At 39.6% G+C, this 72089-nt stretch overlaps 1 protein-coding gene across 1 annotated transcript; it reads left to right on the forward strand.

Moving 5' to 3' along the window:
- Positions 1-28645: 28645 nt before the first annotated feature.
- Positions 28646-53056, forward strand: LOC148019153 (ETO1-like protein 1). The gene is made up of 5 exons (XM_087660676.1): positions 28646-29979; positions 30056-31765; positions 31859-32150; positions 32234-32543; positions 52370-53056. The coding sequence occupies exons 1-5, from the start codon at positions 29834-29836 to the stop codon at positions 52588-52590; spliced, it is 2679 nt and encodes an 892-aa protein (XP_087516802.1). The 5' UTR covers positions 28646-29833; the 3' UTR covers positions 52591-53056.
- The last annotated feature ends 19033 nt before the right edge of the window (positions 53057-72089 follow it).

Below are 72089 nucleotides of genomic sequence, written 5' to 3' on the forward strand. Positions count from 1 at the left end.
CCTTCGTATCTCTCCTCCAAAATTCTCTCAATCCTCTGTAGATGGCTATCAATGCTCTCACCAAGAGAAATCGAAGCCCTTTGACGTCGAAATAGTGCCTTTACTTGCTTCTCAAGCCCATCCAAGCGATGAATGACTCTCAAAAAACTAACAGAACTTTCATATCCTCCAACATGCCTGAGTGCACGATGAACTGCCTTCTTCCTTATAACCTCTTTCCCTTTGCACACATTCATTTGCACACTGGGAGCGCACTGGACAACATTTGCTATAGACACATTTTTGTCCTCCATGCTGCGCAAAACACATACATCAACATCAAGGTGCATATCAACTATTCTTATCTTATCTTAAAAATTAGAAACAGTGGAAAATCCTAAATGACATTAGATTAACTTCCAATGCATTAAATTTAAACATACGTGCATTAGACCATATGATTGACTACAATAGAATTTGCTATAGTAAGTAGCATCTAGAGTGAAGTTTAAATTTGTTTATCCCATACATAGGACTCAAGTGGGTCTTCAAGATGCATTTGGATTATTTCAAGCAAATTCTCATGGCTCCCTAGCTGAGAGATTAGGATTTTTGTCACAATGGATGTATCCATTTCATGATGCAAACCCCCCCCCCCCCCCTTGCATAATGAGAAAAGTCAAGGATCAAAGCCAATGCCACAATGACCAATGAGTTGGTATTTTAAGTGGTGTACCTAACGTTGCATGGTGCACACCACATGTCAAGATTGTGGGAGAGAAGGAAGGAGTCTCACTTGTAGCTTTCTTGCTTGCACAATGGGGGAATACACACAAGGGTGGAGGCTGAAAACAGTTTTCCTCTTCTTAGTTATGTAAGCAAAAAGAACTCTCATACAAAGAAATAGAAGAACCCTATATATGGGTCTCAAACCAAACTCAACTAACTAAGGTGGCATACTAACTGAGCCACGAACTAGAGTAGATAAGGATAGCTATCATGTAGCTATTATTCATGGGCGGTGTACCAACCGCGTCTGCAACTGACAAGTCGGTGACATAAATACACAACGGTCACCCTGGCGTATCACGAGTGGAGCTCGATATCTCAACACTCCCCCTCGAGCTCAATCCCAATTCCTGCACACCAAGCAGGTCTCTGAACTTGCGCAGCTTCTCTGCGCCCAATGCCTTCGTAAATATGTCAGCTACCTGATCCTCTGTGCTGACATAAACTAGATCAATAAGACCTAGTAAAACCCTCTCCCCCACATAGTGATAATGCACCTCAATGTGCTTTGTTCTAGCATGATAGACTAGGTTATTTGCCAAGTGTATACTACTCATGTTGTCACAATAAATGACAACTGGCCCATCTGTAGACTGATGCATATCATAAAGTAGCTTATGCAACCAAGCTACCTCACATGCAGCCATTGCTGCACCCCTGTACTCAGCCTCTGTGCTCGACAAGGCAACTGTAGGCTGTTTCTTGCTGCTCCAAGTGACTGCAGCACTCCCAAAAGAGAACACATATCCACTGGTAGATCGTCTATCAGAAATACTACCAGCCCAATCAGCATCAGTGTATCCATGCAGCTGTATCTGAACCCCACTCTCATAAAATAGTCCATACTGCAATGTGGACTTCACATACCTGAGTATGCGTCTAGCCGCATCCAAATGCGGTTTCCTTGGAGCCTGCATAAACTGACTTACCAATCCAACAGCATAGCTTAAATTTGGCCTGGTAATAGTCATATAAATCAAACTTCCTACTATGCGTCTGTACATAGTAGGGTCTTCTAGAAGCTCACCTGCATCTGTGCTCAGCTTCACATTCTGCTCCAAAGGAACTGAAATAGGCTTACAGCATGTCATCCCATATTTGGACAGCATGTCCAATCCATACTGCCTCTGCAAGAGCTGTATCCCACTTGGTGATCTAATCACCTCAATGCCCAAGAAATAACACAACTCTCCCAAATCCTTCATCTCAAACTTCTGCTTCAATAGCATTTTCACATGAAGGATATCTTCATCACTGTCACCTGTCATAATCAAATCATCAACATAAATGACAAGTAACATAATACCTTTCTCAGTTTTTCTCACATAAAGTGAGAAATCTGCCTTGGAAATCTGAAAGCCAATAGTGACAAGATACTGTCCTATCTTGTCAGACCATGCTCTAGGTGCTTGCTTCAAGCCATACAAGGCTTTCTTCAACCTGCAAACAAACTTAGGATGAACAGCATGCACATAACCTGGTGGCTGCTCCATATAGACCTCTTCTTGCAAATCACCATGCAAGAAGGCATTCTTTACATCCATCTGATGTAAAGACCATCCCTTTGATGCAGCCATAGCAATGACTGCTCTTACGGTTGCCATCCTTGCAACCGGACTGAATGTTTCTTCATAGTCAATGCCATATGTTTGTGCATACCCCTTGACTACTAATCTTGCCTTGTATCTATTCACAGAACCATCTGCATTGTGCTTCACCTTATAAACCCACTTACAGCCAATTGCATTCTTACCTTTAGGCAAAGGTACCAATTCCCATGTAGCATTTGCTTCCAAGGCATCCATTTCTTCATCCATGGCTTTCTCCCATTTTTCTTTTCCCATGGCTTGCTCAAAAGAAGTGGGTTCTGATTCCTGTATCACTTTGGCCATATATGCATAGTGAATGGCTGTAAATCCATCATATTTCAGCCTATCCACAGGATACCTAGCTCTCGCAGACCTGCGCAAAGTAGGTTCACTCCCAGGTGCTCTCAAAACATCCCTGGTCTTCCTTACTCCAGGTGTAACAATAGAAGGAATACCCAACTCATCATCAATGCTTTGTTCTGAGCCACTGGATTCACCATCCACATAAGAGTGACCTGCATTCACATCAAACATGGGCTGATCAACCTTCTCTTTTCCTTTTCGTGATACCTGCATACCACTATCTGCATTGCTTTGAGAAGATTCTCCTGATCTCAATCTGCCTGTCCATGGCGAAGAATGTGAACCACTGCTAGAGGACGCTCCAGGTCCACTAATATTTTGTGACTGCTGCTATGAATTCTGTGCAGCATTACCATTTTGTGCATCTACATCATCAATCACATTTACTGGTTTATACCAGCTACTCATCTCATCAAAAACAACATCTCTGCTCACTGTAAACTTACGAGTAGAAGGGTTATAGCATCTATACCCTTTTTGCTGCAGAGAGTAACCAATAAAGATGCACTTCTCAGCTTTTGGATCCAACTTGGATCTCAACTCATCTGGCACATGTACATAGGCAATGCAACCAAAAATTTTCAAATGAGAAATATCTGGTTTTCTACCAGTATACCTCTCCTCTGGAGTCATTCCATGTATTGCTGCAGTGGGAGTCCTGTTCATTATGTAGACTGCTGTAGCAACTGCTTCAGCCCAGTAAAAATCTGGCAAGTCTTTTTCGTTGAGCATGGCACGAGATACCTCTCCAATATGCATGTTTTTTCTTTCGGCAATTCCATTTTGTTGTGGGGTATGACTGCATGAATATTGTTGCTTTATGCCATGCTCCTGCAGGAACCTTGCAAACTCATTTGAGAGGTACTCTCCCCCTCCATCTGACCTTAGGCATTTTATTTGCAGACCTGTTTCTTTTTCAACCATAGCTTTAAGAGTTTTGAAATGCCCAAAAACTTCACTTTTCTTTTTCATAAAATACACCCAAACTTTTCTACTATAGTCATCAATAAAAGTGACAAAATAATGACAACCTCCAAGAGATGCAGCTTTAGTAGTCCACACATCAGAGTGGATTAATTCCAATGGCTTCTTACTCTCTTGAACATGTCTAGGAAATGGTTTTCTTGCCTGTTTTCCAAACTGACAGGCTTCACATACCTTATGCATTTCTGCAACCTTGAATTTGGGCAATCCTGCAACAATATTTTGGGACTGCATTGATTTAAGTCGTTGTACGTTAACATGACCAATGCGTTTATGCCAGATATCAATATCTGCAACTACACCGGTCCCATGTGCAAACATTGCTGCACTCAATTCAGACATGTCTGCATCCAATGTAAACATTCTGCCCTTCTTCTTTCCTTTTGCTATCAAGCGACCTTTATTTTTCATATCCTCAACAAAGCATCCATGAGGATTAAATCTGACCTGCAAGCCCTGTTCAACCATTTGACCAACAGAAACCAGATTCTTGGTGATATTCGAGACATGAAATACATCGGATAGGTATTTCTTTTTCCCATCCTGCATAGACAAAGGAAATTTTCCAATCTGCACAATCGGATGTGCAGTATCATCACCAGTCTCCACAAATCCTGGTTTTTCCATTTTCCTTGCATCCTCCATCCATTCTGCATGACCTGTCATGTGGTTTGATGCACCTGAGTCAACATACCACACATCCTTGCTTTCTTCTACACTTGTCACAGAATTGTTCATGTGCTGCACCATAAACAAATGCTCATTTCTGTCATCACCCTGTCTACTAGAAGATGCATAATTTCCTTGTTGCAGTTTTCCATTCATGATGTCATTCTGCTTTTTATAGTAGTCTTTAGCTATATGACCCATTTTACCACAGTAGTAGCATTCAACATTACTGTTTGCATTTTGGCCTCTTTGCCATCCACCACGACCTCTTTGGCTCCCCTTGCCTCTAGAGTTACCACGTCCTCCTCCATAGGACTAGTTTTCTTGAGTTTGCTGCATATTCTGATTTCTACCACGGCCTCCAAATCGGCCTCCTCTACCTCTGCCTCTACCTCTTCCAGCATTTGAGTAAAAGACAATTTCTTTTGAAGTTCCTCCTGAAGAAGATGCACCACCATTTCTCTGCTCCTCAGAAATTAGAAGAGCAATCAACTCCTCAAAATCAGGAAATCTTTCACGAACTGAAATGGATGTCCGAAACTGTGCATAATCCTTTCCTAGACCATTCAAGGTCACAGAAACTAAATCATCATCTTCCACTGGCGACCCAATGGAAGCAAGTGCATCTGCAATCTTCTTCACCTTCATGTGGTAGTCGTTGATGCTCATATTTTCTCTTTGCACATTATGCAACTCTTGCTTGAGCTGCATTTTCCTGGCTTGAGTATTTGTGCTGTACATTTTTTACAAAGTATCCCATGCCTCCTTTGGCGTACTTGCATCCTGAATATGCACAATCATAGAGTCTGAAATACTGATAGACAGCCAGTACATAACTTTCTTGGCTCTCTCATGCCATGCTTTGAATGCCTGCATTTGCTGTTGATTGGGAACATCAGGAAGAACTGGTTCTTCTTCATTTCCTGCAACAAATTCCCAATATCCTTTTCCCATAAGGAAATTCGTCATTCTAAACTTCCATGCTTGGAAGTTGTTCTTGTCAAGCTTTTCAGTTACAATCTGTGAAAGAGAATCAGACGCCATTACAGAATCCTGCAAAAAATTCTGTCACTGCAGAGAACACAGCTTCAGCCTCACAAGGGCAAATCTGCAAAACTGACGAAAGTGGTATTTAACCACACAGTCACTTCCTAGTGACGATTTTGCATATACAGGAACCAAGGATGATTCTGTAACTCCCAATGTCTCTGCACACGAGCATACGATGCAATATCTGTGGTAACTTTTCACCGACCTGTAGAACAGTGGTCGCACAGCATAAAACATGGCTTTTTTTTTAGTGCGTGCAGAAAACTTCCGCCTCCAAAACAGGCCCTGAAATGGCCTCAAATCAAAAAAACAAGGTCGTCTTGCTTCACCACGAAGGGCGTCTCAACCTGAGACAATGCACTCCTGCACTTTCCGGCTGTGCTACCTGCAAAGATCTGCTCCCAAAACAGAAAATGAAAGCAACACTGCTCCTCTTACCAAAACACCGCGAGCTTGGCTTGCTTTCTTGAGCTCCTTACCACGAACAAGGCTCTGATACCATGTCAAGATTGTGGGAGAGAAGGAAGGAGTCTCACTTGTAGCTTTCTTGCTTGCACAATGGGGGAATACACACAAGGGTGGAGGCTGAAAACAGTTTTCCTCTTCTTAGTTATGTAAGCAAAAAGAACTCTCATACAAAGAAATAGAAGAACCCTATATATGGGTCTCAAACCAAACTCAACTAACTAAGGTGGCATACTAACTGAGCCACGAACTAGAGTAGATAAGGATAGCTATCATGTAGCTATTATTCATGGGCGGTGTACCAACCGCGTCTGCAACTGACAAGTCGGTGACATAAATACACAACGGTCACCCTGGCGTATCACGAGTGGAGCTCGATATCTCAACACCACACAATATCCTTTCTTGGAAAATCATGCCCCAGGACAATGCAACATTCCCCACCCCTACCAATAAAACTATAATTCACACACTAAACAATTCCTAAGTTTAAAAACGTCAATAACGAATTTTTAATGCCATGAAGGGTTATTATATCCATGCCAACCCCACAAATCGCAATGAGTTCTGAAGGATAGTTGTACCTCTCAATAATGAAAGTCACGACCACGAATAAGTAAATAGTAATATAATATAATATAATACATATATATATCTTATAAAGTTACTACAAAACCTTCCACTCCATAAAATACACGTGTATTAGACCTAAGTTTGTATGATGCCAATAAAAATATAGCTCACACACTAAGTAACTTTCTAAGTTTAATAATGCCCCACGAATCGCAATCAGTGAAGCAAAGGATATTTCTATCCACTCCATGTCTTAAAACACATATCCTAAAAAGTTTATTAGTAAGATAATAACAATAATAAAATAAGATAACAATAACAATAAACTAATATCTATATCTATCTAATCTAATCTTCTGTATCTATATATATTTATCTATATATTATTATAATATAATTTAGCTCCACATATCTTAAAGTTGCCTTCCACTCCATGTCTTAAAACACATATCCTAAAACATTTATTAGTAAGACAATAACAATAATAAAATAAGATAACAATAACAATAAACTAATATCTATATCTATCTAATCTAATCTTCTATATCTATATCTATATCTATATCTATATCTATTTATCTATATATCTATATACTAATAATAAAATAATAATAATAACAATAACAACTAAAGGAACTAATGAAAATAACAAAACAATATTAATAACAATAAATTGAATAATAACTAAACTAATAACAATAACAATAACAATAATAACTAAACTAATAATAATAATAGTAATAATAATAACAACAAATAATAATATCTAACCAAAAACTAAACTAATTAAAATAACAAAACAGCAACACTAACTAACTATTAACTATTAATTACTATTTACTACAACTATAACTAACTATAACAATTAACTACAACTATAACTAATTATTTTATATTATCACTATTTTATTATTTAATATTATTATTTTTTATTTTTATATTATTATTACTAGTTTATATTTATATATATATATATATATATATATATATATATATATATATATATATATATACTAATAAAATAATAATAAACTAAACCAATCAAAATAAAATAAAAACTAAACCAACAATTAAAATAACAATAACAATACCACAATAAACTAATAATAAATGGAATAATAACCAAACTAATAACAATAACAATAACAACAACAACAACAACAACAACAACAACAACAATAATAACACTAACAAAAATGACAATAACAATTAAACCAATGAAAAGTAAAATTAAAATAATAATATAACCAATAAAAATAACACATGCAACTAACAATATCTAAATAAAAGTATACCACAATAATCTAAATAACTAATAATAGAACTACATAACTATAATTATAATTAACTATTAATAAATAATTAAACTATTTAGCTATATAATATAATAATAATACAATAAGAATGTAATAATAATAATATAAAGTAATATAACATTCATAACTGTATAATAATATATATATAATATATAATTATAATAATTACTATAACTATACAATACAATATAATAATATAACAATAATAATATAATAACTAACTATTAACTATATTATTAACTATACTATTATTATTATCTATATTTGTTACACTATATCCATCAATATCTATATTTATTATTATCAATATCTATATTTATTATTAACTATAGTATAATATCAATTATCAATATCTGTATCATAATAACTATAACTATATACTATAATAATATAATAACAACTATTAATAATAACTAACTAACTATTAACCATATTATTATTATTATTATCTATATTTATTACTCTATATCCATCAATATCAGTTATCAATATCAAATCAATATCTATATCTGTATTTATAATAATTAGTCTTCTACTATACATAAATAATATATTAATAATATAATATAATAGTATATACTTATATAATAATAACTATAAATATACAATATAATAACTATTATAGTTAATAACTAACTATTAACTATATTATTATTATCTATATTATTAACTATACTATTATTATTATCTATATTTACTATTAACTATACCATAATATCAATTATCAATATCAATATCAATATTCAATTCAATACCAATTATCAATATAATCTGTATGATAATAACTATAACTATACAATATAATAATAATAATAATAATATAACAACAATAATATAATAGCTAACTATCAATATATTATTATTATCTATGTTATTATTATTATCTATTATCTATAACTATATCTATATCTATATCTATATTATTAACTATACTATTATTATTATTATTATTATTATTATCTATATTTATTACTCTATATCCATCAATATCTATATCTACCTGTAACTATAATATCAATATCAATATCAATTATCAATATCTATATCTGTATCTGTATTTATAATTAGTCTACTATACATAAATTCTTCGATAGGGTGGCCAACCTAGTAAGGGTGTTTAGTTTGATTCTTTGTCATGACAAAGTCCCCCTAGTGAGTGAAGGGTTAGGCTTTGAGTGCAGCCTATGGGCTAATATTTGTTCCAAGTCCAATCATGTGGCAAAAGAAAAGAGAAGTGCTAGAAGATTTTTGTTGTCTCATGAGGACTTGGTAGGTTCCTAGGTTCAAGTCAGGCTTGAGGTCGATGCTCTATCCTCCTTTAGGATGAGACCTAGCCGTGGGGTTATAAGGGGGAAAAAGAGAGAAGAGAAAATGATAAATTTTGGGTATCGCCTTGCAAGGTTTTGGTAAGTTCTTGGGTTCTCGAGCTAGGCTCGAGACCAATGCCTTGATCTATTAGGGGCACTACAGTGCAAAATGGTCAACGTGCCATCCCCACTAAAGAAAAGGAAAAGGAAAAAACAAAAAATATGCATGGTGTTGGGGACTAACAAACAAATTTCTAAAAGGAAAAATAGGCTTAGTGTTTTATCTTTGTTATTAGTGGGTATTAAGTAGTAGGGAGTCAACCTATGCCTCTTGCTTGTGTTGGTGAGCCTTATGCAAGGTTGGGTTCTTCCTTAGGTAGCTCTCTGGCTAGGTTGGGTTGTCATCTGGGAGTGTTGGAAGGAAGGGCCAATTATTTAGTGTCATTTCCTTGGGGGAACCCTCATCTCTTGGTCCTTGCTTTGGCTTTAGGATTGTGCATTTCTTATTTTCAATATTTTATTGTTTTATTTTTGCATGTCAGTTGTGCTTTCATGTGTTGTGTTTTTTTGGCAAGATTTATTCGTGGATTTGACGGGGCTAGGTTTCCCTATCCCATTATTGCCAATGAGAGGCAAATTTAATGGCATGTTTTTCAAGATTTTAGATAATTCTAGGCAGATCTGGAAAGCATTTGTGAGAGAAAACAAAGATTTTTAGCTCAAAATGGTCCATGGTGGTGCAAAGCAGTCAAGGCACAAAAGATGGAGCATTAAAAAGTTTGAGATATAGTAAAGCGTCAAGTCTAGTCTACAAATAACGAAGAAGCATCCTCGGCATTAATTTTGCACATTTAGGGTAGAATTTGTGGTTACGAGACCTTAATTTATGGAGGAATGCAAGTTGGGCAGCTAAGGAGGCAAAAAAACGGCCCCAAAATCAAGTAGGCATGCCCAATTTGAAGGGACACTTGATTTGACTTCAAAGGGGTGTAATTTTTTAATGTACCTAATGGTTTGAAGAGAGAAAGAAGGAGAAAAGAGGTGCATAAAAGAGAAAAATGAAATTATGATGCTTGATTTCTTGTTCTCCTCCTCGTGAATCTTCACCATTTGACACTTTTAAATACATAATCAAAGCCTATTCATCGCCAAGCTCGATGTGATGATACCACTCTTGTGTGATCAATCGAAGAAATAAGAATACTAGTTTTCTAGTCTTTCTCTCTTCTCCCTCAAAATAGTATTTCTCTCTCCTCCCTTTCCTCTTGCATAATGGCTATTCTTATGAGAGAAGGGGGATGGGTGAAAGAGAGAGGGGTGAGGGTTATGTGAAAGAAATGGTTTGTGGCATGTTGCTAGTCTCTATGGAGAGCTCTTCAAGCATGTCAGTGTGGCTATGGTACGTGTTAATGGCCTTGGGAACCACTTAGCATCTCATTTGTGTCACAATGTATAGGCGATAAACAAATAAGTGGCTTAGTTTTAATAGCAAATAAAATCCAATTGAAATGTTATTTTAAAGCACATAAATGAATGCATGAAGATAATTAACAGCACTTAACATTGGCTATTGTGAGTTTTCTTAATTTTCTATGAATAAAATAGTTAAAATTAAGAAAAATATAAAAAGTAAAAAATAAAAGAAAAATACTAATAATAGAAAAACACTAAGAATGGTCTAGTAAACTTGGAAATACAAAAATATGACACTTTGTTTTTTAGATTTTTAAAAACTTAAGGTTTTTAAGCGGCGCAAAACATGCGTATTGGTAGCATGAGGTCGACTCCAATGCCATACATAGTGATCTAAATGGAATAACATATTAAATTCTATTTAAAAAATCTAATAATATTTTTTTCTTGTTTGTGGCAATTATGTGTGAAATATGTATCAAAAATAGCACAAGTGAGGAACACTCCATGCTTTTGAGGTGTGTATAACATTGATGCAATACATAGTTGAAAATCATGAAATGATATAAAGGCTTGTTTATTACACCCACTTATTTGTTTTCTCATATTAAAAATACTTGTGCACTCTCATGACCACTATGCATTGAAGCATTTTTATGCATACACTGTTGCATAGCAATTGGTTTCTATATTGACCCAATGGGTGAGGAGATCCAAGCCAATTAGTGTCGAGAGTTAAAAAGCATTTCTAGTGAGGATGAGTGGAGTAAGTGTTATGTTTGTGCTAAAAGATAAGGATTGACAAGTCAAATCCCTAACCGGGTAGGTTACTTGTATTTAGAGGCCATGACAATCAGTCGAGGAGGAGACTATGTTACGTTTATGTGGTGTATTAGACACCTTATGTTGGGCACTCCTGCTTGGAGTTGGGGCAAGCAGTTAGGAGATTAGACTACAATGTGGTGTGTCAAGGTTTAGAGAGAGAGTTCCTAGTTTATTTCCAATCTCTCATGGCCATAGAGCTATGGGGATTCATCTTGTGAGGTCCATTAGTGAACTTGAGTGTGTAAGAGCGGCTATCAGGCCCATTTTAGATTCTGACACTCCATCTACAAATCAAACAACTTCTTTCATGAGATACATCTTATTAGAGGCACTTTCCTTCTTATAAGTATCACAAAACTTCTTTCTTCATAAGTCGTGTGTAGTGGTCTCATTCACAACTATAAAATAAACTATTCCAAGTACAATCTAATAGTGGATTTGGTCAATGTATCAAGCTCCAACTAATTCTCTTCAAATATATATGTTGGTTTTACGTCTATGTCTCTTATGGGCCTTAAGCACTTCCTCAGAATAAGGACATATTGGAACTACTCCTTCCACAAATCAAAGTTAGTACCATCAAACTTTCTAATGTATCTATTGCAAATTATACATCCATTTATCCAATATACCAACAATCAAAAAACAACAAATTACACCATGAAACTAACATAATTTTTGCAACAACTACTCAATATAATCAAAAATGAGAGAAGATACAAAATGAACCACCACTGCTCAATAATAATGCATATATTATTGTCCAAACATTGTGCAAATGATTGTTATAATTTAAAAAAATTGTATTTATAGAGGCAAGCTCAAACTCAACCGCCAAGACCCATGGACCGCTTATTGTTTCAAGCATTCCAAGCCAAGCACTAATGGATGTCTCTCACATAGTCGACGCGCTATCTCTCTCTACAAGTGTAGTGAGCTTACCTCCATGCCCGATCGAGTTGCCTCCTCTCCCGAGCACTTCGGTAGCTCCACGATCCAAGTGCAAGCTTCAAGCAAGCTCGATCCTCAAGCTCCACGCTCCAAGCTCCATTGCCCCGTGAGCAAGAGAAGAGAAGAGAAGAGAAGAGAAGAAGAGAGGAGAAGATGGAGAGCTTCTCCACCACGGTCCCTCACCCTCACACACTCACTCTCTCACACTTTCGCACTCCCTCTCTCAAATACAAGCTCAAGCAAGCAAGAAGAAGAAGAAGAGAGCTACTTTTGGCCACACACAAGAATTAGCTTCTCATTCACTTTTCAACTTTATATACAAAACCTTAAATCCCTTTTGGGTGGTCATTCCCTTATCTCCTTTTTTACATGGATGGCCATGAACTAGGACCTTTTTCCATTGTCCTCATATCTTCCTAACTTCCTTCCTACCGCCCATCTACCTTTACAATTTGCAATAACGGTGCACCTTGCACTCTTTTACAAAAGTATTGACTTGCACTTTTTCTTGTGCACCTCTCTCCTTGTTACAAAGTATGCTATTGTGACCATGTGGGATAGCAAACCAAGCAAGTACATGGGGGATGTATGCTTCAGAAGTTGATGATTGTAATGGGCTACATGTAAGAAAATGCTATTGGAGGCTACATATAGTTTTTTTGAGATAACATCTTTAAGGAATTTCCCCTGATGTCTTACAAGAAAGTTGTAACTCAGAACATGGGCTACATTTTTTTTAAAAAACCTCAATGATCAAACTTAAGAATCAAATGTCACAAGCAATTTTAGTAGGATGTCTTGATTAATAATATTTCAAAAATAGGAAGATAGTAATTGTTATGTTTGATCTGAGTTTCCTAATAAAGCATTTGTTCAACTTTGTGTTCCAAACATGGGGGTGACTAATCATGGTGAAGGAAAATGTTTAACTTGGGATGCATCATCAAGTATGGACAAATTAGAGAAAAGTTATAAATATATCCTCTTGGACATTTGGGTACATGTCCACATCAAAGTGCATGCCAATTAGTGGGTGGGGTTAGAAAGAGTTAAGGGCATGTTTGCCACTTGGAGAGAGAGAGAGAGAGAGAGAGAGAGAGAGAGAGAGAGAGAGAGAGAGAGAGAGAGAGAGAGAGAGAGAGAGAGAGAGAGAGAGCACGTGTCATGGCTTTCTCTTTGTGTACAAGCATGGAAAAAGAAGAAGACTTGATCAATGAATCTTGATTTAGATATATATCTTTTCTTTCCTTCACATTCCATTGGTCAAGACACTTAGTCTACATCACATTTAGAATTAATCAAAGCTTGTTTACTTGTTATGGATTATTGTTGAACATCAACAACTCAATCACTATTCATGCTGACATATGCATAACAAAATAGAAAGTCTTAGAGAAGAGGAATGGTCAACCAACAACAATTTAGAGAGCTTTATATTCTCATGTCTATCATTAATGAGAGCTTTTGTGTAGTAAAGGAGAGCAACATGTAATAGATACAAAGTGACATGTGTTGTGTAAGGAAGAACATGAATAGCATTGGAAAGTCCTACATCATGTTTGTATTTTCATTAGGGAAGCTAGTTTGAGTGGTGAAGACAAAACATAGAGTTTGAAGGGCTTGTAGTAGGCATATAATGGGCAACAACCAACTTTAATAGCTTAACTGTAAAAGACAACATTAATTTGGGGAAACTCCTTTTATCAGTCTGAGGTACCTCAAACTCAAATGTGGGAAGAGAGGTTGTTATCATTGTTGGGGAGCTACATACAAGTTGAGGTGTTTTGTTGCAGGTGCCATCTTTGTATTTGGAGTGATCATAAATATAATTGTCATCATGTTATGGAGAATCTATATGCTTAGAGATGGTTGTCGTAATGATGAAAAGGGGTCGTTCTATTGTAGAGGGCATATAATAGGGGTAGCTATCATATGCAAGAGAGGGTTTCTAAAGGTTAAGAAGGGCTACCATTTTTTAAGTGAAAAAGAGAGTTACTCTAAAGACTAAGTGGGCTAATTTCCTTAGAGATGCATGTAAGATTATTGTTTTTTTTGCATATTAAACAGTGACCATATGCTTTTGCTTGGTTAGTTTAAAGATGCTTTCAATAAACGAGAATCTTTGAAGTGTCAAAATAAAAAAATTAATGGTTTTTCTCACTCACTATCATCTAACATTGAATATGTTTTAGATTTGCTTTAATGAAATGGCAAGTCCCAAAAGTCTATTGTAGTCATTGTAAGAGCTTACAACATTCTTCAAATGTAAGATATACATCTTTCCATAGAAAATGAGGAGTGCTGTTATAAAATCTGAGATACATGCTCGACTTTCTTATATACTTAAAATATATATGGCAAATATTATGTTGGCACAAAGGGAGAATAGATGAGAGAAAAGAAAGATGTAGAGAGAGAGGTAGAGAAATTGGCAACACACTAGGGATTGGAAGATGGGCCAGTCCCCCCCCCCCCCCCCCCTTGTGGAGTTATATTATTGACAAGGAGCAATCTCCTCCATTACACATAAGCCAATTCTTACTTGTAGATTCTGGAAACAAGATCACGGTTCCTTGCACAGTATACAACTGGCTAACACTTGCACAACTTGGAAGTCGACACCTTTTGATCCTTCTTGAGTCTCCTTCTCTCCTACACAATATGTGTAGGGCTCTCCTCTTGGAACTTGATTTCAGCAGAGCTTCCACAACACTTGCACCTTCTCTTCTCCTCTTGAAACTTGATTTTAGCAGAGCTTCCACAACACTTGATTTCAACAGAACTCCTGCAACACTTGATTTTAGCAAGGCTTCCGTCGCACTTGCACATTCTCTTCTCCTCTTGGATACATGCAAAGTGATGCTTCCTTCACCTCTCCCTTACACCCAAGAAGAGCCTCCTCTTTTATAGGCTTTCAAGAACGTCTCTTCTTGGAGAGAGAGTTGAGTTGATCTTCATGCAAGATGTGGTTGTTCCACTCTGTAGCACGAATTTCAAGATATCTCTTTGTGCGTTGTTTGGATGAAAAAACATCCAACACGAAAGTTGTAGATCTCGTTGTTTCCAATAACCCTCGTGGCCCTTTTTTAGAGATCGTTTTTCTATTGCAATATATTTTAGAAATGGATTTTCCAAAAAATAGCTTTTTAAACTGTACTCTTAACTTGTGGTCCATGCAACCACCTTGAGTCATAGATAAGGAGAGTTCATTAGATTGCCTTGGGCCTCAACCTCAAGATTGAATTCCACACAAAAGATTGTGTCATTTTAGACCTTAGAAAGAGAAAAGCACTTCTCTCCTCACTTCGAGAGGATCATGTCTCTCGTCTTTCTTAGTGAGAGAATTCCCTCTCTTGTCTTTCTTAATGAAAGAAAAAACCTTAAACCTTGACTTGTAGGGGAGAGGATGATCCCAAATGAATACAATGCTCATTACACACAAGTAAACATTCCCAGACGTCCCTGGATGCACACATAAATACATATACAAAATGCTAATGCACTTCCTCTTCTTAGAACTCAATCCATCTTCATTTATGTGTAACTCCTTGGTTCTTGTGTACACTCTTACACTTGGCAGACACTTCTTTCCCCCTTCATAACTTGTACTGCCTGTACCAGATATCCCCGTCATAGTGCTCTAATCACCCAATTAAGTGATGCACTAGGAATACTGGTCTCTAAATGGTCTCATGGCCATGCTAGATCATCATCAACACTTAAAGAAAAGTGAGTCGTTCATTTATTGACATGAATTTATTAAATAGAAAATTCGTAATAAGCAATCAATTTAGTGAGATCCCTCTAGCTTCTAAACAGTTGACCTCAACTTTAGAGGGGATACATAGTCCTTAAGAAGATCTGGAAAGTCTTGTAGTTCTCTCTAAGTCATAAACTAAGCATCCAATGGGGGATAATTCTTAAACTTAACCAGATACTTCCGTAATACCTTACCTGACCTTAGAGTATTGTCCTGATGGTGTAAAATTCTTTCAAGCACAAGGAACTCTTCTGTTTCTTCTATGACAGGTAAATCTTCCTTGATTGGTTCCATTGGAGGTTCTCCAATATAGGGACGTAGCAAACTTATATGGAAAGCATTATGAATATTCCAATGACTTGGTAGATCCAAACAAAAAGTCACATCGTTTATCTTATGTGTGATCTTGAAAGGGCCATAATAGCAATCAGAAATCTTAACCACTTTACCCTTTTGACCTTTCTGCTTCTTCAAGTGAGCCTTCTCAAACTTAAGAAGAACATACTGTCCCAACTTGAGATCTAACTTACGACGATGCTTATCTACTTCACGTTTATGCTTCTTTTGTGTCCTTTGGATAGCAGCTTTTACTTGAGTGAAAGTTGTATCAATGTCTCTAACAAACTCATCTACTGCAAAGATCTTATACTTCGTAAGAAGAATGGGTAGTAAATGAGGCTTACCATAGATGATCTCAAAGGGTGCCTTACCAGTACTAGAGTGCATCGTATTATTGTATGCAAACTCTACTAAAGGCAAATATTTTTCCCATTCTTTTTGATTATCAAAGACATAGGGTTTCAAAAGGTCCAAAACAATAGAATTAGCACTTTCACTCTACCCATCCGTTTGAGGATAATAAGAGGATGAAAACTTTAACTTTGTCCCGAGGTTCTCGAAGAGAGCTTGCCAAAAGAGGCTCGTTATGCGGGGATCTATAATGGACTTAGGCATGCCATGATGCTTGAAAATATGAGCAATGAATAGCTTAGCCATATGATCGGCTTTGATTGTCTTTCACACATGTATAAAGTGAGCTTGCTTACTGAATCTATCAATGATAGTCCAGATTCATCATTACCTGCTTGTGTGCGAGGAAGCTCCATGATAAAGTCCATGGCTATACTTTCCCAAGGCTCATTGGGAATAGGTAATGGCTTTAGTAGACTAGGTGGTTTATGCTTGTCATACTTTACTTTTTGGCATATCTTGCACTCGCGGACATATCTTTCAATGTCAGCTCTAAGAGTCGGCCAAAAGAAATATCTTTCCAATGCTTGAATAGTGGGTAGAATACCCCTATGTCCAGCATATGGAGATGCATGTGCTTCATCCATTACCTTGTGTCGCAATGGTAATGCTACACAAATTGCTTGATGATGATACAAATAACCATCTCGAATCGAGTAAGGTGTAATCGAGTGACCTGAGTTAAGCTGATCCCATATGGTTGAGAAGTCGAAATCAGTTGCATACATTTTTGGTAAATCCATGAACTCGTTATGGTAAATAGTTGTGATTGCATTCACTCGAGGTCGCTGTGATAGAGCATCTGCTATACCACATTCTTAGTTCCAAATGTGTAAAGGATTTGAAAATGAAACATAGATAAGAAATTTGCCCAATGCATCTATTTCTCTGAGAGCTTCTTTTGAGTGAGGAAGTATCTTAGACTTTGGTGATCTGTTTTAATAACAAAACATGCACCAAGTAAATAGTGTTTCCATACTTGAAGAGCATGTACCACCACCATAAGCTCTTTCTCATATACTGGAGCATGTAGCTCATGGTCCTTAAGGCGTTGACTCTCAAATGCTACTTAAATGCTACTGCATGGTGCTCTTGGTTAAGCATAGCTCCAATGCAATCCCCAAAAACATTGCAGTGAACTTCAAAAGGTTTTTGAAGATCTGGAACTATGAGAACTGGTTCTTGAGTGACAAGAAACTTAATTCTTTCAAAGGCTTGTAGTTGCCTTGATCCCTAGCAAAAAGGCATTTGCTTCTTAGTAAGGTCATGTAGAGGAGATGCAACATACATAAAACCTCGTATGAACCTCCTATAGTATGAACATAGGCCCAAGAGACTTCTAACTTCATGTACAGAAGTAGGTGTAGGCCATTCAACAATGGCTCGAATCTTCTCAGGATCCATTCTCACCAAATTGTGAGAAACAATATGGCCTAAGTAATGAATTTCCGAAAGGAAAATTTCACTCTTCTTAGCATTGACCTGTAGTCTATGCTTGCAAAGCTCTTGAAAAACAATAGATACATGCTTTCTATGCTCTTCTTCAAACTGTGAAAATATTAGAATGTCATCAAAGAAGACACTTGTGAACTTTGAGTGAGGTCTAAAAATTCTCTCCATCATTCGATTAAATGTGGCGAGTGCATTAGTTAAACCAAATGGCATGACTAAGAACTCGTATAGTCCAAATGTCATACGAAAAGCTGTCTTATGAACATCTTCAAGTGCTATCCATATCTGGTGATAGCCACTCTTGAGATCAATGCGACTAAAGATACTAGCCCCTTGCAACTTATCCAAGATATCAACTATCCTTGGGATAGGAAAATGATTATTGATTGTGATCTTGTTCAAAGATCTGTAGTCTATGCACATACGGAAAGAACCGTCTTTCTTTTGAACAAGTAAGACTGGAGAGCAGTATGGAGAAGAGCTAGGTTGAACTAACCCTTTTTCCAACAATTCGTTTACTTGTGTTAGGATCTCCTCTTGCTGACTTGCACTTACTCGGTAAGGCGATTGGTTAGGTGGTGAACTGCCTCGGATAAGATAAATTGTGTGATCTTCCAGGTGCTTAGGAGGTAACTCTCCTGGGAGAATCACTAAAATAATCTTCATATTGTTTAACAAAATCATGTCTAACTTGATCAATTAAAGAGAGGGGTTCTTTTAAAGTTTGAGACTTAGAAGCATTAGTTGGTATTGTGTGTTCATTAGAGGCACCAAGTGCCCTTGAATCATTAGTTTCTTTTGACTCTCTCACAAAAATCATATATGCAGAAATAGCTTTCTTCATTTCTTTAGAAATGCTAAAATGACTAACCATTGGCACATGCCAATCTCTAGCATCAGTAATGCATACTATGTTTCGACCCTTGAATTGAAATGCAAGGGTTTTCTTAACAAAATCGGGAAGAGGTCTAATCTTGTAATGCCAAGGCATGCCCAAGATAACATCACAGTTACCTATGGGTGCAAGTAGAAAAGATTCTTGGTCGCGGTAATTCCCAATTCTAAGATTCAACTTCCCTTGAATAGGAGTAGAATTGGTTATAAGTCCTTCAAATGCGAATCTAATCCAATTGGTGTTTCCAATCGATCTAGTGGAATTTGTAGCCTTTCAACAGTATCTACTGGCACAAAATTATCTGAGGACCCTAGATCAAAGAGTATCAAAACTCGTTGGTTGTTGAGTGTTCCCCAACCCTTTAAGAGTTGTCTTTTCTTCTCATTTGAATGAGTGTTAGCTTGCACATCCGGAACAGAATTTGAGGATGGCGCAGAAGGATCTTTAATCACATTTGCTTCCTTCCTTTTGCGAGGACAATCAGGCTTCATATGCCCTAACTCACCACAAAGAAAGCACCTTCCTTCCTCTTTGTACTTTTGTATCTCAGAGGGTGAGAGATACTTGCGCTTCTTCTTGTTACCCTCTGGCTTTGAATATTGGTCATGGGTAAAGGTAGGTCTTCTTTGATTAGTCCTATCTCTTGGTTGATCATAGAGCTGCTCTTGTCTAGCTCTATAAGACCTCATCTCCAACTTTCAAGATGTACTAGGTATATGCAAACTTTCAACTATGATGGCAGACTCCATTATACGAGATAAGGTTTCATGTGGATACACCTTCATGGTTTTGTGTAAATGAGGGAGTAGGCCAGCTTCAAACTCCCTTTTCTTCTCTTCATCGTTGATCTCCATGAAAGGAGTAACCTTGAGAAGAGTAGACTAAAACTTGTCCACATAACTAGTGACCTTTTCATGCTCTTTCTGGCCTAGCCAATCCCACTCCTTCTTGACATAATTCTCAAAATTAGGAGGCAAGAACTGAGCATAAAAATTCTTCTTGAACTTTTCCCAAGTCATAGGTTTCCTTCCCTCCAAAATGAGAGTCAACCACCAATTGCTAGCGGTGTCTTTTAAGTGCATGCCTACATGCATGAGCTTGGACTTTTCTGAGAAATTACCATCCGAGAAAGCAACTTCAAATTGCCTAACAAAGGCTAACACCTTAGCAAGATCTCTCTTACCGGAGTAAGAGTCAGACTTTATGTCCTTATCCCCAGACTTGAAGGTCTTAGTCTTCTTAAGCTTGCTCCTCTTATGGCCTCTCTTTGTCTATTTGCGGATTGCACGAGACTTAGAACCAAGAGAGTAGAAACGAGAAGATGAGGAGGAGGAGGAGGAGGAGGAGGAACTTGAGTAATCAGGAGAGTAGCTGGTTGCTGAGGGAGATGACTCGCTCCTTATCCGCCTCACTCGAGGTGAGGTCTTTTTACTCTTCTTGACTCGAGAATCCTTCTTCCTTCTAGGAAGCTTCTTAGCAATTGGATGCTTTGCATCTTCACCATCAATTGGTGCAATGGTGTTTCCTCCAGTATCACCATCTTTTGGAGGATTTGGTCCTTCATAAGTAGCTTCTTCCATTGCCCTTAAGCTATCAATCAATTGACATACTTCAGGGATCTTCAACAAGATACAATACTTTGTCAATTGAGCCTGTAATTGCTCACTTATAGGTGCTTCATCAGTTGCCATATTTACCTTCTTCTTACAAGGATCGCCTTTACTTTGAGAAAAGCAAAGAGACCTGCTCTGATACCACTATTATAAAATCCGAGATACACGCTTGACTTTCTTATATACTTAAAATATATATGGCGACTATTATGTTGGCACAGATGGAGAATATATCAGAGAAAAGAAAGATGTAGAGAGAGAGGTAGAGTGTCACTAAATTGATTGCTTATTATGCATTCTCTATTTAATAAACTCATGTCAATAAATTAATGACTCACTTTTATTTAAGTGTTAACAATGATCTAGCATGGCCATGAGACCATTTAGAGACTAGTATTCCTAGTGCATCACTTAATGGGGTGATCAGAGCACTGTGATGGGGATATCTAGTACATGCAGTACATGTTATGAAGGGAGAAAGAAGTGTCTGCCAAGTGTAAGAGTGTACACAAGAACCAAGGAGTTACACATAAATGAAGATGGATTGAGTTCTAAGAAGAGGAAGTGCATTAGCATTCTGTATATGTATTTATGTGTGCATCCAGGGACGCCTGGGAATGTTTACTTGTGTGTAATTAGCATTGCATTCATTTGGGGCCATCCTCTCCCCTACAAGTCAAGGTTTAAGATCTTTTCTTTCATTAAGAAAGACAAAAGAGGGAATTCTCTCACTAAGAAAGACGAGAGATGTGATCCTCTCGAAGTGAGGAGAGAAGTGCTTTTCTCTTTCTAAGGTCTAAAATGACACAAGCTTTTGTGTGGAATTCAATCTTGAGGTTGAGGCCCAAGGCAATCTAATGAACTCTCCTTATCTATGACTCAAGGTGGTTGCATGGACCACAAGTCAAGAGTACAATTTAAAAAGCTATTTTTTGGAAAATCCATTTTTAAAATATCTCACAATAGAAAAACGATCTCTAAAAATAGGGCGCGGGGTTTATCAGAAACAACGAGATCTACAACCTTTATCTTGGACGTTTTTTCATCCAAACAACGCACAAAGAGATATCTCGAAATTAGTACTGTAGAGTGGAACAACCACATCTTGCATGAAGATCAACTCAACTCTCTCTCCAAGAAGAGAAGTTATTGAATGCCTATAAAAGAGAAGGCTCTTCTTGGGTGTAAGGGAGAGGTGAAGGAAGCATCACTTTGCATGTATCCAATAGGAGAAGAGAAGGTGCAAGTGCTACGGAAGCCCTGTTGAAATCAAGTGCTACGAAAGCTCTATTGAAATCAAGTGCTGCGGAAGCCTTGTTGAAATCAAGTGCTACAAAAGTCTGTTGAAATCAAGTGCTGCGGAAGCTCTGCTAAAATCAAGGAGAAGAGAAGGTGCAAGTGTTGTGGAAGCTCTACCGAAATCAAGTTCCAAGAGGAGAAGAGAAGGTGCAAGTGTTGCGAAAGCTCTACTGAAATCAAGCGCCAAGAGGAGAGCCCTACACATATTGTGTAGGAGAGAAGGAGACTCAAGAATGATCAAAAGGTGCCAACTTCCAAGTTGTGCAAGTGTTAGCCGGTTGTATACCGTGCAAGGAACCGTGATCTTGTTTCCAAGATCTACAAGTAAGAACTAGCTTATGTGTAATGGAGGAGCTTGCTCCTTGTCAATAATATAACTCCACAAGGGGGGGGGGGGGGACTGGCCCATCTTCCAGTCCTTGGTGTGTTGTCAATCTCTCTATCTCTCTAGATCTTATTTGAAGACTCTGTAGACATTTTCGTTGCCTCAAAGATGATGGTATCTTTGCTTGAGGGGATAAGAAGAGCAAAGTCAAAGTCAAAGAAGCTGCAAGCAAAGTAAAAAGTGACAAAGCAAGCAAAATGAAGGACAAGGTGTTGTATGATCTCAGAAGAAAATCCAATGTAATGTCAAGCCATGAGTCAAAGCCATATGAAATCCCAAAAGCTATGTATCCCAAGATTTATGAAATAGTTCAACAAGTCATGTCAAGTCACAGTCTCATATGTTCTCTCTTTGTGCTAGTATAATATTTACCATATTTCTTTTGAGTATATAAGAAAGTCGAGCGTGTATCTCGGATTCTATAACATAGAGAAATTGCCAACACACTAAGGACTGGAAGATGGGCCAGTCCCCCCCCTTGTGGAGTTATATTATTGACAAGGAGCAAGCTCCTCTGTTACACATAAGCTAGTTCTTACTTGTAGATCTTGGAAACAAGATTACAATTCCTTGCACGGTATACAACCGGCTAACACTAGCACAACTTGGAAGTTGGCACCTTTTGATCCTTCTTGAGTCTCCTTCTCTCCTACACAATATGTGTAGGGCTCTCCTCTTGGCGCTTGATTTCAATAGAGCTTCCACAGCACTTGCACCTTCTCTTCTCCTCTTGGAACTTGATTTTGGCAGAGCTTCCGTAGCACTTGCACCTTCTCTTCTCCTCTTGGAACTTGATTCTAGCAGAGCTTCCGCAACACAATTTCAGCAGAGCTTTCGTAGCACTTGATTTCAGTAGGGCTTCCATCGCACTTGCACCTTCTCTTCTCCTCTTGGATACATGCAAAGTGATGCTTCCTTCACCTCTCCCTTACACCCAAGGAGAGCCTCCTCTTTTATAGGCTTTCAAGAATGTCTGTTCTTGGAGAGAGAGTTGAGTTGATCTTCATGCAAGATGTGGTTGTTCCACTCTGCAGCACTAAGTTCGAGACATCTCTTTGTGCGTTGTTTGGATGAAAAAACGTCCAACATGAAAGTTGTAGATCACGCTATTTCCAATAACCCTGCGGCCCGTTTTTAGAGATCGTTTTTCTATTGCAATATATTTTAGAAATGGATTTTCCAAAAAATAGCTTTTTAAACTGTACTCTTAACTTGTGGTCCATGCAACTACCTTCAGTCATAGATAAGGAGAGTTCATTAGATTGCCTTGGGCCTCAACCTCAAGATTGAATTCCACACAAAAGATTGTGTCATTTTAGACCTTAGAAAGAGAAAAACACTTCTCTCCTCACTTCGATAGGATCACGTCTCTCGACTTTCTTAGTGAGAGAATTCCCTCTCTTGTCTTTCTTAATGAAATAAAGACCTTAAACCTTGACTTGTAGGGGAGAGGATGACCCCAAATGAATGTAATGCTCATTACACACAAGTAAACATTCCCATGCGTCCCTGGACGCACACATAAATACATATACAGAATGCTAATGCACTTCCTCTTCTTAGAACTCAATCCATCTTCATTTATGTGTAACTCCTTGGTTCTTGTGTACACTCTTACACTTGGCAAACACTTCTTTCCTCCTTCATAACTTGTAATGCGTGTACCAGATATGCCCGTCATAGTGCTTTGATCACCCCATTAAGTGATGCACTAGGAATACTGGTCTCTAAATGGTCTCATGGCCATGCTAGATCATCATCAACACTTAAAGAAAAGTGAGTCATTAATTTATTGACATGAATTTATTAAATAGAGAATGCGGAATAAGTGATCAATTTAGTGACAAGTGCTACTATTATGTCATGCAAAAGGCTAGTCTATGTTAGAGGAATTGCTATAGATATGAATCAATTGTCGACAATCAAAGATACGTGGCAAATATGCTCTCTAAGATGTTTCCTAGTTGACCATGAGTGAACCTGGCTCTTCTGTTTGATAGTTTAAGAAGTGTTCTTTGATGCATCCTATCAATTTCATATTATAGCGGAATTCTGAACTACATAAAACAAATGCTTAAAATGTGAAGGTTTTGGGCTTTGACTATCATGTATTAGACAAAGTGTTTTTTGAATGATATGATTAGAGGGCTGTTATTTTTTATTGAAAATCAAAAGTGAGCAGTATGTTCGTGGTACATAACTTGCAAACCTTGAAGTCTCTGGCATGCAATCTAGTTAGCAATCTTGTTGATCACAAAAGATGAGTGGAATTCCACTTGTTTCAAACCGCATGTGTCTCTATAATTTTGGATATATTTGTCATTATGGTTGCGTATAACCACCAGTAGGGTAGATCGCTTTTAAAATGATTGTAGACGACCATCTAATGTGGGATGGATCCAGACACGTTTGCTGCTAGGTTAGTTTGTGTTGTTTGCTTGGTTTTTCTCATATGATGTTAGTTCCATAGAGCTTTAGGCTTGATGTACTTGGAATACATTATATTTTGGGTGGCACTTTCCCATTTAATAGTTGCACTTATGTTTAGCCACTTAAGGTTAGTTGTCCTTGAACTAGCCAGCCCATGCCTATCTTTGACCACTCACACATCCCTTTATCCTATCACCTTATGATCACATCTATCATGCATGAACACATGACCTTAGTGCATATTCTATTACAAGCTTCATCAAAGGAACCTTGGAAGGTTAACATTGAATTCAAATTTAATGGAAGGAAACTCTTGGTACCTATTGATTCATAACCATTATTTTTGTAAAACACGTTTTTTGACAAAGCAATAACAAGATCCTCAAGTTGCTTTAATTATCCCAAAGCATCACAAAGAGTAAATGGCTGAGCCAATTCAAGATACATAAACTTTATGTGATCGAGACATCTGTGATTAGAAGCTTGTTATGTAGACAACATAGTGCTTTACATCATAAGGATGTGTAGTTTGTGAAAAAAATGCTTTGAATTTGTGTCCATGTAACACCTCAATAGTTTAGTAAAAAGGTGCTTTACACATGGATTTAGCATTGAGAATGCCCACACTCAAAAGTTGATGCAAAGTGACACGTGTGAATACTTCAAGGAGCAACATGTATGTGCAATCCATTTGTTAGCATTTCATTGCCCAAGTGACCGTTTGAATGCTATGTTTATAATATTGTCTCAAACACACCATCACGTAAGGCTCTTAGAATATGTGATAACTGCACAATAAAAGCTCGAGGAATACTCCTTGAATAGTGTGGTTGCTGATTAAAACAAAAGGAGGAAGAAAGTAAGCTTGGCAAGCTCAATGGTGGAGAGAGCCACAAGTGTAGCAAGAAGACTAAAAGTGTTCAAAATAATTAGCCAAGTAGCCCCTTTTATTCCCACCACTATTGCTACTGTGAGTGTAATTAGAAGTTGTGCAAATGGAGATAAACCTTCCTTCATTGGCAGCTCAATTGTTGGTAATACTACAACTTTGACACAATTAAAGTTTATCCAAACTATTGCGGAGCAAGAACATGATTTGAAAAGTTGTGCATGTACTTGGCTCAATTATACCTTCCAATTTCCAATTGGTGATCTCATAAGGATAAATCAACCTTTTCTTAGTGTTTGAACAATGTGCTATAGGATATTGGCATAAGATCCAAAAAGTTTGATGATGTATGTATATCGGCTTTTATAACTATAAATATAAGTCATATAATCCCTAATTCTTGTTTGGACAACGGTGCGATTGGTGAGATCCACAATGATTGCACAGCCATATATCCATTAGGGTTCAGTTTGTTTTCTATAAAGCTAAAAAAGTCCAACAAATCAAATCATGATGCATCAAGCTTGAAAGAACAAAGCTCACTAGAGATATATAAACAAACAATAGACACACCAATCTAGAACAATATATAACTTGAACTTTTTCAAAAAGGATTGAACCCTCATATCATGAAACACTCCCATGAGTTACAAACACACCTACCTAAGGTTCCTTTCGCCCCAACCATTTTTCATATGTATGTGTTTGGTTGTTATTTCAATGATCTTTTTATTGACATGACTTAACTCAATTCATGGTGCTAATAATTCCTATTTCTTAACAACATGGATTAGACACATAATGAGAGAGAGAGAGAGAGAGAGAGAGAGAGAGAGAGAGAGAGAGAGAGAGAGAGAGAGAGAGAGAGAGAGAGAGAGAGAGAGAGAGAGAGAGAGAGAGAGAGAGAGAGAGAGAGAGAGAGAGAGAGAGAGAGAGAGAGAGAGAGAGATGCTAAACATTGATGACCTCATCCTTTGTTTTCAAACAACAAGTGGTTCAAGTGTAATGGACTGTTAAATCAAGTGGATCACTAACTTACAAAGTACCATAGATGGGCATTTTGTTAAAATAAAAAGACATATGTGCAACTTCACCAACAATTAGTTATTTAGTGCATATGAGTTTAAAATGATTTTCACTAAGGCTAAGATACCACCTTTACTAGTGATGCTGAAATTGTTGGTAAGAGCATCTTGCCCTACCATAGTGTGACAAACAATGTCTTCATCGTTGGAAAGTGTGCAATATATGCATGCATGTGGGATATCTAAGCTACTTGTAAAATGGCATATGACAAACATATTCAAAGGATAGAGCGCACTTCCTTATGTTTATTGACAAGTGCATACCTTAATTTACTTGGGCCAATGCTATCAAGTGACATTCTTGAAAGGTTAAACATGCCTAAGAAGGTTTTGTTTTTATTTTGCTTAAGTAGCTACAAACTCATTTTTTAGCAAAATGATATAATTATTTAGTGAATCAGAAAGTTGCTGGCAAAAGACCACATAATTTTGTTAGAAAAGTTGACCTATTGACCACTTATGTTAAGGTGTATGAACTCACTTTCAATGCTAAAATCCCATTGATTTTACTATTTATATATGATCAACCCGAAATTCAAAATCATAATCTATCATTGTGTAAGGGAAGAAACAAGTGATATTCACATGTTCTCTCTTAGTAATCACCCTCTTTGCCCAATGGGAATGAGAGCATAGAAATAACCATCTTGTTGCTATGCTATGTATTCGCATGTGAGCTTGCATACAACCACTTGTCATGGAAGTTTGCAAGAACTAACATTTGACTCTATAATGCATGCTCTTTCTTGCACTTACTCATGAACAATTAAATCAAACACAATTTCTTGTGACCCATAAAGTACTAGTTAGTTTTGATAAATCTAGTTGTCATGGAAGTATTCTTCCACAAATCCTCACCCATACATGTTAAGGACACGAGCTACACACATTTGAAGAAAGTTACACCCTCCTATAACACTTGCATGTGTTGCTCCTCTATGAATGCACAAGATATGATGCACTACTTCAAACAATATGGGATAGGAAGAATTGCTATGAATTATCTTCCATGAAAGAAACAAATCTTCCCTTTGGTACATCTAAAAAAAAAGGGGTCAAAATCTTAGTGTTTCTTTAAGGATGGGTGATCTATTGGGAGATGGAAGTGGGTTAGATAATTCAAGCCTTGAAGATTGTGAGGCCCAAAAGGAGTGCAAAATATGGATCCACATTTGGTGATTGATGATGATGCAAAATTTTTGAAAGTATTCAATTAAAGTGAGAAGGCCACATGCAAGTTAGATGAATGCATGTAGAGAGATGGACAAGCAAGAGATTCAATAGCATGAAATCCACCCGATCAATGTGAAAACAAAAGGCTCCTTCTTTCAGGGAACCCATTGAATCCCAAACTCCTTTTAAGGAACCTTTATGTTATGTCCAGGCTAGTGGGTATTTAGCCTAATATTGCTCCATTTTAAAGTTCGAGGGTTCCTTGTTTAACACTTCCTTAGCCTTGTGAGCGTGCTCATGAAAAATCGAGGTTTAGTTTCGAGAGAACTATGGTAATTCTAGTTATAATATGACCGAAAAACTTACATCTAAGTAGATTTTGCAAATTATCGATGTTGAAGGCTTAGTGCTCCAAATGTTTTAGGGTAGACTCTTGTTGTGTGAGATGTGTATGTTGGATGTTTTTATTGGCCAATCTTATAGGCCAACTTTGCTTATGAGGCCTCCTACATAGGCATATGAGCATAGAGATACATATGGTGTGAATATGGTTGAGAGAGAGAGCTTCCATGTTTGAAAACTTACTCTTCTAGGGCTCTAGGCTTATGGTTTTATGGTGTTTGAATTTCTCCCGAGTCCCAAGGACGAGAGCCTTCTTACACCACATTGAGAGAGAAGGTTAACAGAGGCGTTACAAGGGGTGAGGTGTGTGGCGAAGCTTAAAAGGCAAGGGTGGACTCCCTCTACATCATTCCCACCATCCCCCCATCTGTAGCTCTCTCTCTCCTCTCTCTCTCTCTCTCGTTGGCATTCCTGTAGAGTCAAACGCAGCAGTGATCGAGAAGAGCTGCCCTTTTCTATCCTTCATCCCTCTCATTGCACGCCATTGCACCGCTGAGCTGCTCGATATCATTCGTAGAAACATGCCAAACGAGCCGAGGAGAATAGATGTATCAGTGATGCATGTATATACGCCTACGCGCGCGCGCACATATTCCTACACACCATCATCATGCCATGATGATCATGCTCCTCCGTCTGTCAAAGCTTCCAGCCAGGCCCAAACTCTTACGAGAAGGAGAACACCGAGGTGTCGAGGGCTCCAACGTCCACACTTTTGAGCGATAGTAGAAGGAGAAGATCAGAAATCAGAGAAAGCTCAAAGAAGAAGAAGAAAAAGGCGAGACGTATGTATAGTTAATGTGTGGCCTTTTTGTTGCCTCGTGTTTCTCAAAAGCCTCCTCTTTTTTGAGCTCCCCTGCCCCTTCTCCTTCCCCTGTTGCTGCTGCCTGCATAGATAGCTAGCTCTTTCCTTTTTCTGCCAGTTATACCGTTGTATGTAACCCCTTTCCTGTAAGTGGGTTTTCCTCCACCTCCCCAATTTTAACTGCTCACATACTTCCTTTTCGATTCTCTCATTCGCTTTCTTTCGAGTGAAGCGGAGCCCCTGTTTCTCCTTTGAACCCCCGCCCTCATAACCCCACCCTGTGTTCTCCACCCATATAAGGCCCTGTTTCCTTCCGTCTTCTACCTCACGCTACCCCTTGGTTTGTCTTCCATCCCAAGCAAAGGATGCCTCTTTCTTGCCAGAGAACAATCTGCCATTAGGTCTCAGTGGCTTCCCCCGCTCCTGCAATCTGATCACTCAAGAAGTCGGGTCCCAATCTTCCGACACAATCACAAACCCTTTCTTCCATGGTCTTTTCCTGACATTTGTTTCTGCAGAGGCTCTGCTGTTGTGCTGGTTCGTCAATGCCTTCACCGATCAATCTGCGGGCATTCCCCTTCTGCTGTTGGCGGTTGTCTGCTCATAAGCTTTCTGTGGACAAATGAGGGGCCGTTGGCTGGCAGAATCATGTAGAGGTAATCAGGTGCACGCGATTTCTCCTGCAGAGAAAGTGCCCCAGTCCTGGTTGCAGGTGGAAAGAGGGAAATGCAGAAAGGAGGTGCAAGAAGATGCAGAATGCATGCGCAGGTGAGTTTCTGTTTGTAATACTGACCATACAGTCAAGTTTTGTCCTTATGCCTCTGATTCACTTGTCCTTTGGCAGTTCTCTGGCTTCTAAATTAGCAGATCCAGCCATTGAACCTCACTTCAAGCCTATTGATTATGTGGATACACTTGCTCAAATTCATGAGGAGCTAGAGCATGCAGATGCAGAGGATAAAGCCAGCCTGTGTTTGCTGCAGGCCTTCGTTTTTAAAGGCCTGGGGGAAAACAAGCTTTTCCGCAGGAGCATAGGGGTAGCATTGAGCCTTGCAACTAGCCGCCATGAGAAGTTGGTGTATAAGGCATGGCTGCAACTGGAGAGAAAGGACGAGGAATTGACACAATGGTCTTCTTGTCCTAACACACCAACAAGAACTGGATTTGAAACAGATGAATTGACATCTGATGTATGCAGGGCATTGGATGATCATGCCAAGGTCGAGTTGTGCTCTTCAGTGGGTTCTTTGGATGAAATCATTACCTTTTCCATTGGGAATGAAGCAGTCATTTGTGGTCGGCAGAAAATGGCTGCCCTTTCAGTTCCGTTTGATGCCATGCTTAATGGCTGCTTTACAGAATCCAGAACACAACATATTGATTTCTCTCAGAATGGTATTTCAGTGGAGGCAATGCGTGCCGTGGATGAGTTTAGCAGGACAGGCAGATTACCTTGTCTTGAACCCAAAGAGTTCCTTGAGATACTGGCTTTTTCCAACAGGTATTGCTGTGAGAATATAAAGATTGCCTGCGACAACATACTGGCAACCTCGGTCCATTGTAGGCAGGATGCAGTCATGTTTATGGAATATGCACTGGAAGAAGATGCTCAAGCACTTGCTGCCTCCTGCCTGGAGGTTTTGTTCCAGGAACTTCCTGGCATCCTTCAGGACCCTCAAGTTGCAAGTTTACTAGGCAGACCTGATACCAGGGTGTTCATGACAAGGAGAAGAGCGTCATTTGCTCTTTACAGTCTATTGAGCCAAGTAGCAATAGAAGAAGACTTGAGGTCTGATCTCTGCCTCCTATTTCTTGAGAATATGAAGGAAAGTGCTTCTCCTGGCAGGCAGAAAGCTTTGGCACTGCACCAACTTGGCTGTGCTATGCTTGAAAGGAAGCAATTCTGTGATGCCTATCAACTTTTCGAAGCTGCAGCAGAAGAGGGACATGTGTACTCTTTGGCTGGTCTAGCTCGTGCTAAGTATGAGCTTGGGCACAAGCATGCAGCCCTAGAGACAATTAATTCATTAGTCTGCCATGAGAAATCTCCGGGTTGGTTGTTTGCCGAAAAATCTCTTTACTGCTCTGAGGAGGAAAAAATCACCAACCTGAACCTGGCAACTGAGCTGGATCCAACTCTAACATATCCCTACAAGTACAGAGCAGCAAAACACATGGATGAGCTGAACATTCCTGCAGCAATCATGGAGATAAACCGAATTCTTGGTTTCAAAGTTACCACAGATTGTCTTGAATTGCGAGTGTATTTTTGCCTTGCTGGGCAGGATTATGCAGGAGCTATTAGGGATGTTCGTGCCTTGCTTACTCTTAACCCAAAATACACTTTGTACTCTGGCCGTGTACGTGCTTCGAAGTTGCTTGACCTTCTTTCCCCCCATGTTGAGCAATGGAACACAGCGGACTGCTGGATGCAGTTGTATGATCGATGGTCCTCTGTGGATGACATTGGCTCGCTAGCTGTTGTCCATCAGATGCTGGAGTCAGATCCTGGAAAGGCTCTACTGTTTTTCCGACAATCATTACTACTTCTGCGGTACATTCTTTGCTCTGCAATATGAGAATTTTTACATTCTTCCTGAATGATGCTTTGAAGGATGCAAATTACTGATGTTTACTTTGTTTTTAGGCTAAACTGTCCAAAAGCGGCAATGAGGAGTCTCCAGCTTGCTAGGGAGAATGCTCCCACAGAATATGAACGCTTGGTGTATGAGGGTTGGATTCTTTATGACACAGGGCATCGCAAAGAGGCCATTCAAAAAGCGCATGCATCTATCAACATTCAACGATCCTTTGAGGCTTTCTTCTTGAAAGCTTACGCATTAGCAGATACAAGCCGGGACCTTGAATCCTCTACACAAGTGGTGGAGCTTCTTAAGGAAGCTCTAAAATGCCCTTCGGATGGTCTTCGGAAAGGCCAGGTATGAATATGAATAAGAACATCTTTAGACACTTTAAGAGCATACGGTTCAATATGCCTCATGGATTCTTGTGCTTAACTTAGGCTCTTAACAATTTGGGGAGCGTCTATGTGGATTGTGGCAAGTTGGATCTGGCTGCTGATTGCTACATGAGTGCCCTTGAGATTCGTCACACAAGGGCGCATCAAGGACTTGCCAGAGTCTTCTATTTGAAAAATGACAGAGCTGCTGCTTATGAAGAGATGACCAAACTCATTGAAAAAGCGAGGAATAATGCTTCTGCATATGAGAAGCGGTCTGAATATTGTGATCGTGATAAGACAATGGCGGACTTGAGCATGGTGACACAGTTGGATCCTCTTCGAACATATCCATATAGATATAGAGCTGCAGGCAAGCATATAGTTTGAATTAATCATTTTGCTAGTTTTGATGTTCCAGAAGGTTAACAGTTAGTATAGTTTTGATCTTATGTCAGCTTTGATTTTTCCAGCAAAAGTATATCATAGAAATTTTTTAGATGATGCTACGGTTATTGAAGTTTTCAATAGGTTTGTTTGGACAAAAGTGGCTCAAAGAAAATTATCATGCAGAGTTTCCTTTCAACAGTTTTTTGTCATGTTGAAATGTGATGATGATTTCAATATGAAGTTATTATTGGTGGAAATGGAAGGACACATTCTAGACTTAAACATATATGGACCATAATCAATACTACTTGATTGTGGGGTTATATAAATCACCGAGACCTAAAATCTAACTTGCAGTAAAAGAGACATGTTATCCTATGTCTTCTTATGTGTACATCTCTTGCTTTGCGAGCTTGAGTTTGAGTCAGACCAGGACTTTGGGGGTGCTCTCATTGTCTTAGCATGCCATTGTGTGTCAATCTTCTTCTGTTCATGCACATTAGGTGGAGATTAGAGTGTCTTCTCCATGTCATCCACCAGCTTCTTCTGACCGCAATTGATTTTAGTGAGTACATTTGCCACTTATGCTGGTGTATCAGCTGGATGCCTTCATCTCCAGCTTGTAGTAGGCCATTTCAGCTGGTCAGACATCTTTTTGGGTATTTTTGCAGCAGGTTGACCTGTTCCTTGGTCAATGCCTACATCAGGCTGGTCCCGACGATGCCTCTAGAACATTTCTCACCCATTATTCCAGCCATGATCCATCATCATTCTCACTCATCTTCCTCATTCAAATCTTTTGCCATTAGTCTGGTGCCCTCATTGATGTACCTCTGTAGCATGTAGGCCAGATTGTGTTTGGCCTTAGCCTTATATATCGATGTCATAAGATCAGTGTTCCTTTTGTTCTCATTGTGTTTCATCTTGCTTTCTCTTTTCTCTCCATTCCTTTATCTATTGTGCACCCTCATATGGTATCATAACCAAAGCAAGAGTCAGAGAAGCTTTTTACTGCACATTCTCAATAACCATCCTCAATCAGATGTTTTGCCATCATTCCGATGCCCTCATTAATGCATCTCCACAGTGTGAAGGGATTGATTGTGTGCACTTGTGCATTATGTTTTCAAATCAGCGTTTCCTCTGTTCTCATTGTGTTTCATCTTTGTTCTCTCTCTTTTCTCTGCGTTCCTTCTTCTAGTGCACTATCTCACATGTTATCAGTGCCCAACCAAGAGTTGGAAAGTGGCAAGCCCTTCTATTGCAGTGTTTGCAACCTGATTTGCTGCATGCAGATCTCTTGCAACCATCCTTACCAACGTCATTAAAATTCAGGTATTCTCCACTTTGTGCAGGTCATTTTCAGTTAAAGCAGGCAGCAGTCTCTAATATGCAGCTGTTTGCAGCCTCTAACCTGCAAAACACAGCCTGCAAACACCTTTCAGCTGTTATTTTTCATCTTCAGCAGGTCATTTTCTAGGCTTTCTTTGCATTCTTGTGGATGTTGAAGCCAAAATGTAGCATTGAGCAAAGTGCCATTTTCTCTAGGAGGCAGTCCCCATCAAAATGCAACATACTTTCTTGATTTTTTGTAGGTTTCTGAAGGATATGTCTGGCATTTTGGTATGATTGGCAAGATCGAATGGAGAGCATCCCCTATAGATGTTGTGAGGATTGCCAAAGTGATGATTTGAAGCTTAGACAATGTCTCTTGGGCAGTGTTGCTAGGTTGTCTTGCACAACCTTGTAGGTGGGTAGCTTGTGGACAATACCCAAAGAGGGTGTTGTCGCTGATTGGGTTAGTGTGTAGGTGTCGGAGGTCAGTACCCAAAATGTCTCTTGGGGATTGTTGCTAGGCTGTCTTGCACAACCTTGTAGGTGGGTAGCTTGTGGACAATACCCAAAGAGGGTGTTGTCGTTGATTGGGTTAGTGTGTAGGTGTCGGAGGTCAGTACCCAAAAGGTCCATCCAAGAGAAAATTAATATGACAACCCATGAGCAAGGTGGTAGATTCAAGGTGGTGCCCTCAATAGTCCTAATTGGAGCTTGGATAGTGCACTTCGAGCAATTTTGCTAGGTGCCTTGCACAACCTTGTATTTAGATAGCCCGTGGACAATCCTTGAAGAGGGTGTTGTGCTGTCAGTGATTTGGATAGCCTCTAGGTGTCGGAGGTCAGTACCTAAAAGAATTACAAAAGAGAGACTTAAAAATATGAGAGAAGGAAATAAAGATTGAAATGAAGACAGATAAAGAAAGAAATACATTGTGGTGAAGTGAAAATGAATGCTAAATACTTTGAAGATATGCTAGAGTTTGTACGTAGAAAACACAGAATGTATCAATATGAATGAAAGACAATAACTTTGACAATAATGCAATAAATGCAAAACACAAAAATGAAAAAATGCAAATACAAACAAAAACAGAGAAGAAATAGACTTTGAGGTGAATGAATCAATGTTGTTAATGGATGAGAGAAAGCATAGAATGCCCTACTAAGTGCTATGGAGCTTTTCCTTGGGTCTAGTCTTTCATCTCTTTGAAGTCACAGCACAACACGTCATGGAAGTGTGTCAAGGTCTCCCCCCAATAGGCAAGGAGCCAACTTCCTTTGGAATCAATCAAGTCTTTCACCTCCATAGTGTCGTGATGCGGCGTGGTTCTGGAACAAGCCTTAGACTCCCCCCCATGGGCAAGGAGTTCTCCCCTTGAAAAACGAGGCAAATTTAGGCCCATGCAAGCGGAGGAGGAAACTCATGCCTAGGATATTCAACCCCTTACCTCTCGCACCAACTAAAATGAGAGCCCGTCTACCTCTCTATTCACTCAAAGTGCTCACCAACCCACGTACTTAGCTATGTGCAATCCAATAGGAAGCCCAGGGCCATTGCAACCATGCCCAAGCGTGATAGGAGTGTTACCCTATAGTGGTGGGTTGTGGGGTAACACTCCTATCACGCTTGGGCATGGTCGTAGGGGCCCTGCATTGTTGCGGGGCATGGTGCGCTGTGGGGCAACACTCTTATCATGCTTGGGCATGATCATAGTGGCCTTGGGCTTCCCATGGGATTGCATGTAGCTAAGTGAGTGGATTGGTGAGCACTTTGAGTGAACACTGAGGGGGACGAGCTCTCACTTTAGTTGGGGCGAGAGGTAAGGGGGTGAATATCGCAGGCCGGGGTTTCCTCCGCTTACGTGAGCCTGGCTTTGCCTCATTTTTAAAGGGGAGAACTATTATGGATCCCCCTCGATCCCAGTCATGCGCGTCGCATTGTGGACCATCTCTACACGACATGTCAACTCAGCACGACACCAACACGCCAACTCAACATGGCATAACACGTCATGGCTCCCCCTTCGGGCTAGGAACCCAACTCGACGCGGTAATGCGACACGAAGGTCGACACGACACGGTATCGTGTCATGGCACAACACCGATGCATCACCATAGTCCACCTTAGCACCTCCCCCCAACATGTAGGGAGTTCACCATGTCACTGAACATTTTCTGGTGCTTATGCAAGGGTGCACCCTTGAAACCCTTCACTATGTGTCAACATCCCACTCACCTCTCACCCCACAAAATGTCTATTCATCCCCTCCACTCTCACTGTTGCACTCACCATCTCCACTCTAATAATTCGGGTGGAAGCCTCCAGCCACCTAACCATGCCTAGGTGAAACTGTTAGCATTTGAGTCATCCCATGGACAAGTTGTGTTAGGGTTTTTGCACAGTTAGGGTTTGATACAACAGACAGATTATAGAGCCACGTTAGAGGCAGATAGAGTACAGTGCCATGTCAGCCGCCAACCACTCAGCAGACTGCGCAGGTGCCATGTGGCAGTCTACAGTGCAGTGGGACAGTTTTTTTGGCATTATTTTATTGCAGTTGGTTGCATTAATGTAGCCGACCTGTTTATTTTATGCCTTTTATTTCTGCTTTATATAGCAGTCCTCCAGCACATTGTTGGCACATTATTCAGTGGTTTCAGATTCTGATCTCGAGATCTGTTGGCTAAGATAGACTGTACTCGGACTGACGGAGATCGAGCTCATCAAGTTGGAGACATACGCAGATATTTCCTCTGCCCCCTTGTGTATTTTTGCACTCTTATACAGCACACTACACCATAGATTTTTTGCGTTTACACTGTCTCCTTTGCTCTCTCTCTCTCTGTGTGTGTTCACTCACTCTCAGTCTTTGTCCTACGTTTCCGCATCACTGCACTCTGACATGATATCAGAGCGGTGAAGATGGACTGATTGAGGGCTGAACCTATCTGAACAGGAGATTTCACGCGACACAAGGCTGTGTTTCCAGGATTCGAGGGCGAGTGGGAGGGCGGTGGATCAAGGCTGAAGTGCGTGTGGGCGTGCGAGAAAGGAGTCTAATCTGTGAATTTGCTGCAGGTTATTGCTGTTCAAAGGGGAGGAAGGCTGCGTTTGAGGCCTTCCATTGCAGATTTTACATTTTTATCACTTCGGTGGGTGAAGAAGGCTTGGGGAGCGGAGGAATCGGTCCTAGAAGGTTGCGTTTTCACAATTAGAGGGAGCTACTTTTGCGTTTGTGCAGGTATTGCAGGTTAACATGTCTACAGAGATTGATTTGAAATTCCAGGCGATCATGGACAGGAAGGTGCTTGTCCTACTGGCTCTTCCAACGGATCAAAAGCTTGATGGTGACAATTACCGCATCTGGCGGGTGATGATGTTGGCCATTTTGGAGTCTTATGATTTAGTGGAACTGGTGATGGAGGAGATTAACAGGCCCTCGGTGAGGGATGAGTCCAAACTCTCTTTCAATGCTCGTGTGGAGTTGACCAAGGCCCAGTCTCATTGGGACAAACTGAATGCCAGGATTCGATCTTTTCTGTTTCTGTATTGCACCACAGCCGTGATAGCTCACATCAAGCACTTGATGGTGACTCGTGAGATATGGTTGGAGCTCGACCAGATGTACAATCGGATGATCCTGATAAAGAGGGTTTCTTTGGAGGTGCAGATACGGACTTTGTCTGTGAATAAGTCTTCTTCGCTTCGGGAACACATCAACAAGCTTCGGCAGCTTCAGATGCAGGTTCAAAATACGGAGAAGTCTATTTTCTCCGAAGACATGGCGATCACTTTACTATCCCAGTTGCCGCCTTGATTTGGTACTTTTTATTCCGCTCTTATTGCTTCAGGGCAGGAGTTGACTCTTCGGTGGAAAGAGTTGGTTCCTATGGTCTTGGACCAGGAGGAACAATTGAAGGGACAGAATGCTTCCAAATCGGAGGCATTGGTTGGCCAGGCCTATCAGAAGAAGGGAAAGGACAAAAAGAAAAAGGAGGAGGACAACAAATTTAAGAAGGACAAGGAGAAGGAATCGACTTGCCATATTTGTGGAAAGACCGGTCATTGGAAGAAGGATTGCCCCGACAAAGACAAGAAGGATACCAAGAAGAAGGACACGAAGGACTCTGGAGCGGTGGCTGCACCCTCATCAGCTGCTTTTCTACACTTAGCAGTCATTGAGGACTCTACACCGACAACTTTTGATGCTGCAATGACAACTCCTCAGGCTCGAGAGTGGATTGTGGACAGTAGTGCCTCATGGCACATGACTCCTGTTGGTGTTGCCCATTTGCGACCTTCGCGTGGGCAGATTCTCATTGGAGACAACTCTTTTGTTTCTATTGTTGTGCGGGGTGAGATGCAGCTTATTTCAGATGGACGTGGTGGTATCCACACCTTTGAGGTGTTGCATGTGCCCGGATTGGGGTATCATTTACTTTCGGTTCATAAGATTTGTGCTCTTGGCCTTTTGGTGGAATTTGACAGTGACACTATTTGAGTCCTTAATCGTGGATCGAGGAAGGTTCTCTTTGCAGGGTATGAGGAGAATGGAGTCTACAAATTGAAGTCTTCTTCAGCTCTTACTTCTCTTCTTCTTATTTCTCAGACACAGTCCAAGCTATGGCATGCTCGGTTTGGCCACTTGAACTACGAGTATCTTCGGAAGGAGTCGCAAGGGTCGTTTGTCCGAGGCTTGCCGAACATAGTGGTGAGCCATCAGCCATGTGTCTCCTACATTCGTGGGAATCTGAATCGGGATGCGATTCCCAACAAAGCTTCTAGGTGGTCTACTTCACCCATGGAGCTTGTATCTACAGATCTTTGTGGCCCAATGAGGACTGGGTCCCTGAAGGGGAGATTGTACTTCATGTTGATTGTAGATGACTACAGCAGGATGACTTGGGCCTATTGCTTGACTTTGAAGTCGGAGGCTTTCTCTCACTTCAAGGATTGGCTTCTCTTTGAGAAGAACTGTTCTGGCCGGCAACTGAAGACCTTGCGTTCAAACAAGGGAGGTGAATTTATGTCTAATGAGTTTGCTCCTTTTTGTATAGATAGGGGCATTCACTAGGAGTTTGCTAACACCAACATTTCCCAAGAGAATGGCATTTTGGAGTGAGAACCGAAGTGTGATCGAGACGGCATGCACCATGATGGAGCACCGACAGACACCTTAGTTTTTGTGGGCCGAGGCAGTGGCTACCGCAGTTCACATCCTTAATTGATCTCCCACTTCGGCCGTTGACAGGAGGATACCTTTTGAGGCTTACTTCGAGACTCAGCCATGTCTCTTATTTCAGGATCTTTGGGTGTGATGCTTATGTGCACATTCCGAAGACGCAGTGTGATAAGTTCAAGGGAGCTTCTTGACGACAAGTTTTTGTTGGCTATAGCTCACAATCCCAAGGTTATTGTTTGTTTGATCCCATTAAGCAAGATGTCTACACGAGCCGAGATGTGCGGTTCATGGAAGTACCGGCTACAGAGAGGGGTGAGGAGCACCCCGTCCTTGGAGATCCAAGGGAGAGTTGGGCTCTTGAGACAGTTTCTTTGGAGCCAGAGCCTCCTGATGGCGATTCTTCTTCAGATTCAGAGTCTTCTCTTCCATTGGCCACCCTCCAAGAGCTTCCGCCGGTGGATGTTCCTGAGTCTTCAATAGATGGAGAGCGATGGGGAGAGGTTCGTTCTCCTCGTTGGGGCCGTGACACCCTCCGAGATTTAGGGATCGAGGGGGTCCTTGAGGAGTGGGAACTACAGGATGGACCGTGGAGGTCATGGAGGAACCAGACACATTCTTCGGAGCTTGTCTGCTCCAATTATTGTTTACTGACTCGTGTTATGTAGGATCGAGAGCCCACTTCAGTGAAGGAGGCTACCAAGTACCTTAGTGATGGTTCTTTGGACAAGCACAAGGCTTGCCTTGTTGCTAAAGGTTTTACTTAGCGCCCAGGTATTGATTTCCATGATACTTTTGCACCCACTGCTCGTATGGCGACTATTCAAGTTGCTCTTGCCTTGGCTGGCCATAGGAGCTGGCCCGTTTATCAGTTGGATGTGAAGTCGGCCTTTCTTAATGGTGACTTGTAGGAAGAGATCTATGTTGAGCAGCCTTCTAGCTTTGGATCCTCATATGGGAAAGTTTACAGGTTGAAGAAGGCCTTGTATGGCCTCAAGCAGGCTCTGCGTGCATGGAACGAGAAGGTTGACTCGTTTCTTCAGTCGAAGTTGGGATATCGGCTCTCTAAGGCCGATCCATAGCTTTATGTGCACACTTCCAAGGTTGGTCGTGTGTTGTTTGTGTTATATGTTGATGATTTGATTTTGACAGGGGATCATGCACAGAAGGTCCGAGAGATCAATACAGCTTTACATCAGGCATTCGAGATGACGGATTTGGGGCTTCTTTATTTCTTCTTGGGTCATGAGATTTATCAGTCTCAGAGGGGGATTTTCATCTCTCAGCAGAGGTACATTCAGAAGCTCTTGGTGACTTTTGAGATGGAGACTTGTCGGCCCATTACTACTATGGATCTGAATTGGAAGGCCACTTCATACTCAGATTCTCCCGTGATGGATGCTTCCTGCTACCGTCAGTTGATTGGATCCTTGATTTGGCTTCTCGATACTCGTGTTGATCTTTGTTTTGCTGTGGGTCTTTTGGCAGGGATCATGACGGGACCCAAACAAGTGCATTGGCAGGCTGCCTTGAGGATTCTTCGGTATTTGAGGGGGAGGTCTATCATGGGGATGTGAAATTTTGAGATGCTTTAATCTTGCTAGTAACATTTGATTAAGTTATTAATCAAATGTGCAAGGTTGTTTAGTACATGTGATGCACATGACAGTTATTTCATGGGAACGGACCAAGGACCCCGAGAATGCAGGGGGTGTTAAAGGCAAAAGTTGTGTTAAGTTATGCCAATTGGGTTTTGGTGGTCAGTTGGTGCCATGTTGGACCCTAGGACAATTGTTTGGCCATTAAGTGTCAGTGGTGACACTAGGGACTAGCATTAATTAATTAATTAATGCTAGTCTAAGGGTCAACAAAGGTTGGGAACCACTCCAAGTTGCAAATGGCCTAGCCAATTTCATTATAGATGGGCATGTTTAATTTTGGGCAGGGTCAAAAGGGCTGAAATTATTTTTCAAAATTAATTAATTTTGAAAAATTAATTTAATGACTGAAAATGCATTAGGAAGGCTGCCGCTTGGCAAAATTTTTCCATGCAACTAGGAGAAGGTTGTTGGAGGGTGGTGGAAGTTGAATGGCAGCCATTCTGAGCTTGGTGGAGGAAGAGGAGGTGATCAGATTTGGCTTTGAGAGGCGACGACGACTGATCGCACGCCGCGATAGAAGAGGGGGTAGCAAGTTTTCTCTTCCGCCTCAAGAGAGGCGGTGTTAGCAGAGGAGGGCTCGCCAGCTTAGCTGAGTTGGTGTTTTACCCCCCTTTTGAAGCTGTTGGTGCCATCAGATTTGTCATCAGAGCTACGAATCAAAAGATACATTTCAGCTGATTTTCTCTCTCTCTACACCATTCTCTCATCTTCTCTAGTCTATGCTCAAGCGTTCTTAGTAATTTTCAGCCATTGGTAGCAGAGTACAGCCAAATTTGGTGGACAACAGAGAGTTTACTGTTGTAAACCCTAAATCACAGCAGTAATTAGTGTTAGCAGCCACCTTGGACCTGTGCCATCAGCCAAAGGCATTGTACACTGAAATCAGCACTGGAAATTCGTGGAATTGTGAGGATTTCAGATGCCAGCCCATCTATTGTGAATTTGGGGCGGCATTTGACCAGTTGGGGTTCCATTAGAGTAAGTCCTGGGTGAAAATCAAGGGGGAGTTTACCCGAATGCTTTCCTGATTATTGGAACAGCAAGAGGCTTTTGAATCAGCCAAGGAGAACGTGAAATCTTGGCTTGTAATTTATCCATTAGCAATTGAAATCAAAGAAATACCGAAAGGGGCGCCAATTTTGGGGCCAACAGGGTGTCCACTGTCCTAGTTTATGAAGGTAAAGTGAGCATTTCAGTTTGTTCATTTGTTGATTGCTGTAATTAAGTGCTTAATCAGGTTAAACCACCCTATCCGAGAAGGAAGGCTGGTTTCAACTTGACTTAGGGATTTTTTATCTTGCAGGTATAGATGCTTCAGATCTGGTTCTTGCCGGTTGGAGTGACTTGGATTGGGCTGGGGATGTGGACCACTGATGGTCTACTACAGGCTACAGTTTTATCTTGGGTACAGGTGTTATCTCTTGGAGTAGCAAGAAGCAGCCCACGGTATCGCTTTCTTCTACTGAGGCGGAGTATCGGGCTGCGTCTTCCACCACGTGTGAGGTTGTGTGGCTTCGGAGATTGTTGGAGGAGCTTGGCTGCCCCCAGACTCGTCCTACTCTTCTGCGGTGCGACAATGAGAGTTCCATTGCCTTGGTACGGAATCCAGTATTCCATGTCCGGACAAAGCACATTGAGATCCGATATCACTTCATTTGGGAGAAGCTTCTGGATGGGACCATTGATGGAGGATAATCTTGCAGATTTGTTTACGAAGGCGCTTCCCTAGGCTCTTCTTCGGCAGCATTCTAGATCCCTCAGTCTGATGCCTCGTCCAGGATTTGAGAAGGGGTGTTAGCATTTGAGTCATCCCTTGGACAGGCTGTATTAGGGTTTCTGCATAGTTAGGGTTTGGTACAACAGACAGATTATAGAGCCATGTCAGCAGCAAACAGAGTACAGTGCCATGTCAGCAGCCAGCCATGTCAGCAGACTGTGCAAGTGCCACGTGGCAACCTGTAGTGCAGTCAGACAGTTTTTTTGTCATTATTTTATTGCAATTGACTGCGTTTAATGTAGCTGACCTGTTTATTTTATGCCTTTTATTTTTGCTTTATATAGCAGTCCTCCAGCACATTGTTGGCACATTATTCAGTGATTTCAGATTCTGATCTTGAGATTTGTTGGCTGAGACAGACTGTGCTCAGGCTGATAGAGATCGAGGTCATTAAGTCGGAGACATACGCAGATATTTCCTCTGCCCCCTTGTGTATTTCTGCACTCTTATACAGCATACTACACCGCAGATTTTCTGTGTTTACACTATCTCCTTTTCTCTCTCTCTCTTCTCTCTGTGTTCACTCTCTCTCAGTCTTTGTCCTACGCTTCTACACTGCCACACTCTGATAGAAACACACCATGGCCCCATGCCGTGATGCACTTTGGAGAGCTAGGCCTCGAGAGGAAGGTATCTCCACTATCTATATCCACTTTGTTCTCACGCAAGCGGAGGAGTTAACCTTGGACCGTGATATTCACCCCCTTACCTCTCACCCCAACTAAAATTTTAAATGAGAGCCTCTCCCCCTCTGTGTTCACTCAAAGCGCTCACCAATCCACTTAGGTAGCTACGTGCAATCCGACGGGAAGCCTAGGGCCACTCTGCGACCATGCCCAAGCGTGATAGGAGTGTTACCCTACAGTGGTGGGTTGTGGGGTAATACTCCTATCATGCTTGGGCATGGTCGTAGTGGCTCTGCATTGCTGCGGGGTAACACTCATATCACGCTTGGGCATGGTGTGCTGTGGGGTAACATTCATATCATACTTGGGCATGGCCATAGTGGCCTTAGGCTTTCTGTGAGTTTGTACGTAGCTAAGTAAGTGGGTTGGTGAGTGCTTTGAGTGAACAGAGAGAGGGACGGGCTCTCATTTTAGTTGGGGTGAGAGGTAAGGGGGTGAATATCTTGGGTTGGGGTTTCCTTTGCCGCTTGCGTGAGCCCGACTTTGCCTCATTTTTCAAGGGGAGAACTCCTTGAGGCTTGGCCATTCGGGAGAGTTTAAGGCTTGTTCTAGAACTGCACCCAAAGGAAGTTGGCTCCTTTCTTGTTGGGGGGAGACCTTGACATGGTTCCATTGTGCATTGTGCTGCGGCTTCAAAGGGGTAAAAGACTAGTTCCAAGGGGAAGGTTCATAACACTAGGACTAGGGGAAGCTCCATAACACTAGGTAGTTGTCTAGTAGTTGGTGGCTCTTGTGGGAGTGGGTTGAGGGAGGTGTTGATGTGTGTTGTCCACTAGAGATGGAGCTCGACTCGAGTGTAGTAACCACCAATTGGAGCAGAGGTTGATGAAGAAAAGTTTTCAAAAAAATGACCTGTTATAGAGGCAAACACAAATTAGGCCAATGCTGGAAATGGAAGGGCAGTAGGTTGGAAACCAAAACGTAACAATCTTTGGGGCTAGAAGTAGTAAACTTAGCAATGTAATTGCTGCTTGAAGACGATGACGATGGTTAAATATGCAGTGAAAGAGGGCTTATGGTTGAAATGTGCAAGACAAGGATAGGTTGAATGGTGGGCAGCCTGTCTATTTATAGATGTAGAGGGGTTCTTTGAAATGGGGTTTTGCTAATGGGACAAAGAAGCTCTCCAAGACTATGCATTGTTTATTGGATCTTTTGGTAATTACATGTTTTGGGGTTGTTTTAAAGAGTTGACCAATTTATAATGCATTTTGAGGTCAACAAATACGAGATGGACATAAGGAAAATGCAGCTAGTAATGCTTGGAATATACGAGAAAATGTATCTTGGTATGGCTAGTGGGATGCAAATTTCCTTGCACAAATCACATTGCAATGGTCCAAAGTATGCAAACATGTATTGTAATACAGTTGGTGCTCCTAGCATGCCAAGTATATATAGGGACTAGTCAATTGGATGCGATGTTGTTGGCTAGATAAGTTGGAATCATGGCAATGTTAAAGTATTAAGTATCTCCAGGTTTGAGAGCAAAAATGCCTAGAACCTAGTGAAGGTTTTGGGACATGAAGAGTTTCTATATACTTCTTGGTGGAGTTTTAGTATTGTTTCACCTATGATAGATGCAAATGGACAGAGAGGGGTGACTTGGTAAATCATCATTAGTGATGCAATTTACCTCGATGTATTTTAGTTGGAGCCAACTTAGGATTTGGCTCATTTAGGTTTGGTAGAGTATAGAAGGTCCAGATTATTGCTTGATACTCAAGGGGTAGATTGCATCTTCACTTCTCCAGTGATGGAGAGCCGAGTTATTTAGTGGATCTTGGATGTACTTGGCTTGCTTTGAGGTTATTGCATGCAAACAATATTTTTGCCATTGGGATCACTATTCAGTGTACTAGTCACTATGAATTGGTATGGAGATGTGTATGGTTTGCTCCTACGTTGTAAAACCATGCATTTGCAAGGTCATTGATTTGTATGGAATGTACAGTGGGATGTGTACATTTACAAGGCATGTGTGTGATACATAGATGGCATGCAAAGTACATTTGCAAGTGATGCAAGAGAAGTACGAATGCATAAGTTACATGTAGTTTGCAGCTGATGTATGCTTTACACGAGTATCGTGTGATAAATCATTGCCATGAGGCTTTGGTTATGCTCAATTTACATATTGCTTTACCTTGATGGTTAGAACCATGTTGGATTTTGGCATGTGGATGCATCCCTAATGTTTTTGATAGTGATTATGATTCATCTGTGTGAATCGTAATTAGGATTGGGATTTTTGACATGTAGAGGGCATGAGCATGGCTCAGCAATAGATGCACATGTTGTCTGACTATGATGCTAGCATGTACTTCTAGTAGTGGCAATAGATGCTTTTGACAAATTGTAGTACAATTGATGAAATCCTCAAGGGGGTTGGCTTGTCACACGGACATGAAATTTTGATGCTTTGCTTAGAATTTAATCAAGTGTTAATCAAATATGCAAATGCAAGATACATATGTGATATGTAAGCCAATGATTTCACAATGATATGCCAAGGATCCTAAGATGTTAGTGGGGCATCAAAGGCAAAAGTTGTAATAAGATACATTAGTCAAGGACTAGGTGGTGCCCATTGCCTAGTGACAGATTTTGGCCTAGAATATTTTATTAGTCATTAATGTTAGCAATGACATTGGGAACTAGGCATTACTTAATTAATTAATGCTAGTTCAAGGGCTAATAAATGCTCAAGATTGCTTGGATGACAAATAGGTCTAGCCAATTTGATTATTGGGTGGTACAATTATTTTTCATAGCAATAATTAATAATTAAATTAATTTTCAGAATTAATATTATACAAACTAATTTAATTGGTTTGAAAAATGCATTTAGAAGGCTGCCACTTGGCAAAATTTGCCCATGCAAGTAAGGGGAAAGGTATTAGAGGTTGGTGGAGCTCATTCCAACATTGTGGAGGCTGGGGCAGGAGAAGAGAGAGCTGTTGCAGCAAATTTTCAGCCATTGGTGATCAACCTAGCCATTGGAGACTATTAGAGAGTTGCTACTAGCTGATTAGGAGGCGGAGACAAGTGAACTCTTGTAGATTGTCTATAGGTAGGTGACAAGAAGTTTAGGGCCCATAGGGGTGACTACATGTGGGGCTCTTCTTGGTGGTGGGCTGTAGTCAATCAGCCATTCACAGCAAGGCAACATTAAACTTCCGCCAATTTTGGTGATGAAACTTTGAAATCTCTCCCCCTATAGCTTCTTGTCTACTATTTAGGTAATTCACGACTTCCTCTCTATTCTCTTAGATAATTCACAACTTCCCTTGAGATCTCAGCCAAATTTAGTTCTAGGAGGGTGCAATTGAAGAATTTTTGATGCTAAACCGTAAATTATAGGAGACATTAGGGTTTTCCAGCCACCCTCGGAAGAGTGCTCTGAATTTAGGCCATATACTTGAAATTTAGTAGCTAAAATTTGGGAATTTCAGAGAATTTCAAGAGGCCAATGAGCCAACATTAAGTTTGGGGCAGAATTTGTCATCCAAGAGAAAAATTGAAGGCCAATCCTCAAGCAAACCAAGGGGAAAATTGGTTTGACAGCGAGCTGTATTGAAGATTGAAGGAGATCAAGCTGGATCTTCAACAACCTTCAACAACACAAGTTAAAGAAATATTGCAAGGGGTGCAATGCAGTAGAATTCAAAGGCGGAGAGTGACTCAAAGAAAGAGAAGAATGAATGAATAGTGAATGTTGTCAACACCATTTCCCTTTCCCTAAAAGGACAGTTGGTTTCACTACGACAAAATATACAGTAATAAACAACGGAACTCGAAGGTGGAGAGTGACTCAAAGAAAGACAAGAATGAATGAATGTTGAATGCTGTAAACATACTATGCAAGAGTGAATACACAACCTTGAATGTTTGTGTCTCAAAAAGACCAGGGCAAAGTTGAATTGAAGAGTGTGTCATACTCTAAAGGAATTCTGAATCATAGCAGGCAGCCCCTTATGCTATCAGCTGTTGCAAATGCAGATGAGAAGTGAGAGACTATTTGGATCAGGCTGATGGGATGCAGTGGCAGCACGGTGGCCTGCATAGGAGCAAAAATGGAAGGGAATTGGACGGCAGGTAGAAGATGACTAGAATGGTACAGACGGCTGCTGGAAACAGTATACCCAGCCTTGTGCTGCCCTTGTGGCTGTTGGCAAGTGCTGCAATCTCTGTGTAGATAGGCTGGAGAAGTGCTGTCTGTAGCAAACACAGCTGTGTAGAGGTTGTGGAGATGATAGTGTTTGCTGTAAACTGTGTGGATAGGCTGGAGAAGAGTTGCCTGCAGCAAATGCAACAGTTAGGGCAGGGTAAACAGGTTGCTTGGAGCTGATCACAAAAACCTGCACCATGAATTGAGGTATCCATTAATGGAGGGGTGTAGATAGCAGTGGAAGAACGGTGCCAATTGATAAAGAGTTTGCAAAAACAAGGATAAGATTAAATGGCTGGGCAGTCTTCTATTTATAGATGTGGATTCTCCTAAAGTTTGGGTGTTTGCTGATGGAACATAGATACTTTGGTAATTTTTCATTTAGTTTGGTGATTTTTGAGTTTTGAGGCTGTTTACAGAGCTAATTTAAGGTTTTAAGTTTGTAATGCACCTTTTGAGCTTAGCACCTTTTCCACAATATGGGCACTTCGTCTTTCCTTCAAACTTCTCATCCTTCTCCTCTTGCTCGTGCTCATTCTTAGCTAGACACAAGGAGACTATCACTTAAGGAGTCGGATCGAATATTCGAGAGGAGACACCAAGCTAGGAAGTAAGAAGAATGATACAATCAACATCATATTGTGGAGATAGAAGGTGTGTTGAAAGAGTTTGGGGAATCATTAACAGAAAGCATTCATATTTTCTTCTTGAGAGTGATGTGATGGACATAAGTTTTGGACTTGTACACTTTGTTCTTGTAGGCTGATTAGATTACCGATCTTTGTTGGATTGGGGCTGCGATCCTTCTTCATGTTGATCTTTCGATTGTGACAGCCTTTGTGATCTGTTTGACGAGAGTGTTGGTCTTGAGAGCTTTGTTGGTCCTCATTGGAATCATCAACCCAAATGAATTGGTAATCCATCTATCCTTTGAAGAATGTGCTGTGTTTTGATGTTGGGCTGCTTGGATAAAGGAGAGTTCAGCTAACTGCTGCATTTCGAAAAAAACAGCTTGTACATTCTCCCCATCGTCAAAAGATACACAAAGACTGCAAGAAAAAAACTGGTGTTTTCATGTCACCTGGATGGGAACAATTGTTTTGAGCAAATTGGGCCATTGATAGATGGCTGGAAAATGCAAAGATGTGCAAAATTAGAGCAAGAAAAGTGTGTTCTCGTCTTTATAGATGCTTGCAGTTACTCTCCTTTGGTGTGATACCATGTGAGTGTGCGCATCAAAAGAGAAACACGAACATGGGGAGAAAAGGAAAGGGAGAGACTGAAATGACTGAAGAGAGAGGAAGGAATAGACGACACCAATCTGAAAATGAAAGCTGAATACAAGATAGACTTATCTCTCCCTGATCACAACCCAACCCAATGCATCAGTGAGGGCATCTGATCAGGTTGATGAGAGAGAGAGAGAGAGAGAGAGAGAGAGAGAGAGAGAGAGAGAGAGAGAGAGAGAGAGAGAGAGAGAGAGAGAGAGAGAGAATGTGTGTTGGAAGTCACAGGCTTGGCCTTTCCATGTTCGCCTCAAAGTGGCTCAGACAATTATGTTGCCAATGCTCACATATTTCTTGCCATTGCTGCCTTGGACTACTACTACATTGAATGCTCTTACTCAGTGCATTCGTTTCATGTTATGGAAGAAGGACTCCTTACATGCAGGTATTTCATGGATCTCTTGGTCGCATGCATATACCCCCAAACGCATGGGTGGTGGGGCTATTTTGGATGTCGAAACTCATTTGCTGGCACTCCGTTGGTCTCTTTTTCGTGCCATGTGCTTGGATCATCACCCGTGGGTCTTGGTAGCCCGTTATTTTCTTGAGAATCACGGGCTTGTGCATGGTAATACTCAAATTCGGAGCTCCTGGTGGCATGTTCTTAATGCAGACTCCCGGTTTTCCAATCCTTCATCATCCCTGCTTGCTCACTTGGTATGTTCCTAGAAATTGGTTCTCCAGAAGGCTCAATGGCATCTAGCGGAGGACCGCTTGGCTAGTAACTCTTTTCAACGGGAACTGTTGGCAGCCTCGCGATTACTTTCTTGGAAAGACAAACATGAGCTCAGACCAAAATTTAACCGTATGGCATGTTTGGGCTTGACTTCAGTTGCAGATGCCACCCTTGCTAGTCGCAATGTGTTGATATTGTTTCGTACAGCCAGAAGGCTTTTCAAGATCCCTTGTAGATACCACGATTTATGGGGACAGCTTTTGATGGTGCTCCAGAGCAGACAACCCTTTCTTGCCCTTGCTTTGGATCGTCCCTGGCAAGATTGGGACCTTGCAAGCCGCTTGAATTTGGAAAAGGCCTCAGCTAACCAGGTGTATCATCCTCTGATTAAAGATCATCAATGGCTGGTTACTAAAGCTAATACTGTATGGGGATTACGTAAATCTCAGTCATGGTGGAAGGTAACTGTGATGGAGGGCTGGTTGAACAAGACACCTTTCAAATGCAAGGTTTTTCTTTGGAGGGTGATGATCGGTGGTCTTCCTCTTGCTTCAGCCCTTTCCAAGCGTCGAATCTCCAACGGCAATTATTTCTTTTGCACCACCAGTGTGGAATCGGCCCGTCATCGATTTATTTCTTGCCCTCTTGCTAAGAAAATCTGGTCACTCTTGTCGGCAGTTTGGCGAGCAGTGGTTGGTTTCTTGTTAAGCCCTTTTGCCTGGGTTTTTGCGCGGCCCAAATACCCCACACCGGATTCAGCCTATAATGTTCAGGGACATATTGCTAGGATTAAAGGCCTTTTGCATTGGCAGATAGATCTCATTTGGCACTCTGACTTACTCCCTCGGGAGGACTTACTTCCCTGGCATATGGCAATTTCCATTGCGTCTTTGCCATGACTTTTTGTAACTCTTTTGTCGTTTAGTACTTTAGAGAGAGAAAGAGATTTTACACACGATGGCTTAGAGCCATCGTGTATCTTGTAATCATGTAAACTTGTACTTTTTTTTCGTAATTAATACAATTACCTTTTACGAAAAAGAGAGAGAGAGAGAGAGAGAGAGAGAGAGAGAGAGAGAGAGAGCGGCAGCAGCAGACTGAAGGGGAGAAAAGGGAAGGGAGAGACTGAAATGACTGAAGAGAGAGGAAAGAATAGACGGCACCAATCTGAAAATGAATGCTGAATACAAGATAGACTTATCACTCCCTGACCACAGCCCAACCCAATGCATTAGCAAGGGCATCTGATTACTATCTGGCAGTGTGAACACACACAAACACATTGAAAACTGAAATGCAAGGCTGGAAATTCAAATGTGTGGACTGTCAATGTCCCAGTCAGACTAGGACGGATCTCACAATCAGGAGATGATCAGCATGAAATGCACAGGATGCTAACAAGCTCATCAAATAAAAGTGTGTGCGGTTATTTTTCTTTACTTTCCAAGAAATCCAGTCCATTCAAAGAACTGCTGGGTTCCTTGTTCAACAAGCAATCCAAGATTTAAAATATGTATAAATAAATATGTCAATGTTCAAACATGGGTGGTGATAGATGGCTCATTGTGAAGTTCGGAAGCCATTTGTGTAAAGGCTTGCATCAAGTTAAATGTATTTGCATTTGCGAGTCTGGTGCACAATGTGATTACTATGATATAGAATTGTAGAGCAAGATATCTTTAGAGAGCCTCGCACTAGCTCAGTGCAGATTTATCCTTTGGAATCCAGGTCAAGGGAAAATTACAATAAATGTAAACCTTATGGCTGCATTGGGTAAGCTTGATGTTGCTATTACATTGTCCAGTAGGATTATGTATAGTTGTAGTGCTCTCAAATATTTATCATGTAATCTATTTGCTTGAGAATCTCACCTACTTATGGAGCAGGGTGGCATGCAGGGTTTGCAGATGGGCAGGTATGTTGAAATATGATTTTCCAAAGAGTTTCATCAGGATCTACAGGTGTAAGTGGCTGGTTTCTTGATTACTTCTCGCAAATCCAATATTTCTGCCCTTGCAGGGATTGTATTGGCATAGTTCTGTTGTCTAGGACAAGCGATAGCAGCCTTGGGGGATTGTGTGCCCCTTAAACTATAATGCGTTTGTCAAGGACACAACAAATTGGGAGGAATTTGGGCTGAGATCTGGCTGGCTGTGAAAAAGAGAATGCTGCAGTGTAGTCCACCATTATAGAAAATACTATATTTTCTCTGCATGAATGAGCAAAGAAAGAGCTTGATGACTTGGATAGTGATTGCCACTTTGCTGGTGAGCATATATGCTCTAGAGCAGCACTGGACAATAGGCTTGAGATTCCTCAAGAGCACTGACAGGCAGTTTTGCTAGTGATACGCCCTGCTTGTTAAAACAAGCTTTTTGTTGCCAGTGTAAAATAATTTCTTGAGAGGTTCTGTTTGGCTGTATGGAGAGTATCCCTTACTGTCCATACACTGGTCAAACACATGTCAGCAGACTGCTGGTCTTATGGATGCAATGTTCTGCTTGAATATAGCAGTCATTGTTGGGAGGGAGAGTTCACTAGGTTCAGGAAGGATAGGCCATAATGATGCTTTCCAAACCAAGCTCTGCATCAAATTGATCTATTGCACTTCTGATACCACATGATACAAGCAATGGTCAAGCATAGCAAGACATCTCAAACGAGCTGAACCCTACTTGTTGTTCCAATTCCCTTACACAAAAGACGGCTGTCAATTTAATAAATCATTCTCACTTCACCCTTGATATTTAGAAAAGCAAACCGCCACATAACCAAAATGCTTGCTTGGCTGTTTCTTGCATTAGTTTCTTGTCCTTCCTTTAATGAGAGATTTCACTTCATTCGTGGGGTTGCTGTGACGTAGTTTTGTGTCTCTTTTAGTATCAGCTGGTTGCTTGTCATGCAGTTCATTGTACACCATAACCATGAGGGAGGAAGGAGGGAGGCAGGGAAGCTAGTGCAATAGCCACTATGTCAATAGTCAATTATTTAAAGGAAGAGAGATTTTAATTTACTGATATCTTATTGGGGAATTGCAGTTTTAATGGACAGCCACAGAGAAAAGGAAGCAATTGCAGAGCTCTCGAAAGCCATAGTATTTAAAGCAGATTTACACTTGCTTCACCTAAGGGCAGCTTTTCACGAGTGCATAAGAGATGTAAAGAATGCATTACGAGATTGTCGAGCAGCCCTGTCAGTTGATCCCAGCCATGCAGAATCTTTGGATCTTCATCTTCGTGTGAACAGCAGAGAGCCGTAATGGGCGGCTTTGTATTTTCTGAAGGCTTGCTTTTTTCTCTGCGGTGGAGGGGGGAACAAATTATAGTCCCTAGTCAATCGTTATGTCCTTCTCTAAGGACAGCCACCATGGTACCATCATGTGTAAGCAAACTGGGAAGTTTTGGTACCCTGTTGTAATTCTAACTAACAATTTGGGGCAAACGCGTCTGCCCCTTTAGGTAATGCCAAAAGGTTTGCAATTGTAATACAGGAAGAGTATGTTGCAAAGACAGGAGTTGTCTCGATTTTGAACAGTGCATATTTTGGCACTGTTAGCAGCATTTATCTTTGATCTCAACGTCTAAGATTTGCAATGTGAAATAGTTGCAGCCCAAACCACCATTGTCTGTAAGTAATTGTGCTCCTTGTTCTCATTCTTTTGAACTGTAAGTGGGCAAGTGGAATCGAGTTATTGTTCAAGTGGCCCTCCATAATGCGCAAGGGTTATCTTCATGTAATTTATTGTTGTGGCATCAAGATTTTAAAATTCCACATCGCTCGTTGAATATGTGGGTGCCTCCGTATAGTTTGTTGTAAGATTCTACACCGCTTGTCGTGAATTCCCTACAAAGTTCTGCTTACCATTACGTGTGCTTCTGCCCACAACTGTCTAACTATAACTTTCATGTTTTTTGCACATGAAAGTAAGACGAGTGCTTGAAAGTCTGCTTGTGATCAACAATTTTCTTCTTTGAGAAGAAAGTTCTTCAAACAATCGTGCCAGGATGCTGATTTGCAGGAGGATATCAGCTCTAAATCCTTCACCTTTCGATAGATATCATCTATCGAACTCTAATAGAATTGGCATCCATCAAAATTGAGATATCCAACTCTAATAGAATTGGCAGCCATCAAAATTGCTTATGCAGATCTCCATCATTGTGATTTCTTCACACCAAGTGCCATTATGTTGAATTTCACAATCCCTTGTTAAGTGCTTTGAAACCGCTAACTTTTCCATTCGGAATGGAAAGATCTTATGCAGACATATGAATAAGAAAGAATAGTTGGCTCAGTTCTTGCTTCCTTGTATCATATTGAATAATACATATACCCTTTACACACACACACACACACACACACACACACACACACACACACACAAAGCGATTGATTGGTTTGAGTGGAGCGAGCTTACATGTCTTCATGTTTCTCCTCTTTTGTAATACATACTTCGCCGCAGGGTCTTCTTGGAGGAACCCCAATGGCTAATCTAGTTTGTTACAAGAATAAGCCTTACGTTGGGGTAGGCTATTCATGTGGATGTCTTTTGGAATTGTGTAACACAAGGACGTCCTTTGAAACCACGTACCACGACTCCCCTCTAGTCCCACATGGTGTCTCATGTGTAAGCTGTGTTCTTTTCTTTTCTTTGAAATTCTCTAAAATCTTGTCTTCTCTTGCATCCTCATGTATTGCATCATTATTAGTATTTGTGTTCATGTGACATATATAGTGTTAAGTTGGAAAATAAAGTATTGCAATTTAAAACCATTTTTGTATCTTATTGTTACCATGCCATCTTGTTTATTAAGATTGAGCTATATCTTTTTTGCTAGGATTGAGCTACATCTAAGTTTTTATGAATGGCTATCCTCATAAATGGTTGTTTGTGTTTTAGCTCTAATTTGTTCATTTATGGATTGTATGGTGATGTGAAAGTTTATTTCACTCATAAAAATTTACATATAATTTTGATTAACTTTTGATTTGAAAATTTGTCATTGATTCGATAGTATAGATTTGATTGTATAGTTGTCGGGTGAGAGTGTCTACTAATTATGACATGTTCTAATAAAGATTTTGCTATTGAGTTTGTTGCACATTGGTAAATGCTTTATATTCACACCATCATGTTAGATGTTCTATTAGCACTATAATATGTGGTTATCTCTTGGAGCTATGAAAGGTTCTTAGTTTGCTTCAAAATGACACAATTTTGGCCATTAATATTTCTTCCTTATAAAATCTAAACAACTGTGGAATCCTAAGTGTCCACATAGAGGAATCACATAATATTTATAAGCGTAAATTGTTGCTTGCATATCAAACTTTGTTATGTCTAGCTTTGTTGAAGAGTACATATGTCTACTATCTCCAAATTAAATTGAGATTTGTGGTGCATTTATGGCATTGGGCTCTAAAGGGCACCCATGTGGCATGAGGTTCCAAAAGATGCTCACAAAAACATACGGCCAATTCTTAGAAAAAACTAGAAGAGATGTTGAGGTCATTAGATGTATAATGGAAAGAAGGAGAAATGCATAAGGCCATAGATGCAAGTCGAGCTTCACTTAGACCAATCTTTGTGTGAGTGTGTGTGTGTTTCTTTTTCTTTCTCTCTCATTTGCTCTATTATAATTTTACATAAATCTGGTAGGGATGATAGAGCGATTTAGCACAAGATGGCTACTTAACATCCATGCTCAATCCACATTGCATCTTTGACATTGCACTTGTAGTAGACACAATTGGCGAGATTGAATTAGAGGGGATGTTGGTAGAGTTGCATTGCATGAGACTTGGGCCTTTGCCAATTCTCTGATAAGCACATGGTATGCCACCAAGATACGTACTCCATCTAGGATCAAACACCCCTCTTTGCCCAAAGTCCTTAAGATAGCTACTATGTATGTTGGTCTTTCAAGGCCTTAACAAGGTGTGACAAAATGAAAAGCAAGGCTTTAAGATCAATCAAGGAATAATTTGGACTAACTTAATAAATTTTAAAAAGATAGGTTTCTCTCTTAGTATATATCTTAATAGTCAGTTGATTTTACCTCTCTTATGTTTATTTTGAGGAAATTGTTTAACAAATGCAAATGGAAAATAAATGTATCTCTACAAAAGAACAAGTAATTCATTTGTCCAATAGCTAAGCAACAAATGCAAGTTTATGCGAAAGCAGACATGTCATTTGAACACTGTGTATGTTGCAAATCCTTTTGTGGCCTTCCAATTGAGGAAATGTTAACAATCACTTTGAAAAGTGTGGTGGTATAAGTAATATGGATGATTGGATGATAAAAAAAAATCACATTGAGATGAATGGTGGCATAAGTAAGTACTATGGATGACCAAAGATCACATGAGATGAACGGAATTAAAGGGTATACACAACAAAACGAAAGTACTAAGTTAAATTAATGGAAGATTAAGAGTGAAACAATACAAGATTTCACGTGACAAATAGTAATAAAATAATATGTCAACCAATGAAACAAGTGCAAAGGATTAGAAAGTGAACACACAACTCAATTTACATTTAAATATTGTAGGAGGCTTGAAGGTTTTGAAAGGGACAAAAATATCCAAGAAAGGGAGAACTGAAACCGATCTCCTCCTCCTCTCTATTATTTCCCATAGTTACAGTTGTGGCCGCTCCTTTGATCTAAGGTAGTGAAAAAGCAACTACTCTTTAACCCAACTCGGGTTTCATGTAACTCTATGCATGCAGCAAGCATGGTATATACATGTCCCATTCCTCATGTATTGGATCAATATACATGGCAATCCTGTTTTTAATTGTCTTGTTCAACCTTTTTGTGAGTCCATTAGTTTGTGGGTGGGGTATTAAGGAGATGCTAATATTTTTTTCTTTATGCCGATGGCTTTGCTGATCACTTGCATGCCTTTAGAGGTGATATGTTTTCCATTGTTGGATATAGTATCTACTTAGGACAAGAATGCCAATTTATGATTTCTAATATTAAAAATTTGGCGACCTAATTGGATGTTGGTTTAGGGATAGCTTTTCCTTTTGCCCATCTTGTAAGATATTTTGTTAGGACCACTATGTATTTATTGCCTTATGCTGTTTTTTGGGAAATGGCCTATCAAGTCCCAAGCTATGAGTTTGAAATGGACACTCCACTTGTATTGATTGGAGGACACCCATCCTCCAGGCTTTTTGGTTGGTGTTTTAAACTCCTGACATTGTCTACATGTTTGTAGATATGTTGTTATGGAATGTCTCATTTTGGTCAAAAGTATCTTGATCTTAACTTTTCTATGACTTGTGCTTGCATGTCTAAATGGGGATCCAGCTATGATGATAATCTGTGTAGATCTGTTGTAGCTTGATGGTATGTAGAACCTTGGTGTTGTCTTTTGTTGAATATAATGTAGTTGTTTGTTTTAGAGCATGTATTTTTTTTGATTAGGATGTACTTTTGATGATCTAAGATTTGGTAGTATCTCGATTATTTCGGGTTTGTGCTTTGAGCTATAGCCATGTGATCTATTGTAAAAGGTAAATTTATGTGCATAACTACATGAAATTTGTTGTTAAATGGCTATTGTAAAATGCAAATTTGTGTGCATAACTACATGAAAATTGTTGTTGTGCACCTCTAGCAAGCTTATGCTTCACACATATGCTATTATGTTGGTACTTACTTCACAATGCTTTATTTTGAAATTGTATTCGTGTAGGGCTAGCACCCACCTCAATAAGTTTCATGGAGGATGTTGTTTATTGTTTAAGCTTGTTAATGGATGATCTGTTTCCACTATTACCTTTGGTCCATGGAGATATTTCTATTGTATGACTCATTTTCACTTTGTTCAAACTCCTGCTCATGTGGCATATTGGTTTCCACCCTTGTCCTTCCTTTGTGTTCTTGTAGTAAGACTACTCCCAATTCCTACATCTAATGCATTAGTTTACCGTAAAAAAGATTTTTGGAAACCAAGATATTGTAATAGTGATGATTGACCTATGAGCTCTTTCAACTTTACAAAAGCTTCTTCACATTCTTATGGCCATATGCATTTTTCTCCTTTCTACAGAAGTCTCTTTAATGAATAGGTGATGGCTGCAACATTAGGTATATGCTTGATTGAACTAGCCATAAGTCCTAGAAACCTTTGTAATTACTTCATTGTTTTTGGTTTGGCATAGTTCTTGATTGCTAGTATCTTCACCGGATCCACTTTGATGTCCTTTGATGAAATGATGTATCTTAAAAATGTCAATTTTGTCACTCCCTAAGTGCACTTTTTATGTTGGATTTAAAGATTATGTTCTTGTAGCTTGCGCAACACTTGTTCTAATACCTCAAGAGGAGATGTACATGTGTTACTGTGGATTAATATATCATCAAAGTAAAATCTCCAAAACCTTCTTTTCTATTAAATCTTGAAATACCTCAAGATGAGATGTAGACGTGTTATTGTGAATTAATATATCATCGAAGTAAATCTCCAAAACCTTATGTTGAGAGGTCTACAGTGAACATAGAAGTGGTATTGTCTATTGGCCCTTTTTACCATATGTGGTTCAATAGCCCATAGACTTGTGGATGGTTCTATAACTCCTTTTTTGAGCATGTCTTTGACAACATTAAGTATTTTTGTTTCTCTAGGTGACCTCCGCCTCATTGGCAACTTGATGGGGGATATTGGATACATGGGTATTTCATGGTATACTAGTACATTGATTACTATTTGCTTATCGGCATTTGGCAACAATTTTGTGTACTTTGCCACTATTCTTTGAATGTCCCTTTTTACTTTGATGTATGGGTATTTTATCCACTTGCATCTGTTGGAAATGTTCATTTAATGGTATGGTTAGAAATGGTGTTGGCTTTGTGCTTAGCATTTCTAGAAGATGAATGGTATTGGGTTTGCGTTTGGCGTTTCTAGAACTTCATCTTCAAAGTTGTGGGATGCATGATGCTCCCTTAACCAATCACATTCTAGAGTTAAAAAATTGGTGTGGTAGAATATAGATTGGATGATAAATCATTTGTTACCTTATGGGAAGGTTTACTATGGCTTCTTTGTTGGAATGATATAAGTTTTTTGTTTCCCCAAATAGAATAGAGATGGGTCTTGCATCTTGGCATTCCAAATCTAACCTTTGAACTAAACATTGCCTAATCAAAACTAAAGTAAGTACTTGAATCTAAGTGTGTTACGTCTTATAGAACTAAGATGGGTCTTGCATCGTGGCTTTTCAAATCTAAGCTTTGAACTAAAGATTGCCGAGTCAAACTAAAGAAAATACCTGAATCCAAGTGTGTGTAAGTTTTTATTTCCTACAGGTATTGTGATCAGTACTACTAATTGATCTTACACGTGGACACTTGAGGCATGAGCATGCGAATGGCTGTGCCTCAATAGCCATTCACTCAAATGTTTTCCTAGATGGTGGCTAATCATGTTGCTTCACCATTAAACAGTTGAACATTTTGAATTTAAGGTTGCTTGGACTTGAGATTGTTGAAATATTTCTTAACATGCTTGTACTTATTGCATTAAACACATTTGGGACATCCTTGAACATCTTGCATTGGCAAAGATCTTTTGTCATGGAATTGGGCATTTTGGACATCTGTGTCCATTGGTGTGGATTCGTTTGATGTCAATTTTACTTTTTCTTTCAGTCTAGTATCTCTACATCTATTGCACCCTCAATTTTTTGTACAATCTGGATAGCTTCATGCAATGTTTGTGGACCTTGGCCTTATGCTTGTCATGTTATGTCCAGTTGACGATTGAGGCCAAAGTTAAAATAGTTTCATTGATTTTGTTGGGACAAGCTATGTTGAGTTGAGGATGGGGCCGAAGTTAAAATAGTTTCATTGATTTTGTTGTAGTTGAATTTCCTCTGTAATTATCTGATTGAATTTTATTCCAAATTGAGCAACCGTCTCTCTTGATCGTATACACTTTTTCAATTTCTTTATTGTAGGCTACCAAATTGATCAGTTTTGATTGGCAAAGTTCTCATCAAAGATTTCTTTAATTGTGTCCAATGGTCTTTTATGTGTGCTGGACATACCATGTAGCTGCTATGCCTTCAAGCAAGGATATTACTTCTCTTGTTTTCTATTCTTCACTCCATCCATGATAGCCAACAACATTGTCGATCCATGATAAGGCATCCTCCATTGGGAGCAGTAGTAAACGCTCTGGGTCTCACCCTTAGATTCACTTAAGAAAAGCGAGCAAAATATGTTTCGTGTTGTTCATTTGGATAAGCATAGAATCTGATGCCATAATTTGTTCCATAAAATTAGAAGATTTTGGTTGGTTGTACGTGCTTCCATTGCAAGAAGGTGATCATGGATTGTATGGTCCTCCACTAAAAATGTAGCAAGCTTTGAAGCGTGAAAAAGTAGAAGTAGAGATAGATGCCCAAGAAAGAGATGGGTTGTGGCTGAAACCAATCTCCTCTCTTAATATGAAACAATCCAAACTGCACAATGAACAGAAATAACATACTAAATAAAAATACGATTGATTTCAATACAATCCACAAACAATAATATGACACCACAATGGTGGCTATAGATATATCAGATGTTCAATATTTTAAAAGGCTACCTCATTTGGATAACCAAGGATGTCTACGATGTTTTAAATGCAACATGTTTGGTTGTGTTGCCTAGCATGCAAATTCCTTTATCTTTATTATTCACGAATGAAGGAATAAGTAAAAAGATTATGATTGTAAGTTAAAGATCTTGGGCTTTTTGCTCAGCTGCAGGACTTTAGTAGAGTTCTTATTGATTCAAGAGCTTCAATGATGTTTACTTATCTCTTACATAGCAACCACCATTGCTCATCTATTCCATAAAGAAGACAAATTCAAGGTTGGATTTGAGTTGTAGAGAGCTCATCCACATACCCAATTTGTAGTTCTTGTCACTTGATGGGTTAATAATAATTGCCTCCACAATCCAAGTGGTACCTATTAATTCGCTCACGCTACTCCATTGCAATTGATTTGATTTGCAAACACTCAATCATTAAGAGGAAACATAGAGAAGAAAGAGAGATGCCAATATTACCTCAACTCCACATCACCCCCTCCAAGCTTGGAAGAAGAAGGGGACTCAAGAGAAGACTACAAGGCAAGAGAGAAAAAGGGAATATTTCAAGGCAAGAGAGAAGATTCACCCTCCCAACTCCCTCCCCCACTCTCACACTCCTACTCTCTCTCTCTCAATGTGATGCACAAGAAGATAGGATGATGGAACAAGAAGAGAGCTCTCAAGTTTACATATACAAGAATGAGCTTCTCAATTGATTTTTTTGTTTTTATTTTATGTAGAGCTTTGAGTCTAGCATTCTCCTTGCATAGGTTGGAGCACCCTACTAGCCTTTAACTAGTTCTCTTTTGATGTATGCATATGTCTTAAGTTAACTAGACCAATCCCATCAAAACTGAATAGAAGCCTAGTGCTTACAATCTCATCTAGTTGTGGATTTTTAAATCCAACTCCGAGAGTACAATTTGCATGAGAGAGAGCTTGATGGAAGCGTAATATATGCTAGTGATGAAGTTATTGGCGATGAAGAAGATGGTTTTGCTGATGACATCTTTAGTAGATAGTGGCCAATGTTGTTATGTATGATAAAATATGTACAAGGATAGTGATATTGATGGCATGAATCTTGACAATTGGCCCTTTTGGTGGAGCTTGAATGGTTGTGGAAGATGTTTTGGTGGTTGCAAACAATGGAAGATTCGATGTAACTAGAAGTGATAGGTCATGAGTCTCCATGAACTATGGTTCCTACAAAATAAGACCTCACGTGCATTCACTTCCTAGATGAGAATGATAATCCTTTTTTGGGTGCATAGCACATATACAATTGGGGGTTTGAGAGAGAGTTCAAACTTCAAGCAAAAAGCATGAAGTTTTATCCCACACTTGAGAGAACCCAAACCTTACATAGGTGGTTGTGTTTATGTTGCATGCTTAAGTACTAAGTTAGTTATAAGACATTTCCATTGGTTCTTCCTAGTTATGTAGTTGATGAAGTAAGAGAATTTGATTGTAGACAATGGAAAAAAATTACTGATGTTGAGGAAAAGGGTACTTAGAGCGGATTATGAGGAGACAATATTAGTAGGTTGGGCAAAGCATTGTATCCAAATGGATTGATTGAAAGGATACAATCTCCATTGGTCACAACTTCTTATGGTAGGTGGAGAAATTGGTTTCTACTCAAGTGCCCTTCTACCTTGCTTTTGTTGTTGTGATAGCATGGAAGTGAATGTCATGTAGAGAGAGAAGGTGCAAGTGACTTAGGGAGATGAGTATAACCAAGCTCCCTAGATATGTCTTTTCCTTGTTGTGCCTTGAGTGAATATGGGAGAATTGAGGAAAAGGGATAGGGGATTAGAGATGGAGCTAGTTGATTGATGCCACTAGGCATACCTAACTTTAGGACCCCTAGGTATAGTATAGTGATTATGCATGCATATTTATTTTTCTTTTATTCTCTCTTCTATTTTTGAATATATACATTCTCAAGTGCCATACTATGAGGCTTTCACTCTAAGACTTACAAAAGTGATTAGAAAGTACTAGAGATTGAGAGGCTAAATATGAGAATGATTCTAGTCCTTCACATTGTTAGTATTGCAAAGTGAATGCTAAGTCTAAAGTGATTGAAGCATGAGCCTTGTCATTGAAGAATCATATGCATTGATGAGGATTGGGGTTTTGGAAGGAGCACTTCACACATCCTTTTGAGGATGTTGATAGTTTTTGAGATGAATGCCAAGGCACATTTTGTCTAATAAAGCAAGTTTCTTGATGTTGATTATCTTCTTTGCAGTCAGGTCATTTAAGGCTCTTGGTATCTTGTGGCTTCATAAGATTTCTTGCATTCTTGAGCTCCTCTCAAAACGGTTTGCTTTGCTATGTCTTGATGTCCTCTTTAGACTTGAACTTACTACTTGTCACCTATTGATCTTGCATTCACTTCATAAAACTTAATAGCACATGATGTTGATTCTAGTGCAAAAGTTCAACAGTTTTTGACAATAAATTAAAGTTCCACCACATTAATTATGCCATAATTCTCTGATTTGTAGCTCATTTTCCTAGTGCTATACAAATCTATGTGCTTCGATTTTTTTCTATACAAATCTATTTATTTGTGACAATTTGAATGAATTTGATAAATCATATATAAGTTATTGAGCTATAATATACCATTATGAATCCCCAAGAGGAACCCCAAGAAAATGGGGAATCTATTGCAAGAAAACTATCTTGTATCATCAACAAATATATTTTTCATATTTGATATGACCACAACAAGGAAAAGAACACCAGGAACAAGAAATTTTCACGTAGCTTCATAGAAACAATTCTCCCATGGCTTTAACTTGAACAAAATTGATTATGCTCTTCATATTCTTCATAGAATTCATCAAGAAACCACAAAGACACAAGATAATATACCACTTTGAATGGAAATCTTCACATACTATTCTTCTTCAAAGGTTTCATAGCTTTCTCTCACAATCTCTCACTCATAGATACAATATTTTGCATAGAATTTGGCTATCTCTCACTCACACACACACTCTCATACATGCTCTATCTCTCACCCACCCTTAACCAGGGAGCGTCCTTGGGACCTAGGAAAAAGAGACTACAAGTTCAAAATATAGCTCATCATCTTGATCGTCTTTGGCATCTTCAAGAAAACATCACCCAAACACGACCTCAACTTATAACCTGTATCTAATAAAGAATTGTAACAAAAGGAAAACACCTTTATTCATTATCTCAACTTTGAAACATTAAAACCATGACAAATTGTTAAAGGATATAAGAGGTTCTGCATCTTTGTATCTTAAACTATTCCGTTTAGCATCCATCACCATAAATCTTCAAAAAGATAGATTTTGAATAGTGTTGAATCTCCAACTGCCACAATCCCATCATAAAACAAAATAATCATCACACATGCACACACACACACACACACTTACACAAAACAACCATATGAATGGCACCTCCAAAAGAGATATCATTATGAATCATAAAAAATTACATTCATGGATATCAATGAAGATGATCCCTCTTGAAGGCTTGGTGATTACGGAAGTGTTCCATAGAGAAAGATTTGTCTACAAAAGTTTTGGGAGGATTTTGGAAAAATTGCAAACAACACATTCTCTCCACCAAGACAAGGTATCTACTAGGTAAACAAAGAGCATGAAAGTACAAGATATCCAATTGTTGAGAATCAATAGTTACATTCACATTCATGCACAACTTTGGTATCAACTTCTAATCATTACATGAATGCCTATGCATATACACTAGATACCAAGCTAAGTGAGCAATCAATCTCACTGAAGGATTTGAAAACTGTGAATGTTGTTGAGAAAAATAAAGATAGTTCTAGAAATCTTGACTAGCAATCGTCCATTCTCTTGGAATCAATGGCCAGTTGATCTAAGGTCCGGTAAGTGAATCTCGAATCTCCTACACTCCATCCTCATCCCCTAGGAATCTTCTAATCAAAGCATGCATATCCACTAACCAACTGAGGGGGCTAAGGGAAAGAAGTAGTAGGAGAGGGAAGAGGAACTAGTGAAAGAGGATGAAGGGATTGGTAAGAAAAATCATAAATGAAAGAATGTGCTAAAGAGGGATTAGCTGAGAACTTAGGAGAATCCATTAAAAATGATGTTAATAAATAGGCTGGAAAAGTAGATGGAATATTGATAGATGGGGAAGGATAATATGGAGGAGGGGTAAATACTCGATTCTCAATAAAAGAACACTGAGTGAAAATAGGAATGTGAGGAGCACCTTGAGGTTGAAAAATAAGCTGTAAAATAATTGGTGAGCTAGATTTATAAAGGGAAAAATAAGCATAATATCTATGGTCATCTACTGATAATAATATAAGCTAGGAACTGATGAACCTAAGACGAATCGACGGTGGTAAGCATCAAAGAAAGATGAATTGAAAGGAGGTTGTTTTGAAAGGTAGGCTAAGAGGTCCACCCTTAGTTGGTTAATGTTTTGCACATAAACAAAGGCTTTGTTCTATTGTTGATTCAGGATCACAAAGTCAATCATTGTATGCCAAGAGGTTTCAGGGAAATCAACCACTTTAGAAGAATAGGCCTAGAACATTTGATTAATCTACAACTCCAAATATCTACATACCAAGCTAAATCTTCATCATCTAGGATTAATAAATCACCTTTCAAGTACATATAAGACATCAGTAGTCACAGAGTCTTAAAAAACCATTCTATCCACTTCAGACAATAAATTAGCAGACCAAGCTCCACTCCAACCATCCTCTAGAAGAGGCAAATCCATCGTTGAAAGCTTGATATAGAAGGCTAGCTTGTGTTGCTGATAATGAACAAAGAAAGAGTGGTCTGGAGGAACAAAATCCTGAAATTGCTCAAATGAAGATCACAATAAATCCATTCTGTACTGAAGTCTTTCCACCTTGGCTTGGAATAAGGGGCATAAGCTAGCATTCATTTGAAGGATCGCAAAATCCATAGGGGATAAGGAAGGTAATGGTTGTACAGTTGGACTCTGCAAAGTAGAATGGAATTGAGCCAATTGTTCCTTAAGTTGTTGAATCTGAATGTTGCTTTGTTCTCATCATTCACTTTATTAAACTCTTCTTTGGTCTGTTGAACTTCTTCATAATAAGAAGAATAGAGCTGCTGGATACAGTCAGTCATCACCGAGAGTTCAATAGAACTCTGGATGTCTTTGCATAAGAAAGGAATTGCGTCTCATGTTACCAAGCATTGTATTACAGAGGGAATGGAAATCTCCAGAGTGACATCTCGATGTGCTCTGAAAAGATTCGGAATTATGAGGAAAGCTGGCAGAGTTGACTTTCAACTTGAGGATATCCTCGTTAGAGAACAATTGTCAAGCAGTAGGAAAAGAGTCTCCTCAATAGGGTAAAGACAAAGCTTTGTCCAAGTTTTTAGGTGTCATATGGATAACTGTTCCTCTAACAGGACCGGACCTCTTATTGTAAGAGGCTAAAAACTAATCACACAGACATCAATATCCTTCGGGATAAGCAGCAAGGAAAGTGTCACAAACTTGGCTAAGCCCGCCTTACGCATAATATCTGGATCCAGTAATAATGAGTAGTCATGAGACACCAAAGGAACGTATTGGATTGGGGGAGAAGTACAAGGCGCCATTTAGATGGTTTACACATACCACACTCACACACAGACAATCACAAAGAATGCCTGCAAAATAATCAAAATAACAGGAGATAAGATATCGACCACAAAAAACTCACATGGACTTGACCAACTGATTGACCACCCCAAGCAATTCACATCCTAGAAAAATTTTGGCATGACCTCTGTACTTATGCGACCAAAAGCTTCATGCAATGCATATATACAAGCATCCAATATCCTCGTATCAGACAGAAAAGAAAAAGAAAACACATTGTATCCATGACTCTAATCAAATAACCAATAAAAACCACCAAACCAAAATCCAAATCAATTGTTGGACCAAACTTCAACCAACCAAGACTACCACAATAAGGACTTCAGCCGATTGCAACACCACCGACCCCACATAATGCGTTTATTAAAAGGGGGAATGTGCAATGTGAGGGGAAAGAGGGATTTATTTGAAAATTTCTTTTACAATTTAATTATCACAAGGTGATTTTTTAATTAGGTGTTAAACCTTAATAAGAAAATGATTGTTTATTTTATCCATTATAAATTTATTAAGGTGACGGTGCTTATTAACGTGCCCGAACTACGTCTCGCCTTTGGGTCTCTAAATGTAAGTTCATTTTTATAAATTAACGTGTGTGGCACTTTTTATTTAGTGCGTGCACTTGTGATGGCATGTTTATTTTATTATGAATTAATAAGTGTGTTTGGCGCACAAAGTGCGTGCTTCATGAATGGTTGGTTTTTTAAATTAATTAAATATGTGTTTAGCGTGAATGAGCGTGGAAAATGTGATTAACTGGTGTGTTTTTAATAATTATTTTGTGATGTTTGTGCAAAAAGAAAAATAAGAAAAGGAACGGAGTACCTCGAGGAGGGTGTGTATGCAAGTATAGTGTAAATGCACTATTAATAACTAGGATGATGCAACCATAATGGAATCCAAAAAGAAAATCCAACGGGCTGAAAATTTTTGCCAATATAACCAAAATAAACCAAACAGGCAAACAGTTTTCAATAAATTATAATATATGTTTTTGTCATGTTTTCATTCAATTATATCCAAAAAATGTGTTTAATTTGTTTGCACTATGTGTGTTTCAGTTGGTTTGTCAATTTGGGATTTTTAAATGAGATTTTGTATGTCTTTTTAATTGGTTTTGATATGGATGTGTGATTAATATTTTTTTCTTTTTGTTCATTTAGCAAGGTAGGTTCAAAGCTAAGCAAAAAAATTCAATATATTTTTCATAATTTTTCTAGCCATTTTTCGAAGTTGAAAAAGATTTTTCCAAGAATTTACACGTTTAACAAGGGTTTATTATTCAATTAATTGGTTCCCAATTAATTTTGTGAATTTTAGCATATGTGAATGATCCAAAAATGTAAAGGAAAGATAGTATGATTTTTTTAAAAATTTGGGAAAATTCATTTATTTTAAAACAAAAATTTAAGAATTTTTGGGTAATTTTTTTATAAAATTGAAGGTTTTCAATTGTTTTTTAATTTTGTGATGGCATTTTTAACTGAGAAAAATTCAAAATTTTAAAGAAAGTGTAAAATTATTTCCAAAAAAATATGATATTTATTTGGATTTTTATTTTTAAATGGTTTTTTTGTACTTTTTAATGTGTTTTTAAAATATTTTTCAAATTTGAAAGATTAAAAATTTAGAAAAATGTACTGGAAACTGGATTGCGTGTTAGTTGTGTGTGAACAACAGCAAACACGCCATCCCTTGGAAAAAATCACATGTGTGTCCTTGTGCATAAACAATTGCAATCACAAACACGCACAATGAGGTCCAAAACCCCGCACGTGAATAAGACCTAAGGAGGGAACACACGTATGGTGGCGGAAAAGGGGATGGTCACATGCGAGAAGAGGAAAAAGTTATGGGATGAAAGGGGGAAAATGGTCGTAATGTGGGGAATATTAGGTTGGGGTGGTGGATGTATGTTTATATTTTGGTTTTTTTTTTTGGGTTAAAAAATGTGGTGAATATTGGTTGGTTATGATTAGTATGCTGGTGTTGTTTTTTTTACAAAATATGTGTTCTTTTTTCGTTGTGGGGGTGTAAGAGAAATAATCACACACACACACACACACACACACACACACACACACACACACACACACACATGATGTACGTGTGTGTGTATTTGTTTTGTTAGTTCGTTTGAAAAAAAATTTAAATGGATAAGGGAGTTTTAAGTGTTAAATAAAAACTGTGTTTGATTGTTTAAAAAAAAAAATGCTTTGTGGTCAACAAATAAATAAATAAATAAAGGGTGGTGGGTAACTTGGAAGGGTTTGGGCTGTTGGCTGGGGTGGGTCGGGGGTCATAGGGTGGGTGGTGGTGGGGGGGGGGGTGGGGGGGGGGGTAGGGCACATGGGCGAGAGGGGTAGCGATTGTGCGGGCGACCGGAGATGGTGACAACGAGGTGGCGCGGGAAGTAGTCCATGCTGGATGAATGGTAGCCGTGATGATGGGGTGGTGCTGGCGAGGCCTAGGGGGGCCCTGCGGAGGAGAAAAGGGGGAGAGGAGAGGAGGGATAGGGGAGGAAGGAAATGGAGGGTTGAGGGAGGGTGGGAAGGAGGGAGTGGGGGGCGGGGGAGGTTGTGGCATGGGGTGTGGTGTTTTTGTTAAAAAAAAAAAGGGTGCGGTGTTTTTTTTCCCCCTTAAAAAAAAAAAGAAAAATCCCCATTGTTGCATGTATGAACACGGGGGGGGGGGGGGGGTGTGTGTGTAAATTTAGCGATGGCAGAGGCATCATGGCAATCGGAGTGTTCGTGAAAAGGACATCGGCACTGACACAGCCACGCGCGAAAAATCGCGAAATGCGGGCGTTCGCGTAAAAACACGCCAAACGTGAAAACGTAAATTACGAAAAAATTAATAACAATTAAACCGAGCATTGAATGGACGAATGACCAAAAGAAAAAATAGGTCGGAGGACGAGAGGAAGAGGGCGAAAAAATGAGACAGGATGTTCGGTGATAATTAAGGGTGTTCACAAGGAAAAAAGAAAAAAATTGAGCCTCAAAACACACATGGAAATTAATATCGATAAATCCATCAACTAGAACGAAGGGCGGGAAAAAGGAAAAATATCCGAGATGATGTGGTTGATTTGGTGTGTTACTTTAGGATGCGGTTCCAACATAGGGATAAGACCCGTTCATAGGGAAAAAATGGACAAAACACACCCAAAAATAGGAATAAAAATTAATACATAAAAATCTTGTAGTCGAAACCAAGAATGAAAATGAAAGATATTCATAGGTAAGTGATAGACAGGAAAGGTAAGGTAAAACACGATTCCCCAGGTGGTAGGGCGCCTTCGCATGGGAAAAACAACAAAAACACCAGTGAAAACAGAGTAAAAAATTAATACGAGAAAATTCGTGTATTAGAACAAAGTGCAACAAAAAGAAAAATGTTAGGGGAAACATGTGGGATAGGGTTGTCAGGTAAAAACACATTTTGGTCACTATTAAGGGGCATTCACATGGAAAAAATTAGAAAAATTAAGCATAAAAACACATGGAAAAATTAATAAAATAAAGTCGGTGAGCGAAAACAGGATGGGAGAAAAAGAAAATTTGTGCAAGAGATCAAGCCAAACAGGGCTATCAAATCAGAATTGAGTTCCAATGTGGTTAAGGTAGGTTCACATGGAAAAAATCCAAAAACACACGCAAGAATACCCAACATTACGGAAAAATTAATAACGGACAAACCGTGCATCAGAATGACAAGAAGCAAAAGTGAAAAATATCAAGGGGAATGTATAGATCAGGGCCATAGTATCAGATCTAATTTGAGGCGAAAAAGGCACGGTCACATAGAAACACGTGAAATGGATATAGAATATTTCAAAAATTAATAACTCATGATATGTGGCTCTCAATTGATGGATGAAAAAAGAAAAATTAGCCAATTTGAAGGGATAAATAGGATTGTAAGGTCAAATTGTAATTCTAGTGAACATAGGATGTGTTCACATGGAAACACAACAAAACAAATGATAAGGCCATACGGACAAGGAATGACCCCAAGACAGGTTTAAAAGAGGACGGATAGGACATGGTATGCTCAAGTCATTTCATAAGCAAGTTTCTAGGAGGACATGCAAAGTGGACGTGCAGGGACCTATCCGCAAAATTAAGACCTTAATAGATCGGATTGACTACGCAACAAGGGCCTAACACTTGATCATAACCCATACACGTATGTCCCCACACTTAAAAACGACCAACTCGTGTAATCAAAAGGGATAGGGTTAGAAAAACTTGGCCCAATTTGCAAAGGGTCGAGGGGAACTGTCGTTGTCACATGAAGGATTGTAGTCATCGATAGGAGGTTCCACAGCCCGCACCACTGCACACTTGTCCATCATAGTAGGGACCATGTAGCAACACCCAGGGAGGTAGCTTTGTGGATGAAGCGTTTGCTAGGTTGTCGGTGGTGGCGAGGTATCCATCACTCAGTCTCGACAATCACTCATGTTGAAATGACAAATCAGTAACTTGCTCCATGACTCACATCACTCAAAAAATAATAACCCATTACTCATATCTGGTTGAGAGATCGGTAAGAAGAATGGCTCACAGGGAGTATGCCAATGTGCACAGTTGATGGTGCATCAATGTGTCCCAACCCGTTTGGCATAGGTGCAAGAAGGAAGGCCAGGGAACCTTATCGTATAGTGCACTAAACAGAATGAGGTGTATCATGATGGTGTGGCTGAGGAGGCCCATCCTGTGGGTGTATAGGAAAACGAGAACGTACCTATCTCCAAGTGTCGAAACGTCCCTCAATCCTCACCTCCCACTTGATGAAGGGGAAATCAATCATGCTTAGCCCCCCCAGTCTCACTCTTTGTTGATGATTATAGGAGGGCAATCAAGTTCCTTATACCCTGTTGATTGAATCCTCATTGCCACTAGTGCAAGAGTTGTATGCCTTGTGCGCAATTGATGGTGCAATAGTACATCCCGCCTTGTGTTGGCATATGGTGCGAGAAGGAAGTCTAGGGAGCCTTATAGTGCCATGCATAGGAACAAATTTGTGCTTTGTGCATTGAGAGATCCATCCCATGCATGTAATGCTCCATTCACACATCTCACCTCTCTGTTGGATAGAAAGGGCAAGGACTGGTCACTCGTCCCACCTTCTGTTTCTCGCTCTATTAATGAATATAGAGGGCAACCCATACTCACATCCCCATCTGGTTAGGATGATAGCTCTCATCGCTCAAGGCTTGTCGATGAAGATTGGCTTTGTTTGGTTGATGATGTCAACTTGTATCGGTTGATAAAGAGGCGTACCTAGGGAGATAGCCAACAAGTCTGATACTTGGATTGCATGTTGGAAACATCATATGTTGGAGGAGTCAGAAGCACTGATGGGGTTGCAAGTTTCAGCGCACCAAGGGAGGCGGCTTTAGAACTTCTTCTGGAAGAGTTTTGCTAGTAAGTCAGCTGTTTTGGGTTGCAGGGTGTTGCTACCTTTTCCACATCCAACTTCCTATCCAAGGGTGTGTGCCATATTTTCTTGGAATGAGGTCTGTTATGGCAGGGAATTTTTTCATTTTCTCCCATAACAGTTTTGATTTTAATTATTTTTTTCCTCTTATTTTATTTTCTTTTGCCCTATCCTCGAGGGTGTTCCACCTTTTCTCGAAGAATAGGTTGGCATGACAGGGACCGAAGTCATTTTCTCCCATGACTGATATATGTTTATATATATTTTTCTAAGGTGAACACCATTATCAAACACTCAAGCTTTGTTACTGCATAATTCCTTTCTCTATCAGTTACTTTTCGGTTGGCATAATAGATAGGTTGATCTAACTTCGAGGAGTCCTTTTGGCATAAGACTGCACCTAGGCCTTCGACTGATGCATCAGTGTGCACATGGAACTCCTTCCACTTCATGGATGAAGGTCCCACGTACTGCTTATCACCTTCCACTTCACGGATGAAGGTCCCACGTATTGCTTCTAGGCATAGATTTGACTCCTTCAAGGGAGTAGTCTCCTCTTCTAATGATTCACTAAAACCAATGTCCTCTTTCAATGAGGGCTCTTCTTGCTCCTTGGGATATTGGAAGGGTATCATTGCTATTTTAGGTTTGGTTTGGGAATTGGTTACTTCTTGGCTTGTGGACTTGTCTTTCGAGGATGCATCTAAGAATGTCAAATAATAGGAACCTTCTGCGTTCTATTTGAGCTGTTGAACTAGTGATTGTTAGCAAGGTGCATCATCATCATCTTCTTGTGAGAAGGGTGGATTAGGGCGGCAAGAACCACTACTAAAGGAAGGCTTATTTTTCTTAATCCATTTCTTATGGATATGTTACACATGATGTGGCTCCTTAGTCAGTCCAAAAGGTACCAAAGTAATTTTGTCTGACAGCATGGGATTTTTTGCTTCTGAAAATTTTGGAACTTCTTCCTCATCTATGCCTTGTACGAGTAGGATAGATTTTTCTAGCTCACTTTCATAGTCTT

This window comes from Lygodium microphyllum, chromosome 20 (genome assembly GCF_053477565.2).
Source record: "Lygodium microphyllum isolate KBCC chromosome 20, Lygodium_microphyllum_v1.1.10, whole genome shotgun sequence".
In the NCBI taxonomy this organism is placed as follows: domain Eukaryota; kingdom Viridiplantae; phylum Streptophyta; class Polypodiopsida; order Schizaeales; family Lygodiaceae; genus Lygodium; species Lygodium microphyllum.

Bases quoted from the DNA above. Each gene is read 5' to 3' on its own strand.
- LOC148019153 (XM_087660676.1), top strand. From the start codon at position 29,834: ATGAGGGGCCGTTGGCTGGCAGAATCATGTAGAGGTAATCAGGTGCAC. The intron at 29,980-30,055 runs GTGAGTTTCTGT...GTCCTTTGGCAG, and splicing joins GATGCAGAATGCATGCGCAG to TTCTCTGGCTTCTAAATTAG. The intron at 32,151-32,233 runs GTATGAATATGA...TGCTTAACTTAG, and splicing joins ATGGTCTTCGGAAAGGCCAG to GCTCTTAACAATTTGGGGAG.